The 72089-nt window shown below is 31.2% G+C and overlaps 4 protein-coding genes across 4 annotated transcripts in view; 1 reads left to right on the top strand and 3 right to left on the bottom strand.

Annotated features, from left to right (window-relative positions):
* Window positions 1-10017: 10017 nt before the first annotated feature.
* On the bottom strand, window positions 10018-20134 carry LOC124530756. Its single transcript, XM_047105023.1, has 9 exons — window positions 20037-20134; window positions 13844-13935; window positions 13547-13608; window positions 13101-13210; window positions 12560-12639; window positions 12404-12477; window positions 11758-11917; window positions 11378-11487; window positions 10018-10620 (listed from the first exon to the last, which is right to left on the bottom strand). The coding sequence occupies exons 1-9, from the start codon at window positions 20049-20051 to the stop codon at window positions 10511-10513; spliced, it is 813 nt and encodes a 270-aa protein (XP_046960979.1). The 5' UTR covers window positions 20052-20134; the 3' UTR covers window positions 10018-10510.
* A 9893-nt stretch (window positions 20135-30027) lies between these two features.
* Window positions 30028-48386, bottom strand: LOC124530486. Its single transcript, XM_047104670.1, has 7 exons — window positions 48277-48386; window positions 35027-35076; window positions 33061-34462; window positions 32720-33013; window positions 31628-32035; window positions 31134-31224; window positions 30028-30331 (listed from the first exon to the last, which is right to left on the bottom strand). The coding sequence occupies exons 1-7, from the start codon at window positions 48304-48306 to the stop codon at window positions 30141-30143; spliced, it is 2466 nt and encodes an 821-aa protein (XP_046960626.1). The 5' UTR covers window positions 48307-48386; the 3' UTR covers window positions 30028-30140.
* An 8510-nt stretch (window positions 48387-56896) lies between these two features.
* LOC124530717 lies at window positions 56897-58875 on the bottom strand. Its single transcript, XM_047104973.1, has 2 exons — window positions 58744-58875; window positions 56897-58381 (listed from the first exon to the last, which is right to left on the bottom strand). The coding sequence occupies exon 2, from the start codon at window positions 58379-58381 to the stop codon at window positions 57467-57469; it is 915 nt and encodes a 304-aa protein (XP_046960929.1). The 5' UTR covers window positions 58744-58875; the 3' UTR covers window positions 56897-57466.
* A 5316-nt stretch (window positions 58876-64191) lies between these two features.
* The window catches only part of LOC124530563 (cytochrome P450 4C1-like), a 7951-nt gene continuing 53 nt past the window's right edge, over window positions 64192-72089 (top strand). The window contains exons 1-10 of the mRNA XM_047104765.1: window positions 64192-64360; window positions 66814-66906; window positions 67062-67172; window positions 67605-67790; window positions 68341-68537; window positions 69068-69131; window positions 69210-69420; window positions 69503-69654; window positions 70193-70366; window positions 71698-72089. The exon at window positions 71698-72089 is cut by the window's right edge and continues 53 nt beyond it. Of these exons, the coding sequence (XP_046960721.1) occupies window positions 64204-64360; window positions 66814-66906; window positions 67062-67172; window positions 67605-67790; window positions 68341-68537; window positions 69068-69131; window positions 69210-69420; window positions 69503-69654; window positions 70193-70366; window positions 71698-71873 (1521 nt within the window). The 5' untranslated portion in view covers window positions 64192-64203 and the 3' untranslated portion in view covers window positions 71874-72089. The remainder of the gene's footprint in view (window positions 64361-66813; window positions 66907-67061; window positions 67173-67604; window positions 67791-68340; window positions 68538-69067; window positions 69132-69209; window positions 69421-69502; window positions 69655-70192; window positions 70367-71697) is intronic.

Here is a 72089-nt window from a genome sequence, read left to right on the forward strand (position 1 = left end):
TAATTTTCGTTACAAGACATGTCTTACAAGAAAAGTATTACAATGTCTCCATTGAAACAAACGACATTGCAATTTATCGTGTAATTTAGAAGAAGAAATTGTTCCATCAAACAAACTTAAAAGCGACTCAGTCGTATACAAACGAAAGGTAAAAGTTGTCTTATAATACTAATGGAAAGTAGTTGCTTTGTTTAGAAAGAGGCTTAAAAAAGAACAATGTAATTTATATATTGACGAAAAATAAATTACAGAACATATCTGTAATACACCAAGTGTATAGCGATATTTAAAACAAGCATATGGGTATACTGAGATAACACAATAGGCTATTTAGAAGCAATGTGTGCTAATGAGTTATGAATAATGTTGTTAGTAGGCTAAGGTTTATAACAAGATCATGTGACACAGATTATACGTGCCAGTATAACCTACATGTTGTTTTATGAAATTTTGTAAAATAAGTTTTTATGTTTGTAAGTATAATCCAAGCAAGCATACATTTTTATACTTATACACATGTATTAGGAGAAAAAAATATCTCAAAAGGGATTCTTAAGGGATTTGCTTTTTTAATCCAGTCCAAATCATCTATTATTGTTATTATTATTATTTATGTATACTCTTATTAGTATATAATGTATTATACAAATTATACCAATAATGGTGTAATGTATTATACCAATGGAGGAGGCATACATAAATTTTAACCAGTATAATTCTCGAAGAATTGACTTCATATTTTACTTGTGAAATGTTAACAACCAACTTACGCTGATACGCCATTTTGACACGTGTGTAAATGTTAGAACAAGAGAAAAATAATTTTATTCAATTCACCGTCAATTAATGCTCTTATTCTGCAGTTATATCAAATTTCTACATTTTCTACACAAATTAAGCACATGAATATTCAGAGGTGCTTGCCTGGGTTTGAACAAGCAATCATCGGTTAAGATGCACGCGTTCTAGCCACTGGGCCATCTCGACTCCTCTGACAGAATACACAATGTGGTTCAAAATTATGTGTATAATATACGGTTGAATTATTTTTTTGGCTTACTAGGCATACCCTTGCAAACAATTGAAATATTTAAACAAAAGTCTACGTCGAATAATCTAATAGTTGTCACATTAGGATACGATATGCTTAGACAGTTACACTCAGCATTTCAAATTAAAAATAATATAAATTGAAATGGTTACAATGAAAAAAAATCTTTTCACTGTTTTCCTTATATATATTTCATTATATCTCAAAAATATAATTTTAAGATATGAAATCAGGATATCCAATGTTATTTCGAAGTTGTGCGAGTCACAATAAACTTTCAAAAGTTATAAAAGTAAAAAATATAGCCTGTATTCGGATAAAATCATTTTTATGTATTTGATTCGATTTCTATTTGAGCGGCGTATCTTTTTATCTACTTCAATTAAGTTCAATATTCATAAATTGAATAAAAAAATTGGAATTCGAAGAGGATATTTTTTGTGACAAAAATTAATATAATGAATTGTTAAAATTTTTATTTTAAAAGTAGATATCTGTCAAATGTTTTTACTGTACTCTTAGTAATTGCAGTTTGTTAGGCCTTTTCTGCCGAGGGTTCAAAGGATCATCATCTGTTTTTTTTTCCTAGTGGAATAAAAAGTATAACAAACAGATAATTTTAAATGAAATATATAATTTTGATGTGTTATAGAAAGTGATAGAGATTTATTACATTATGACTAATAATTCGAAACAGATTTTGATTTGTCGTTCGTTAACATTCGATAAAAATTGTTATTGCCATTTTCAGTGAATACTTAAATACAATACTTGTTGGTAGGGTTTTATGCCATCCAGCGGGCGGTTTCAACTTAGACGGAGTTGAAACCACCCGCTCATAATATATTCTACTACTGAACCGCAATACTATTATGTTGCTATTAGGTTTAAAAATGAGTGAGCCAGTGTAACTATGATGAACAACTTAGATCACTAGATCCTAAGGGTGCGTCACAGTAAAGCTAATAGGTGCCCCTGATAATCATGCTTATTCAAGAAAATTCATAACATTATATATAATCGTTTTCGAATCTTGACATCACGATTTAGAAAATTATTTTTTTTGACTTAACGCCATCTAGTAACTGCAAGCTACATTAATTACTTGTACATATGTACATAGTTACAGGACACAAGGTTATTTATTTAGGACACAGTTTAGTGTAAGTGTTAGGGGAGGATTATTTTTAAGGGTAGGGTTTGTCGTTAGTTTTAGGTATGAAAATGTAGCCTATGTTCTTCTTTTAGGAATCCTTAGCCGTGGAAGCGTAACAGACAATGTTACTTTCTTCACTTATAATATTAGTATAGATATAAACTATAACTACACAGCAATGTGTCTATAATAGTGAAAAGTAGACGAATATTTTTTTGTTTTGTTAATGATAGTCTTTGTAGCGCCGCGCAACTTATATTTCATACTTGGGTTTATTTTTTGTTTTAATAATTTCGCTTTCTACGCTATCAAACGAAAGTATTGTTGCGTGCTTTTATTGTGAGGAATATTGATTGAAAATTTATATAAGAATTCACTTTACTTAATTCACTCGTAAAATTTTGACAACGGTTTTGTTAAACTTATGGTGATACGCATATTTTCATGTGAAAATATTAAAAAATCAAATATTAACACTTTTGTGTTTTGTGTGTCATAAATAAGTTGTCTAACTCAATAAGATTACATATTTGTTCTTTTGATTTCCTCGTTCAACAACACAAACTTTTCACCCTTATATGAAAGATGCATGTGAAAGTGTTTTAAGTATGTTTGGTATTTTTTGGAGGCGGTATATACGGCAAATTATATGAATCATAATTAAGTATACAAATACAGTTTTAACTATTTCTGAAGATAATCGCAATATTGTGAAAAAATTTGGAAACTTCCCACAGTGGTAGTAACTAAAATGCAAGAAATGTATGATTAAATTCATGACCCGTATTCTGAATTAACAAATCCAGGAACAATTCGTGTATAAAATAAACATCGAACATTATTCAAGTAAGTGCTATAGTTCAAAAACGGCGTAAGATCCAATTCGCTACATAGTTTTCAATTCCAGTCTGATACCGGCCGTCTAATGTATGATTAAGTGCTGGATGGGAACTAGTTGGGTTCCCGTTACACAAGATATTGCAGTAAATGTACAGTTTTATAAAAGGAAAAACTATAACTTCCTGGTTGTCACCAAGACCTGAAAGAAATACATAGATTTGAGGTTAATAGGATTTCGAATCCTTTCTTGTACTCATTTTGTATTTTGTTTTTATAATGTATAAATTCATTTATTGATATATTTTTGTTATCCTTTTAAATTGAAATTTCGTAGAAATTTTAATGTTTATTTCAAATAATTTATTGTACAACGTTAAGTCATATTATAATATGACAAATTAAAGTTTTCAAAACTTTTGATATGTTAAGATCTGAATATGTCAACATTTGGAGAGCTTAATAATAAAGCTGTATAATTGTAGAACAGTGTTCTTTATAAATGTTAAGTCGATTTCTGTTAACACAGATAATAAAATGAAATAAAAATATCAAAGAAAAATTATAATAAATAAAATGTTAGCACATGACAAAAATAATTTATTATATCGGAGAATATGGCAAGAATAAATAAAAGCTAAAAAAAACACTTATCCTAAATTCAATATTATATCACCAATTTTCCTAAAAATACAAGAGTTCATTCAATTTTGTTCGGTTGTCCATCATCGACAACCACGTCGATTTCCACTTCATATGTTCCAGGTTTCGTGCGAGACGGTCGAACAATTACGCCTGGCATCTTCGACTCCTGGAGACCATCAACTTCGTTCTCCAACGTATCAGCTATCGGTACTTTACCATCTACATCTTGTTCAGTGCTGTTTTCTGGCAATCGTACAGACAACATTCCTTGCATCCGTTGCACCAAATATTCCAAAATCGGACCAAACCTGGAAATTCCATCCGTGGTCAGAATGGTCCGGTCGGACGTTCCTTCCTGTGGTTTGAGCACGAACATGTTGAAATTGAGTGTTCTCCGCACCGGTCTCGCTGTCGCCTGATACAAGCAGGCGGTGAGCGCGATTACGATTAGAGTTCGGGAAGACATGTTCCTCATCACATCAGCGTCCGGTCACCACGGTATAAATCTCCTCACTGCGCTCGCTGCGTTTTTGCCGCGCATCTAAACTAAGATAACGGGTCTTTAGCAAAAAGATCATAACTGCCCCGTCGCGCTACGGACGCAGTAATTGCAGCGATCTCTCAGCACCTTTCGTTTGGAAAGCTGCCGCCTTAATTCGAGTGAGTCATCATTATCGCATCCCAATCAGTTGTAGACCCTTATAGTGTCGTCTATTTAATGATTCCATACGTGCGCGATCTTTACAATGTCACGAACGGTTCTGTTTTGGTTATTTTTTTAAATAAAGCTTTATTCAGTGGGCAATACAACGACAATGTTATCATCATTGAGATTTAATGTTGTAAGTTAGTAACTTTAAGACGTTGGATTAAAGTTCAACTTCCTATATTCGCTGTGTTTTTTTAAAGTTATAATCATATTTACAGCTATCAATCAGTCAGATGATTGCTGTTAGCCTAGTGATGCAGTATCAAGGTCAGATGCATGCTGCCATTAAAACGAAATGCGGTTACTGGGATTTCGCGCATTGTTTACGGCTAATTGGAGGTGAATGGCTCGTATCGTAAATATTTCATTATTGCCAATAATTTTACAAATTGTTACTAAATTGCGAAGAAAGTTGTCTTAATCGGAAGAAATTTACTGTAAACCTCGTTGATTGCATAGGAGTTTCGGAGAGCTTGGAATTTTTAATTGTTAACTAATTTTTGATCGCAACAATTAACTAAAAAAAAAGTGACTAGTGTGCTTTTACCTTTGTTTTTGTTTTGTAAACTCACTGTTTAGAGTTCGAATAATGTTTAATTTTATGTACTTTCCGAAAATCGTTTAACCGATTTTATATGGAGCTTATACGTTCGAGACGATTTTTATATTTTTAACTATATTCAAACACGTCTGCAATAAGTTTAAACCAATGAAACCCATGATTGAGACGACATTTTCTTTTTATACACAGTTTCATGGATTTTATTTTGTTTTCAATAATAAGGCACTTGATTTTACCTGAATAAAGATGTTTGGACAAAATCAAACAAACATTAAATATGCTGAGCTTTTGTTATATACAATTTAGTTTACATTGACGCTCACTATAACTTCAAAATATTTGATAGATAATATTATTTCTACCATAATTTACAATTTATATATAAAAAAAAAACACTAAGCGTTCTTATTAACAACCGACCCGCCCCGGTTTCGCATGAGTACAATACTTATACTAAATATTCTATAGAACTGGTAAGTTTCCTACATCATAACAGAAACATCTTAAAATATTTGTGTTTCATTATTATATTATGTATTATATACAAAAACCTTCCCATCGAATCACTCTATAATATTTAAAAAACCGCATTGAAAGGGCAGCCTTAACCCAGCAGTGGGAATTTTAGAGGCTGTTAATGTATGTATGTATGTTGGAAGGAAACATTATTAAGATCCTATGATTTCAGTGTCTAAGAAATATGTCGTTCTAAATTTAGATTCTTACTATATTCCATTTTTATTGTGGTAATCAGAACCGAAACGATGATCAGCTATTAGATGTTTTATATAACGTTAGTCGTCCGTTGACAAGCATAAAAATAGCCCTTCCTTAAAGTTCAACATTGCTTGCAACTAAATTTCATCAATTTATGTTTTGTGAAACATGCAAACAGACATAGAGACAGACAAAAACAATGAAAAGGCGAGAGAAATTCTATCATACTCAGTTTCCAATTTTAAATAATTTACCAGTACTTATTTAATTGTAATTAATTTTATTTTAAAATTAAGTTGTTTCCATTACTAAGTGAATATAGCCAGTACATAATTTAGGCTTAGCATACAAATACATAATCCAGAACACTATGTATATTATCAAAAGCGTAAAATGTAAAATAAGCCTTAATTTATGATGCATAAGGTTTATATTACATTTTATTTGTATATTGACTAGAGATATGAGTCCTTTACATTATCGTCTAAGGTCACGTAGCAAGGAAACCCGTTACTGCCCGTTTATGTAATAGGTAATGCGATTTTAACAGTAAAAGTCGTATAAATTTAGTCACAGGACGTTTTTTTCCTCTGTGAGTTTTGTGCATCCTATGAAACAAAGAAAACCTTTAAAAATAAGATAGCTGTTTATTATGCATTCAATTTGGTGATCCTATACATGCATATGAATTAATTGCGATTTTGGTGACTTCGAAGAGTAAATAAGATAATTTAAAATATACATATCTTGAGCATCATATCGTCATTATTATGATATCGCATCTGAAGAGGCTCAGTATTAAAAAAAAAAATTATCTGACATTTATATTGACATAATTATATTAAAGAAAAAATATAAATATAAAGTATTTCGTAAGCATTTTCAAGCTATTCTTTGATACTAAAAAGAATGCTTTAAAAACTTGATTCAAAGCGCAAATGCCTATTACAATATATCTGTAAGTAAAAATCAATAAACAATAATTGCAAAATAAATACTTCTTGTTACTATCGATGGAAAAAATGATACTAGTGTAATTAATAGTTTTTCATCTGTAATTATTTTTTAGAATTGACTTATTAGTTCCAGAGATTATGCCCTACATACACAAATTTTGATATAGATATTTAATATAAAGACATATTTAATATGTCTTTACTATTTCCGTTTTCTTGTTTTCGATTTATTTACACGTTATTCTTAAACATCATCGGGTAGTAACACATATAAACGTAAAGTAACAGCTCGTAAATATCCCTCGGTTGGGTTAAGACCTGCTCGCCTTAATGATATGTTTGTAGTCAAATCTCACAAGTGATTGTTGCCCCAGATCCACTGAACCGATTGCACTGTATTTTTGCACACATTATGCAGGTGACAATACAATCGAGAACGACAATATTGTGTCGAAGAAATGAAAATCTGTTAAAAAGATAGGTAAATGTTAAATTTGTTAAGACTATGTTTTTTTTTTTTAAATTATTCACTTAATAGTTCCTTACAAATTTTCTACACAAATTTTATTATAAATTTTAACAATTACATAATTAAATGTTGGATATCAGTTTTTAAACTTTTCTTATCAATAAAGAAACGTCTGTATTGAGACTATGAGAATCCGCCTCTTAAATTGGGGATGAAACTAGAAAATCTTTTAAAAAACTAGCTTTTTGTCAAAGCGAAATAAATTATCTTTTACACTAAAACTTTTACTGTTAACTTAGGTATAACTTGTTTTCACATTTAACACAAGTTATATGCTACAACAAGAGTCGAGATGGCCCAGTGGTTAGAACGCGTGCATCTTAACCGATCATTGCGGGTTCAACCCCAGGCAAGCACCGCTGATTCATGTGGTTAATTTGTCTTTATAATTCATCTCGTTCTCAGCGGTGAAGGAAAACATCGTGAGGAAACCTGCATGTGACAAATTTCAAAAAAATTCTGCCACATGCGTTCCATTCCACCATCCCGCATTGGAACAGCGTGGTGGGATATGTTCCAAACCTTCTCCTCAAAGGGAGAGGAGGCCTTTAGCCCAGCAGTGGGAATTTACAGGCTGTTGTTGTTGTTGTTGTTGTTGTATATGCTACAAAAACTTAGAAAATTTGGTGGGCTACTAAATAATGTTTCCGATGGGATATTCCATCAGGGATCATGGGTTAAGTCATCCTTTATCGATATCCTAATAATGTACATTACTTCCGACTTATTTTTCGCTCAAGTGCCTCTGAAAAAAAAAAGATATTTGTGCAGGAGTTTCAGACTTTTTCCCACACTCTCCTTTTTAGAAGAAACGGCGATCCGACACGAACAAAGCTAAATAACAGCATGCAAATTACGAAGAATGAACGACTTTACGTGCACTCTATGGCGTGGGAAGTTATCATTGGCAATTTAATAACTCTTGTCTGCTTCTAAAAATTCCATGACCAAGACGTTTTTTTGTCCACCGGATTTGATTTACGATTTACAGAAAGACCACATAGGGTACCTAACACTTGATCACAACCCTACGACCAAAGTTTTTACAAGCTTTCCGAGGTAAGGAATTGTACACAAGTTTCCGATTATGGGATGCTTTCGAGAATATTTCGACTGGAAAACCTATTAACTTTTTATCAGCTTGATCTGAAACTTGAACCTAGGACCGCAATATCTATCCTACATTCAGCCACAGGAAGCCAATGAGGCATGTGTCAATGTATCTCAATGTATTTAATTATCACATGCGTATAGTTTGTTAGATTATTTGACGTTTATGGTTATTGCTAGACGATGCATCAAGTTATGTATTAAATAAACAGGATGTTTAACGGTATATGACAAATCGGATTGCATGTTCCCGAGATTACGCGCTCAACCATAAAAAACTCTCCAGATTAATAATTAAATATTCTATAACATTAAATAAGTACTGAGCTTTAATTTGATAGGTACTTTTTAGATACTTTGTTTGTAATCCTCATCGCTATAGCGTGAATTACATATTTACATTAAGTCGTAAATTACGTCAATTTATTTTTAATGGTTTTGGAAAAAAAAGGCAACTTCTCAGAAAGTTATTGTATATAAAAATACAAATAGAGATAAATTGTCAATTTAGCCTGTTTCGAAGCGACCGCTGCCTAAAATTTATCAGAAATACAAATCCTGATGATAAAAGGTTCCAAAACGTAAATCGAAAAGTAAACGAGAGTATACACAAATTAATCAAATAAAACATAAATTAAGTCGTAAGGTATTATATATAAGTATCAAAATAAAAACACATTAATAAAAACAACGTCGGTAATTATTACCTTCTACGCTTTGGAATTTGAAGCGGAAGTTTTATAAATATTCAAATAAGCTTGTTGTACTAGTACCTAATTGTTGTGTTAGCATTATGTTGTACGATGTATTAGGACAGTATGGAGGAATATGACGGAGAATAAAATCCTTATTTTACTCATACGAAGTCGCGATAGGATGCGAGTACATGATTCCGTAAGCACAAAATTATCATAGCGAACAGCGTTGATGTCTCTTGGTTGTTTATTGGCCAGTTTAGGTAAAATACGAAGCCTTGTGTTTCCGTTACGACCTAGATCGCGGCAAGTCTAGAAAGCAGTACCTGTTGGATGCTATCGCTCTATAATTATATGCCACTACATTTTTCAAATGAAACCTGGAAGCTATACAAATGGAAAAGGGATATAATACGTCAACCCATTGAGCTCACGATTAATACTATTTTTATTAATCAACAGAATATTTAGTCTTAGTTCGCAGTTAATCGTAGTTATGAACACATCTTATTTAGGTTGTTAATAATTGAATATATATAACTAGCTGTGCCCGCCTAGCCTAAGTTACCCCTTATTAGATCAGTTATCTGCCAGTAAAAGTCAAAATCGATCCAACCTTTCCAGAGATTAATAGGAACAAACAGACAGACAGACAGACAGACAGAACATTGTAAAAAATGTTATTTGGTATATGTACCGTGTATAAATATAACTATATGCAATGAGTAAAAAAGGGTTATTTTAATTTTACAAACAGACACTCCAATTATATTATATGTATAGATAAATATATATATGTACTCCAATTATATTATATGTAATACTAGCTGAACGGTTTCGCACGAGTGCAATTCAGTTTCTGATGAAAATACTTCAAAAATTTGCATATACAATGCATAACCAATTTTCTTCATGAAAATTTCTTGCCACGAGGGTATTTTTACAATACGGGGAATGATTTTGTTATTTTGCATTGGATATATTTACTATTTTATTATATTAGGGAAGATTTTACACAATTTTGTAATTTGATAAATAAAACAACAGATCTAAATTTACAAATTTATTAATAATACATTCAGGTACGAAAAACTTATTTCTCATATTATGAAGAATTTAGTTCACAAGAACAGAAAGTTTATTTAAAGAGTTATAAATAATCATTAATACAGAATTATTTTAATACTTTTAAGGTTCGTTTTTCGTCTTCTGTACATAAACCGAAGTTGTGATTAACGGATATGTGCTTCTAGGACAACCTAGTAAGTTATCATTAAGGTCATTGGTATTTTGTGGTGTCATCACGTTTAAATAGTAGAAGCTTTAGTAGACATAATTGCATATTGTAGTTGCTCTTTTATCTTCAGATAATCTTTACTTAATATACAATAAAAATAATTTATTGTATATAAATACAATAAATTATTTTGAAATTTTTATGTTCTTTATTATTATTATCATTTTGAAAATAGAAGAATTGTTCTGATGAAAGATGAATAAAATTAAATAAAAAATCTTTGGACAAATTGAAAGCTAAAACAATCTATGCCTTGTTTTTAACTTGGGCTGATGATGGCTTTGTATTTTGAAGATGCTCTTTGGATTCCATTGTTACCTGACTGGCACTTTTGGGCTCAGCCTTCGATGAATTTTCTGAAACAAAAATAACAATTAATAAAACTAGCTTACTTCCATTATCATATTGCTGTTAATCTCTGCATACTATAAAACAAAGTCGCCGTCTGTACGCTTAGATCTTATAAACTACGCAACGGATTTAAATATAGTTTTGAAAAAATACAAAATGAATAATGATTCTAGGATTATGTTTATATGTATAATATAGCATATTATACACGAAAATTCGAGAAATTCAACTTTCATAGAACTTTCAAGGAAATGAAAATGTTTTTTTTTTTTGTCAGGTTTTGTCCATATTTGGTGATTCACGTAAATTTACAACATACAATCATTTTTAATATTATACGATACGTCATTATTATAATTTAATGGTTAAAAATATTTAAAAGCTAAATGTCATTCATATTATAAAATTAACGCATGTAAGTACATCATGTTTGAAGTATTTTTAATGGTTAAATTTCATGCGTGCAGAGAGAATGCAGAAAGACAACGTGATGGACGCTACATAGTAGTAATTTTTAGGATATGATAATAGCTGATTACACTAAAAATTGTTCTTCTGAAATATATTATGTATTTTGTCACATTTATAGTTATTTATAGTTTAATAATCAGATGCCTAATAAAATTATTACATTTTCTAAATTTATTAGAGTTAGCGTAGCGAAGTTACGTTTAGCGTTTGTAGCGAATATATTTCATAGGGATTGATTTCTTAACATAGCTGCTTTAAGTGATTATTATTGGTTAAAGGAATTATACAAACCATTGTTCTGTCGACCTTCATTGGTTTGTTGAATTTGTCCTTGCAAAGAGACGAGTTGTGAGAGTCGCAGAGCTCCAGGCACTACACCTGGTTGATGGTTTGTTACTGGCCTGCAATTTATATGAAATTAAGAAAATAAAATTTGTAAATGTACCATTGCTGGCTCTCTTCAGTACATGAGAAAGTTGAACGATATATACACAGCAGTGTTTTATCTGTTTCATTCCAGTTTCGTCTAATGATTTCCTTTACTGTCACGAGATTTAAAATAAAGACAAATTATTCAAAAGTACTTTCGAGAAATAAAACTTACTATTTTGGTTAAGATTAACGTATTGTATGTGGATTCCTCGGCTTTTGCCTGTTGTGCGGAAACTTACTGATAGGCGATGATTGGTGCTTGATATCCAAAGTTGAATGGTTGGTTGCCAAAAGGAACTGCCAAATTTGGATTCGCTTGAACACCCGGGACGCCAGGTTGATAACCATTTACCGGAGAACCTCGGCCAGACGGATCAAGTAGGACAGGGTTCTGGTAACCTGATACAAAATGTTGAATCTTAAACATAGTCTAGTAGATATGATAGTTTGATTACATTATTGTCTTTTCATACAACAGTTGAACTCTAATCTTGCAACTTTTAGGATTCCTTACAAAATACGTATAATTTTCTCAAAATGTCGTTAACATCTACAGTTTATCGCAATTAATGTTGTCTTAAATTTTCGCGATTATTACACATTTCAATAAAACTAGTTATAACGGATTTTAATCGCGTATATTAATTATTTTGAACTTTACAGCGTTCGTGTTCACGGGTAGACAGTCTACCCGTGACCACGAACGCTGTAAAGTGCTCGATACGTCGGGATGTCCAAAATAATTAATATACGCGATTAAAATCCGTTATAACTAGTTTTATTTAAATTTATCGCAATTGCCAATTTTGTTTTTGACGCAGCTTATACGTCAATCAATCTATATCTAGGCAACTAATTTTCGATATTAACTAGATATTATATTACCAGGATACCCTGCGTTTGTTTGAGGCGCTGCTGCTACAACATATACAGGCTGGTAACCACCAACAGTACCAGGTCTGTGAAAAAAAGTTATATTTTACAGATAATTATTTTTTTTATTGCAAAATTTATTTAGCAAAAAGTAATTCATTTACCAACCTAAATCCAGGAACAGGCATGTGAACGATAAACACTCTTTGTCCAGGAATCAAACCTGGTAAATTAGGTGCAACTGGGTTCTAAAAAAAGGGAAAAAGAACATATAAAGAGTAAAGTTAAGTATATTCATCAACTCATTCATTATTATATAATATATATAGCGGGCGCTCTTAATAGAAATGTATTTTTATAGATTTGTCCTGTATGTATACCTAGAGCACTCATTCGATTGTTATGAAAGTTATGTGTGTTTTTCTGCGTACATTCGAGAAAATTACTAGTTCACAAAAAAGTAGCATTTTGACTTTATAGGTGTAGATTTTCCCATAAATAACCTTCCGCTCATGCTTGCATGCAAAGCAGTATCCTAGTTAATGTATTGACTAATTTAAATAGGCAGGTGTTTTTTGACTTGATCGTTATTTTGCTATTTTAATTTCGCAGGTGTCATTTTAGCGTAAGTACTATATTGCTAATTTAAATTAGCAGGCGCTTTTAAAAATACTAGTGTCAAGTGGCACACGTATGTGGCGTCATTTACCTGTTGTGGTGGTTGCTGGGGTTGCTGTGCTCCTGGTATTAATTCAACTTCGCTGTCAGGTTCTAGCGTCTCGAGGCGTGCTGGGGCACTATTATGTGAGTTAGTGTTAACTGAAACAATAATGAAGTTATCATTGAATGGTCTTTAGTTAAAGCATATTTTGCGATTTTCTATAAAAGTAACAAGTGAGTTTCTTGCCGGTTCTTCTCGGTAGAGTTTACTTTCCGAATGTGATAGTTTCACTTAATATACGAATACTTTCACTTAATAAGCCTAAACGAATAAAGTATATTTTGATTTTGATTGACACTGGTCGCTTGTCTTTGTGGGTTTGAGCGATAAGCTTGATGGAGTAAATTTGGCTTTTATTACTTATCTGATGAAAAAGTTTATATAAAAAAGGTTTTATATAAATATAGTACATATGACGTAGCTTATGATCTCACCTTGTTTTTGTTCTTGTTCGTAGAAGTTTCTCACCTCAGGATTATCTAAATAATAATCCAGTCTGAAACAATTTGAAAATATCAGGATTTCAATGAACTCTGTCATATATATATTTTTATTTTATGAATTAGATTTAGTGTTAGATTTAGATTTAGTGAAGTAGAAAATTATTTAGTTTTGGATTCATTATCAAGATATTCGAGATAAAAGAGTATTGAATATCAATACAATCAAGACATGGCTTGAAATTCGTTTGCTATAGTTGATGCATGCATTATAGAAATCTATCAACTCACTGATTTATTTGCTGATACTGCGAAGGTTGTGGATAGAGTCTTGACGATGACTGCGGGGCTGCGCTAGCCGCGTACAGCGAAACGATAAAAAACTAAAGAAAACAAAAATAATCCATTCAAAATATTATTACTTACATGTTATATAACCGAAATTTTCCACGAAAAATAACGGCATTGGTATCTTGAGTTCAATTTCGGTTAATACCAAAATAAATGACAAAACTAGAGAGATCTATTCAATACTGATCTTTGAGAAATTTGTTTAGTTTTAATTATTTTATACTATACTTTTAATCTTAGTTTTTAGTTGAGCGTTCATAGCAAGTGTCGTTTTTAACTCTCGTAATGCCATGATCATAATGACATAATCCGTAAGTAAAAATGGCGTAAGATCCGAAGCTAGCTCATACATTAATTTACGTGCGTACTTGGTAGGCATAGCTAAAGGTGATAAAATGCTTAATAGCCATTGACAATGCTAATCGCATTTAGAAGGTTAAGCAGCTGGAAGGAAATCAAGAAAAAACTTTTTGGATAATCTCCTGGAAATACTTTGTTAAGGTTAAAAGTAAAAAGGATTTATATTTATACTATATATTTGATACTTCATTTTTAATATACCTACTTAATAATAAAGACTTTATTTACGTTTGTTTGTTAATATAAACATGAGTTTTATTCTCATACGCACGAAATTTACAGTAAAACTTTTGTGTTTAAAAAAAGATCTACTAATTATTCTGTATAAAGAACAATTATTTACTGTAGATATATATTTATGGTATACAAAAAGTATTCATGAAGAACTTTCAGCGTTGGTAGCTCGTTGAACCAATGGCCTTGGGGCAGACAAGTTTCGAAAAGCGACCACTAAACGAAAAACGCAGTGTGGGTATGTCACAAGGTAAACTAACAATCTGGTGAGGGTCACGGGAAGCCACTGGACAGAATTTTGTGGAGACTTTTGGGGGAGTCCTTTGTCCAATAGTGAACGTCTTCAAGCTGAGATGATATGAAAAATCATAGGGTTGGGCGATAAACTTGACTTTTACTATAATTTATGTATAGATTTGTGTGTTGTAAAAAATATTGGTTTCATTTATGGAGTATTGAAATGAGAGTCACGTTAAAATGATTATACAAAATACAATCTTAACTAATGCTTGTAGTATGTTTGTAGTTTGATATACTTACTATGTTAATGTTTACGTGGGAAATATATTTTGCGTATGTCAGCGTTATTTTCCAACCCCTTTGTTAGATCACAATCGATGACAGATGATTTAAATAGAATTTAATTAACATTGGCATTCGTTGCTTTAATCAATACGTAATGATACGAATAAATTTGCAATCATTAATGATAATTTTGTTTGTTTGAGGATATTTTTAATTCTGATGACAGTTAATAGTTATCGAATGATTTGTTGCTGGCTAAAATGTAAGCATGTTAAGCATGTTATCATCGGTGATACAAATGTAAATGAATTGAATGAAAAAGAAATAAGTTAAGTTCAATTTTTTGTAGATCCTAAGTGGATCATAAAATATTTTGTACAGCACTTCATAAAAAATTGCCTTCAGGTAAGCGGGCGAGAAAAGTGACATTTTGCTCGGAAAGCTAGATTCATAATGTGTACACGCGATTTGTTTTTATATTTCTTATTCGACACATAAATTCTTGGAAAAGAAAAAATAAATAATATGTAATGCCTCATTAAAGCAGCAGATTGTAAACATTATTTAGTCATATTACAAAACTGCGGAAGGAAAACAGTAATAAGTTAATCATCAAATACTTTGTTTATTGAAATAACTGGTCACAGCACATGGTTTTACTCGCTGTTTTATTCATATATATTCATTTATGACTAAAACAGCGAGTAAAAGCATGTCCACTTAATGGACAATCTCTTGACTTCTCAATTATAATATAACTAATAAGCTTGTGGCACCTACCCAGAAGGGTTTGCACAAGTTAATTACTTTTTCTTTGTTGTTTTGTTCTAGAATTAAATAAAGAAGGAATCTAACTTCTTCGATCCTATTGGGGTTGCGTTTAATATTTCTAGAGCATTAAACTACCTAAAGATATTTAAAACGCAAAGCGTGGATATTTTCACTTTTATATTATAGTTAGTTTATTTATTTTTTATTATGTTGCAGCATCAGATAAATTAAATATTTTAATTGATATCACTTAGTTTAGAGATTTGATTCTGGATGGCCAGTGAGAATCATGTTAGAGAAAGTAGAAATGTCAGCTGTCATATGACAGATGGTGTCACGGCTTATAGAATATAGTAAAAATCAATATACAAATCCAGCTTTAGATTTGTTGAATTATTTCGTGAATATGTATGTCGAAAATGATGACTCCGAACTAAACAATCTTGACGGCTCCCTGTCATACATATATAAGTGATCACAAAAATACTTTAACACCTCGCCTCATTGCCTCCACTGGTGGTGGCTGGTTCGTTTTTTGCCCAGAGGACCGAAATTGCGATTCAACGGGGTAATGCTGCTAGATTCTTACCACCATTCCACGCGGTCAAGATTTATACAGTAACTAGTTTTATTTCATATTTGTATATATTTAAGCATTTAATGTTAATAATTCTTATGTTAATAAAAATACTATAACCTTTTTGTCATTTATATATTTACTAACGTCGATTTTTGAGCAATACATCCCATTTAGCAACAGCAATTTGAAGCGACGGAAGGAAGACAGTGCGCTTGGTATATTAGCATGTAACTCTGGTGCCAACCTTAACCCACTTGCGTGCCAATGGCTCGTAAACGTGGACATGAATGACATAATATATCGTATAACGATTGAAATGGGTGCGAATGTTGCTTGGAATAAGGAGTGATTTGCACTGTTCGTTTTTAACGACAAAATAATTGTTTAAAAGTAGCCAAGATGTACACTTTGATAAATATAAATATATTTCAATACGAATAATGAAGGTTATGGCTTTTATTTTATTGTTGCCTAATTGACTCTGAAAATCTATTGCAATTTATCAAATGACTGATTAACTTCAACATAACAACAAAGAAAAAGTAATTAACTTGTGAAAACCCTTCTGGGTAGGTGCCACCAGCTTATCAGGTATTCTGTTCGGAAGGATGAGTGCACTTTTGTGTATAATCAAATGACTGAATAGCTTGTAAGTAATTAAATTGTTTACTAGCTATCAACTTATAAATAATAATTTTATATGTACTCGAAAATGTATTATGATATATGTGAATTTTTAATTCAATATAAGACTAATTCGTAATTTCCAACAAAGGTGATGTATCACTGGTGGGTAAATGGACATCCCCTTTCAAATTTTTTCCGCACTCATACTGTTCAATACACCAATGAACTTGTATGTGACTCATGAAATGTTGAAAACGGGATGATTCTACTAACAATTTGTCACTTTATTGTAAACGAAACGTTATTATTGTCGTTCAACTATTTTCCTAAAAAGGAAAGTAAAAGTTAAAAGAAATACTAGAATTGCCCTTCAATTACCATTAAGTTGCGGTAGGAATAGAATTGGTAAATTATCATAACATATGATAATAGAAGCGACCCCTGATTTTGTATGCATATATTATTTATGTTTATAATTATTAAGGTCCTATTTCATTTCCTCCTAATTCACGATTGTGGACGTCGATGTAATAACATTAGGAAATTTAGCTATCACATTATTGCGTTTCAGATTTAACGCGTAAGATTAAACGTGCATAATATTTAAGATAACGTCCGTTTGTATGACGAACCCTGATACCGTATTTTGTGAAACAAAAACACACGTAATGGGTACATTCAACCTAAATGTAAGTAGTTGACAAATGTCGTTCCGGTACTTTTTTAAGTTTCATATAATAATGACTACAAACAGTGGATATTTATATTAGGATATTAGTTTGTTTTCAATATGAAACGTATAATATCCTCCAATAAAAGATATGATCACTTTTATTTCCTAATTAAGCTCAACTTAAAATCATAATTGCGGAGAATACTCCTATAGGTGTATCTACATACATTAAAAAGATCATGGAAAAGTTTGGGTATTTTGGTACAATTCTTTAAATGTTAGAATTATATAAACCATAAAATTTTCAGAGATTTATCCATCCTTTCGACTTTGCTCTTTAAGAATAAGATTTTTTTGAGGTAGGAGGAGTTACAATCGAAACTGTCACTATAGTTTTTCGCCTCGTCCGCGTGGTTGGGTCACTAATCCGCTAACCATCCATCATCAAACAAACAAGCAATACTTTATATTGTGTTCCGGTTTGAAAGGCAAATGAACCGGCGTAGCAACATACGCAAAAATCCATTAGCCAATCCCATGGTTCAATTGGACCAACCATTGGATCCAATTTGTCTAAGATTTTTGCGAGAAGAGATACGATAAGTGTTTTATATTCCTCGCAGTACCAGAGTCTAAATTTAATTTAAATGGTAATGTTGGATACATTTACTAGTCCTTTTGAAAATACTTAAGTCTTAATCAAGAAAATTAATGTATATTTATCTAAGGTATTATTTATTTTTTTATTTTATTTGGTTTATAATTGGTAGTATGGTGGAATAATAATAATAATTAATCCTGTTTATCTTAATATTTTTGGAAAAAAATAATCATACTTGCTCTTTAAACTTCTCACTTACTCAACGAACAATAGCACTGCAATAAGCGTGTTAGTAATGAAACCGTGTCCACATCTCGTATTATGTAACAGGTATTTATGTCTTTAGTAAGGATTTCAAATACTAAGTGACCAACGAGGCGAGTTCCCATCACAAGCGCCATAATTACGGGTGAGGCAAGGGTTATGTGGGACAGTTTGTAACGATACCTTCAAACATTGAATGTCGTAGAAGTGGTATGCGACATTGGAGTACATGCGAAATTAGTCCCTTTTAATTCCAATTATAAAATTCCTTTTTCTTTTACAACAACATGATGTACGTTTTGAAGATTCGGATGAAAAAGAAAAGTTTGACAGATTTTTTTTTAATATTCAATACAAATATTGTATTGTATTCCACATGTAGCCAGACACCTCAGTAAGAATAGAATGATCTTTCCCCACACTACATAAATAAATTTAGGTAAAAAAAAAATACATTGCTTAGCGAAGACGTGTTATTCTTGTTTAGCCGTAATAAAAAAATAGAAATAAATTGATAATATTTTATGCATTAAGGTTTTATTTTAAATATAAAATAATAATTTACTCTTATTTTACTATGATACTTTAACATTTGGAGTCCAACCACTTTTAAAAATACAACTGAGCATTACCATATCCATAATTGCATAGATTCTATGCAATATATAGAGTATGAATAAGAAAGTTAAATAAATAGTCGTCATTTAGTCACGGTTTTGTTAGGATTGCCTAAACATATAATTTTCTTTATAATGTGTCGTATTATATCACCCTTTTACGACAGTAACACAAAACCCTTATACTGTATATAATAATATGTTTTATTTTATTCTGTAACTTTAATAACTTTTATCCATATATATATATATATATGGGATATACGAATTCTAAAGCCACATAAAAGTTATTAAAGTTACAGAATAAAATAAAACATATTATTTTAATATATACCAATACTTATATATTGAAATGATATGTTGAATAACGATAAGAAATATGCTACATTTGGAGTAGTCAGGGCGGTAACACGCGGTCGGAAGCTACTTTGAATTAAACTTCACTTGCTAATCCTAGATTTGTTATAAGTTTTTTTTTTATTTTATATTAAAATTAACTTGATAAAAATATATATTTATCAAATAACACAATACAATTTTAACAAAAAAAAACTCACTCTCATACAGACAAATAACACAAAACCGACTCTAATAATTTAAAAATACGAGTATACTATAAAGTTGGAAATAAAATGAATCTTTTATAAATGTATTGAGTTTTTCGCCGGTTCTTCTCAGGTCTACAGTATGCCTTTCCGATCCGGTAGTAGATTTTTGACAATTAATAACTATATACTAAGTGTGATAATTCCATATCCAAGAAATATTTTGAGTCTTGACATTAGTCCACATTCTGAATAATAATGGAAATATTATTCTAACCGAAATGGAAGTAACATTTGCTATGAATAACTACTTTTATGAAAAAAAAATTGACTTACAAAAAATATCGCCATATTGTCACTACACTCAAGGAAAACACCTGCGCAAGAGACGCTAGGGAAATGCGCCTGTACTTGCTGCCGTCTCTTTATATTAAGTTGCGTGTGCGCAGGGTTGCAGATATGCCCCGCTGGTTTTTCCTTCACCGCCTCCTTACCATAATATGGGTATTGAAATTGATTTGAGTAATTGTATGTTTTTATATACAATATTGACGGATCAATATTTTATTTACAATTTAATTTTATTCCTTTAACGTGAATACCTACAAAAAAAAATTAAATTATATTTATCATATTATAAATATGTATCAAAGAAAAACTCAGTTGCGAAGAGATTATTGGCAACTCTGTATATGTATATACATACATAGGCTATGTTCAGTTCCACCTTAATGAATGCCATCGATACCTACTATGTTTTGCTATGTTCTAGTTCGAATCATGAGAGTGGGTCAGTGAATTACAGGTGCAAAAGATGAAGATTTTAGATTTTATGGTTGGTGGCACAATGTTGCAGACTTCTTGCATCGTCAATGTCTATGGGCTGGGTGACCATTTACCATCGACTAGCGCTATGGTTTCTTTCAATTAATAAATTAAAAAAAGAGATTACGTAAATATCCATATTATCGTAGATATGTCTATTCTGGCCTATTTATTAATTATATTTATATTTAACATAACTAAAATGAGTTTTTTTAACATCAGTCAAGTCTGAGATGGCCCAGTGGTTAGAACGCGTGCATCTTAACTGATGATTGCGGGTTCAAATCCAGGCAAGCACCGCTATATGTATGTGCTTAATTTGTGTTTATAAAAACTATATGTAACTAATTTCATCGAAATTCTACCAACCAGCATTCGAACAGCGTGGTGGAATATGTTCCCAGAACTCTCCTTAATGGAAGACGAGGCCTTATCCCAGCTGTGGGAAATTTACAGGCTGTTGCTTTTGCTTTGTTTTGCTTTAAGTAAAAACTAGAAGAGCTCATTGTAGTTTTCTTCTTTACAACAGTTGTAAAAAATGTAGATTTGATTGTGATTAAATTCAAAAGATAAATCAATTATATGCCGGAAGAAAATCCTGTGATTATAATAATTGGCACACATCCAACTAATCGCTTCTGCACAAAAGAAACGACTTTAATGTGTAATCGACAGATTTATTGTTATGATAATAGTAACCCCACGATATTCGCCTAGCACTGGACGGAGGATTGGTGAGAGGATTCGAATTTATTGGTTGTTGAATGATTTTATAAAGATAACCAACATAATTTGGACTATGTCTACATAAATACCAAACCATCAATGATCAAAATTATACGAATTATTAAAAAAATCCCTCATCTCAACAGGTTATTCTAATTCATTTTAAATGCAGCCTCATAAAAATCGATCCTGACATGGATAACTATCTCATCTATTATTTTTATTTATTTATAGGAATTACGTATGCTGACTAGTACACCGAGAACACACTAGCTTGAAAAAAAAAAACATAAAAAAGGTCTTAATTTTCTCGTCATAATGAATTCATGTCCTACATTAAATCTTGTATTTTATTTTTTATATGTATAAATTTAAGAGCAATTCATAAAATAATATATTTTATCAAAATTATTGATAATTTTATATACAATATATGATATAACATTTATAAATGTATACAATTAATTTCATAAATTTTCGGAAAAAATAAAATGAAATAAAAAAAATAAACAAGAAAACAATATATAATACACTGTCGTTATCATTATAAACATGTAAACAAACAAATGGTACATATGATGATGTTCACCTCCCGTTATAAATGTTACAGTCAGAAGTGCACCTTAGTCGAATTGGCCGTTGATCGAGAAAATTCGTTTTAAATTAATATTACCAAGTATTATTATGTTCCTTTTAGTATTGTTTATTGTACTAACACTAGGATAAGATAATTGTTACCAACAAAAATGGACATATAGTTTGAAGTAAATGATTTATTATTATATTATTATTTAATCGAATATATTGTTCCGTTTCTGATAATGTTTCTCCCAACATTGTAAAAAATGTTAAAAATTAATTGAATACTTAAAAAAAATATTTTTGATTAGACTGCACGTGCGAACGGAATGCGAAATAAAAATAAATTATACACATTTTTGTATGTTATGATCATTTAAAATTAATTAATTAAAGTTAAGATCTTATTGATTGTAATTAGAATCAACTAGTAGTCGCTCCCGGCTTCGCTTGCATTTTAGAGTGTTGGTTGTCATGTGTCAGGCAAAAAAGTAGCATATCTAATAGCCTTGTAGTTCAAGTTTGCTTCATATCAAATTTCATCAATTTCGGTTCAGCGTTATGGTCGTGAAAGAGCGACAAACAGACAGATATACTGACAGAGTTACTTTCACATTTATAATATTAATATAGATTAATCTTACATCACTGTTGCGATGTGATGTGATAGACTCACAGGAATATATTTTAAAGAGATCCTCGGTAGATACCTGTAAGCCTGACAACTTGGGAATGAGTTTACTACATACAATCAGTTGGACTGCTTACAATAATTATTAAAACTAAATGTAATCAGTCAAAAGTATGTTTGACCTAAAAAGTAGTCGAAAGTAAGTTTGACTGGAAAATAGCTTTGCCTGTAACACATAAATGCCATACGAAAGCGCTGCCAAGCAAAGGTGGGATGTTGCGCCGTGGTTACTATACCGCCGTCTACACTTTTTTATTGTTGTTTAATACTTACATTCGTCATGTTTCCAGAAATTACACTATTCAGGGATAGTGTAATGTGTGACACATCCTGCGTCAGAATACAAGCGGAGCGATACATAATTGGTATGCTTAGGTTGAGTAATTTTTCATATTAGTATTTTTCAACAACATTAATCATCATGAACGTAGCTGTTAAACCTAGATGCCCCAGTGGTTAAAGCGCGTATATCATAACCGATGATTGCGGCTTCAAACCCAGGCAAACACTGGAATATGTGCTAATTTGGTGTTTATAATTCATCACGATTTCGGCGGTGAAGGAAACATTGTGTCATGATATCCACCAAATCCAACACATGTAATCCACCAACCCGCATTGGTTCAGAAGGTTGGTAAGGTAAGGTATATTCCATATATTCCTAACTTTCTTGCAACAGTGGGAAATTTACAGGCTATTACTACTATTATAACGTAGCTTTACACAAAGAGGCTTCGCTGTCAGAAAATAGAATAATTATAGGTTTTTGTTTAATTATTAGTTTGTATAACTATAATAATATAGAATACTTTATTCAAAGAAAAATGTTTTGACCGATTGAATTGAGTTACAATTTTAAGGATCAATCTTAGCGGTTTTTTTCAATCAAAACTGTAGACTTTCTTCAGTAGAGTGTGTAGTACAAATGATATGGTTTTATTTATAATTTTTATGCATTTATTATTTGTAAAAGTGCTCGATGTAAGTCATTGACGAAGGAAGTTTTCGACCACAACAGTAATTCACCAAAATTGGTCTTATCGTTTTCTCGGAACGTCCTCGCCATTTGTTTAAAGCTTTCCTTAAGCCTGCGTTACTCATTCGAAATACGGAAACGTCAGACGCGAAGATACTAAAATGCAAATATGAATCCTTAAAAGTATTCACTTTTATATCAATCTTTAAATTAAGTGTTTAATGCTATGGACTTGTGATTTATGAGATATTAAACAATCTTAATATTTGTTTCTTTGTTTTTTACTTTTTGCATCAATCATTTGAAAATACTGAACATTATACATGAAACTACAATAAATCAAATCAATTAAAAATAAACTTTATTCAAGTAGGCTTTTACAAGCACTTTTGAATCGTCATTTTACAATTAAGTGAAGCTACCACCGGTTCGGAAAGTAGATTCTACGGAGAAGAACCGGCAAGGAACTCAGTAGTTACTTTTTTCAACATTTAAAATAAAATCGGAATCGTACGTAGATAGATATAATATATTATATTTTTAAGTTCCGTCAGTCCTTTATCTTTTTTCAGATTATTGAATGCCTAGCAAATCAAGCGGGTAAGGGCTAGTCAATTATGAAAATATCGTAAGCGCCGATTGGTTAAGCCTTTTAATATTTTGATGTGCACGTGTTTCTATGTACGAAGAGTATCTTGCCGATACTTTCCTAAAAGTATGAAGTGACAATTAAGTGCTTAAGGAGTTAAATACTTATATAATACTTGATTGAACTTCCCTACTGGTATATCGCTTTAGTTCTAACATACTAAAGTAGAGTAAAGTAAAGTAACAGCCTGTAAATTATCCACTGCTGGGCTAAGGCCTCCTCTCCCATTAAGGAGAGGGTTTGGTACATATTCCACCACGCTGTTCCAATGCGGGTCGGTGGAATGGTAATTGCCTGGGTTTGAACCCGAACTCATCGGTTAAGATGCACGCGTTTTAACCACTGGGCCATCTCAGCTCTAACATACTGCACATTCAAACTATTTTTACACATTTTTTTGGAATATTGAATTGAATTCTCTATTTGTATATTATTAGAGTGACATTTTAAAGAATGCTTTCAAGATTATTTATCATTCATGTTATTATTAATAAATAATATAATTCGATCACCCTATTTTTTACCAGTGTGAATTTTATTACATAGTAGCCGTATTGTAGCCTAAGTTACTCCTTATATAATCAGTTATCTGCCAGTGAAAGTCCAGTCAAAATCTTTCCAGCCGTTCCAGAGATTAGCCGGAACAAACGGACAAATAGACATATGTATGCATTGTGTAGAAAGGGCTATTTTATATATTACAAACAGACACTCCCATTTTTTATTATATATAGATGGATTCTTAAATGTAATGCTATAATATCCGCATTTGTGAAAACGTGTAACCAACCTACTATTTTACATCAGCAAAATAGTACGCGCTAAGTTACATTCATCGAAATTGTATCACGAGTAGCACCGTAATTATTTTACTATTACGATTTAAGCCACACAATGTAATGTTAAAATACGACGTATTTCCACACATATATGTTTTAATGTTAATTTCGGACACGTGGTTTCATAATTAATATGCTACGAACCTATTTTCTCGAAGCCAAAGATTATTGCGTAGGAGATATTATTCATTATATAGGAATTTTAATTTGTTTATCAAGATAAATAGTGTAACGCGTTTCAATTAATTTGCTTTGGACAATTTATTTTTTACTAAGTTACAAATGAGTGAAATTGCTTTTATGGAAACTTTTGGAACTTCAGTGTAAGAGTTTAATATGCACTTAGCTATAACAAAACTATTAAGGAGCTGATACAATTGAAATAAATACTGTTAAGTTATTGAAAATAATTCAAGTTAATTTTCATTACATAGTTTTCTTGCAATTATAATGATTAAGTACAATCAGAGTAAGAAAACCTTCGTCAGTTTTCAAATTAATTCCTTTATTAACTCTAAAGCTCTTAGTACCGTTTAAAACCTCAAAATATCGCGACGCAATATGTCATTCTCGATCGGTAAAGCAAATAATCGCTCATACTGAGCACACGCAAATAGATCTTAAAGTGACGAAACTTTTCTTATCCCTACTGTACATAACACTTGGAGCTGATTTTAAGACAATTGTTTGTTATGATGTTATGTACCTATATTAAACATTATTTCCGTCTTTTGTATTTTGCGTAAAGTAAACACCGTCACCACTACACGGTGGTGATCACCAATACCCATAGATAACGGTGCAGTAATAAATTTTAACGAATTCTAACATGGCCAAAGTACCGCCAACTTTGGGAATAACCATGATATGCTTCTTGTATCTGTTGCTTACTCGCCCTTCAAACCAAAATAACAAATGCACAATATTGGGGGCAGAATACACGGCGAGTAAGAAGCCCTACCACCAAGTAGAATCATGTATCACCGACAGCAAATGTCACTGTAAATATAGAATGCTCATCCTTTGTTACTGCTATGGAAAATTCCACAGCTGGTCCTTTAACGGGTGACCTCTCCCTGATATCAAATAAAGCAATGCAGCTGCCTCTCTATCTAGTGTATCTAGATACGTCCCTAGTTTCACGTTGTTTTCATTTAATCTGCGCGTATCACATCGCGCACCCGAGACCACGAGAGAGATGAACTTATATGCAATTCTACTGGTGCAACTATTGATTTTAGTTACCCATTTGTGATATAATATGTATTTGTTGCTGATATTGCATACATTTTTCATTGTTGATTGGGAAACAATAATTACGATGATGTTCACAATAATTCATTTCGCCGGATTGGTATAATCAATATATGATAATAAAATTGGATTGTCTGTTTGTAATATTAAAACAATCGGTTTTTACCAAATTCATATGAATGTATAAAATCAAAAAATCAAAATCAAAATAAACTTTATTCAAGTAGGCTTTTATAAGCACTGTACATATACCATTTATTTTTTACAATTTTTGTCCATCTGTCTGTTTGTAATAATCTAATCTCTGGAACGGCTGGACCGATTTTGATACGCACGAAGTCATGGGCACATCTAGTGGTTAGGATATAATGTTATTCACAGGATGGTTTAAGTCAGTATTCGAAATTTTGTATGTATTTCATTTATATTTTTATACCATCGCAATGAAACCTACATGTGTTGTATGAAAATCTGCCAGAGTTACTCAGTAGCTGTAATGTGGACTTTTTTTCAAATTTTAGTATTATGCATATTAGTTGATAAGAACACCGTGGTTTTTGTGCTTTTAGGATAAATATAAAAATAAATTTCACCTTCCTTTTGAATGAATTTGAATAATTCCTTCATTTATTTATTATTAAGTTTTAAGAAAAATATCTGTTTAAAAAATAAAGTTGTAGAAAGCAGTTAGGAAGGAAATATATATGATAATTAAAATAATTATTAGAAAGATCCTTTGTTACATGTATTTGTTACGTTAGCAAGACGAACAAATACTACAACTATTACTAATAAATGTAACTATTTACAATAATTTTAACCCCCATATGCATAGTGCAAAAATGAACCATATTCGAGTTATCACATTTTTAAGCTTTTTTCAAAATAAGTCAAAAATGAAACTTTTATATGAAATTTTAAAGACGTATTCTCTGTCATAGTAACAATAATGTAGGTTTTTTTTTTAATATCGTCAATTACTCAATATTAAGCTGGCAATCTGCAACTGAAACTGTAATATTCTAAATATTTAAAAAATATTGTCTTCAATCTTGTCTGTTAATACATTTTATACTCTAGACTGCGGAGAAACATGTTTTTATAAAATGTTTAGTCACATGACGTTTAAAACTGTCCGTTGATTTATATTATTAAATATAATGGCTTGTTTATATTATATCATCATTACAAATCTAGACTACTTTGTTTTCCATATATGCGTGTGGCCCAGATGTTATCTGACTCATTATATGCAAAGCCATGAAGCTACTGTACATCAGTTCTAGTTTATTGCACATATAAAAAAACACACCCACACAATGACGATGTAAATATATTTATTTTTGCAACGTTTGTTAGCATCAAAACATTCTTAATTCAAAAAGGATCATAAAAGATTCTGAATTATCAAGCTGATTTTACCCAGAAGAACCAGCAAGTAATTCAGTGACATTAAAAAATCCTTAGAATAATTTATCCCTTACGAATTCAAGAAATGCTAATCTCATGCTTTGTTTTCTAGTCCATCTAAGTGTTGCTCTTGCACAAAAACGACCGTGCCGAAATTTATGGAAATTGTTACCAAGCAAATATTAATTCCAAAAAGGGACATAGGCTTTGTTACGTCTAGTACCTAACGACCAGCTTCTAAAATACAAAGTCGCGGGTGATATTTATATAGATACTTATATGATATAGTAAATACTTTTTGGCATGAGATTTTAATTTAAATTCAAGAAGTCGGAATATTATTAAGAATTTTAGTATTACTACCTTAATTAGAATCTCCTTTCTACGGATTCCGTATCAACGATGGATTATTCATTTATGATAGGAAAATTGAAATAAAGGCCACTGACCTCGTCTTTATGACTAAAGTCAACAAATTCTGCCATGTCAAATAAGCAATAAAGTATTATTATGTTGGCAGAGTGGCAAATTGACCGGTCGTATTTTGTACCATGATAATTATTAACGGCCCTTTAAATTGTTAAAGCGTTTTGACGCCGAGATGGCCCAGTGGTTAGAACGCGTGCATCTTAACCGATGATTACGGGTTCAAACCTAGGCAAGCACCGCTGATTCATGTGCTTACTTTGTCTTTATATTTCATCTCGTGCTCAGCGGTGAAGGAAAACATCGTGAGGAAACCTGCATGTGACAAATTTCATAGAAATTCTGCCACATGTGTATTCCACCAACCCGCATTGGAACAGCGTGGTGGAATATGTTCCAAACCTTCTCCTCAAAGGGAGAGGAGGCCTTTAGCCCAGCAGTGGGAATTTATAGGCTGTTGTTGTTGTTGTTGTTGTTTGTTTCAATTTTGGTAAATTAGATGTTATGTCTCTTGTGTTCGACTGGCTCACTCAATCTTAATACTAGAATACAATCCTTAGTATTGTTGTTAGAATAAGTATTGTTTGAGTTGAGCCTTCCCTTGAGGGATGCACAAAGCCCTATTTTGGTATGGATTCCATTTACATAATAATGCATTTTCCTGTGACGCAATATTTAAGCAACTTATTACGAAGATGCAGAATAGAGATGTATATGCCATCTATCGTCTTGTCGTTAAGATAATATGTAGAATCAAAAGGTGGTACTAACATTTGTATTGTTCGCGGTAGATGGCGTTGCAACGAATCTTACGAAAAATTAAAATTAATGATTAGATGAGAAAACACAGAATAAAGAATATTACGGAGCATTGCCATAACTATAAATAACTGTAAGTATATATGGCATATAATATTTCACGGTTATTATATTACATGGCGCCTCTGTTAATTTTTGACGACAATAATCATTGTGACGTCATGATGTGGATTTATTCCGCCTCTATTTTTTAAAGACTCTACAGAATGAGCTACCAAAAAATATTGCCCTCTGCTGCTCACAGGCGCTTGATACCAAAGAAGGTACAGTCGGGGTGGAAAAAGGTTCGTCACCTTAGGTAAGATATATTTTCGTGTGCTCAGTATGAGCGATAATCTGCTTTACCGATCGAGAATGACATATTGTACTAAGAGTTTAAGACTTGATAAAGGAATGAATTTGAAAGCTGACGAAGGTTTTCTTACTCCGACTGTACATCGGTAACAAATACTTTAACAAATTTTCTTTCATATCTATTAATTCTATAAATTTTATTTATAGTCTTTCTAGTTAAAATAACTACTACTATAATATTTGGCAGGCTTCACTTTAAATATTTAAGGTAAGGTAACGGTAAGGTAGGTTAGAGTCGTGCTATCTAAGTTTGCCAAAGGAATAAATGATAGAATTTACATTAGAAAGTATTTTTGATTTATTTAAAAAATATACATCTGTAATACAATATCCATTAATATATAATTTATCACAATATTTTTTCTTTAATTTGTACATTTATTAACTTACAATTAAAATTAATTTATTTATCATGGCAATACACGGGGGTGTGAATTTTAACGTTGACTAAGAAATCAAAGTGAGAATTAATAGTAAGTAGGTATTTGAATTATATAATATTATTAATTTTGTACATTTTCATATTTTTGTTTAGTCTAGTGACTATGTTATTTTCATTCAATCATATTTAAAATAAATGTCAACATTCAACTTTAAGAATGTTATCATTAATGTATTCGATTTTAATTTTTAAATCTTTTTTACACATTAAGTTTAATCATTGCTAAGATTCCTAAAAGCAGATAATTAAATACGATTAAATTAAATACATATGATATTATTTAAAGTTTGTTTTATAACATATCTCCTACAGTAAAACATTTTTAATATAAAATTTTATGTGTTGTTCATCGATGTGTCCAAGATATAAAATTTGTTTAATAACAATCATAAAATCGTTTAAAGATTCAAAGGCTCTTTGTCCAAACTACAATTTTATTATTATTTTTTTCTAGAACGATTGTCCCTTGTATTTAATTTTCTGCTCCGAGTGGTTGACGTGGAAATCGATCCCGAGCAGAGTGGGGTCGATGCCGGCGATGGCGGTGCCGACGGGCCGCGCGATGGCGACGCCCGACGCCGCCACCGCCGTCGCCTGCGGCCGCGACGCCGCCAAGCCGCTCTCACCGATCACTGCCAAACCTACAAAATTAAAGCAATAATAAATTTAATTAAATATATATATTTTTTTTATGTTATAGGTTGGCGGGCGAGCATATGGGCCACCTGATGGTAAGTGGTCACCATCACCCATAGACAATGACGCTGTAAGAAATATTAACTATTCCTTACATCGTCAATGTGCCACCAACCTTGGGAACTAAGATGTTATGTCCCTTGTGCCTGTAGTTACACTGGCTCAATCACCCTTCAAACCGGAACACAACAATACTGAGTACTGCTATTTGGCGGTAGAATAACTGATGAGTGGGTGGTACCTACCCAGACGGGCTTGCACAAAGCCCTACCACCAATATGACTTCATTATATTAAAAATAAAATAAAATTTTGAAACAGATTAAAAAACTAAGCTATCATTGACTCTAGATTATATAGTCATATATATTCATATATTCTAATTTATTAACGTGTTTCTTTCTTCTTTGTAAGTACTTTCATTGATTTTAAAATTATATTTACATAGGATTAATTCGTTAATTCGAATTATGTCATACATACATACTATGCTTAAAATGGTTACATCCGAGTTCCCACGTGGGGAATTAATTAATAAAGAAAATGCTATGATGTAAAAAAATTACGCCCTATAGCATTCGGGAACAATTTACCCAAGCTAAGTAAAATCATCATTAGTCTGAGAGATTAGAAGATTTACTCATTCATACAAACAAATAAATTTTACCTTTTTATAATATTGGTTAAGTATTAGTTTGAAGACAAAATAAAGTTGTGAACATATCATGGTAAATTTTGTATTACATACCAACAGGCTTCGCTTCAGCAATTATAGTGCCCTCAAGATAAGATTCACCGGTGTCCGTTGGAGAGTCGATGCTGACGCCTTCTTCGCCAACCTTGATTATGTATAACAGCTTATTAGAATTAGGATAAGCAAAGAAAGGAATAAGAAAGAATCTCTTAATTTCAAATGATACGTTAATGTTAGTTCTTTTTTTTAAATAATATTTCAGAGCGTAATTCACGAAACAGCTGGTTAGCCGTTTATTTCATATTTGGCCACTTAGTCTAAATTTCATTTGAGACAACCAAGGTTAATTCTAATATCCATTTTCAGACTACATATAGTAAATCAAACATCACAGGCTATTTTAAAAAATCTTAATTAGCTTAAAAATAATATTACTGTTTGGTTTCACATAGTGCGATAAAGCCAATGCTTATTCGGTATTTTAGATATAAAATTAAATTATTTTCGATTACTTTTGACATGACATGTAAATAAAAGCTTATACTTACATCGTCGTCATATGTATCGTCGTATTTCCTTGTAAGGGTTGCATTTTTTTTAAAGAGCACATCAATATCATCTCCTATTTCATCGATCAATTTAATCGTATTAGAAGCAGCTTCACCCAGTGAGTACAGCTGGCCTTTGAATCTATTTTTTTCCTGGTTACCTAGACGGCCAGTCTTTCGTCCAACATTGTGTATTTTCAGTAAATTAGTCGACAGAGTTTTAAGGCTCTGTAAATTAGCAGCCAGCACTTTGGATAGTAGACTTTCGTCCTTGTTTTTGACAATGTTTTCACTGCTTATGCTCTCTTCGGCCACCACTTTCTCGCTAAGGATCGATCCTGCTGTATCTTTTTTCACTTCTAAATATTGTCCCTTTGCGCCTCCATAAAAAGGTATGTATTGTATAGCACCACTGTAAAGGTAAAATGTCTTAGATTTAATACCTGTATGTTACACGACAATATTATTATTTTTCCAAATTAAATAGCTGACTTACACATTATCTTCGTCTCTTAAATTAATATGATATAAGGGCTAAAATGTAAATTACATCTGTGTACAAAAGATAGTTCTATGTGGCAATTTTTATAAAAAATCATTTTGTCAAAATTAATTTGAAATTTTAACAAAGAAATTAGATATCAAATATATCTGCAAAAAATTAATTAATGGTTTTGAATTTATTACGTCAACTTTTTTTTTCGATGTTCATTTTTAATTATATCAGTAGGTATCTATTTATACATTTCTATTTTCTAAGAAGAAAATGATTAATGCAATAAATAAATCTTTAGGGATTTAACATCCTAATTGTGAATCAAAAAAAGCACGAAAAACTACGTTACTACTTTTTAAAACTACTTTAAAATCTTATATAAATAGCGTTATTTTAATGAAACAATTGAAAATGCAACTATAATTTTTTATTTTACATTTAAAAATACATTATAACATATCAGTTAAACGTTATGTAGACGAAAAATATTTTCAAGGAGAGTCGAAATTATTTTTCGATGCATCACCGTTGTCAGTAATCTCAAGCAAGAATAAAATATTTCAGTTAAGATCATATTCGTATACGTTCAATTCGGATTCCGCGTGGGCGATACCTCCTGGGCCAGCTATTGCTGTTGCTTTTGGTGTATATATAATGAGGCCCGATTCACCTTTTCGTATGATCACACTTGATATTGGGTTAGATATGGCAACACCATTTTCCCCACTCTTCGCAAACGCTCGAGGATTGATATGAAATATATACGTAGGTTCTTGCGTCAGTTCATGAACGAAATTTTGACCGTCGTAATTAAAAACCTCAGTCGCATTTCTCCGATGACTTTGCTTGGTCTTCGTTACGGGCGTGTAGTATCTATTAGTAAAAAATAACTAATATTAATACAACTAAATATATTTCAATATCGGTAATAGGATCATATTTGTTCGATGGGATGATAATAAATAACAGGACCCGTTGCAACTATTTTTCCTTCTCTTATTGACTGTAACGCTCTAAAATCGTATCCTTGTTGATGAGGATGGTTTAATGAGGAGATGAGATCCGAGTAAGGTGATAGAGCTACTACCCGAGCATGAGGACCGGCTATGGCTAAACCACCTGGTTTGGTATAAGCTAGTCCACCTGGCCCCACGATGGCTGTACCACCTCTTCCAGCTGTTGCAATACCACCTGGCCCGGCAATAGCTACTCCACCTTTACGGACTTTAAGTTTATTTATAAAGAAACCAGGGCTCGGTGCTACAGGTTTTTTGTTCCAGAACCAAGTAAAATCACTTGAAAAGGGAAAACGAAGGTCACCTTCAGGATCGCTTTGTTTCAAATCATTAGATGATTCAGCAAGCGATGGTCTTTTACTTGGTTTGCGCGTAATGCTCGGCTTCGATGCGTAAATTTTTTTACCAGTTTCACCTTCTTCGATTTCTTGCTCAGGTGCTTTGGTAGAAACGGTACGTTTATTTAGTGCTCGAGATTTTCTCGAGATAGTTTTCTCGGAGTTTGTGTTATCGTTACCGATATCAATATTGTTATTTTCAGTTAGATGAGGTTCCTGTAAATTCTCAACATTGCTTTCGTTTTTGTCAGTTGATGATTTTTGTTTTCTGTTGCACACATCAGCGCTTTGTCCATATTCAACAAAATTGTCTAATCCACCACCTTGGCTAAAAGCAACGAAAGGATTTTTTATCAAAACAGGAAACCATTGGGCAAATGGTTGAAAGTTATCTAGTGAAAAAGAAGGAAATGATGAAAATGTAGGAAATGATGGGAAGCCTGGAAAAAACGGTTGTTGCTGTCTAGTTTGATACACCCCATTTGAGAGGGACTTTAAATTATTATTTGTAGCATATCCAAGCATTTCATTATAAGAAGGCGATGAGACTACCGGTACATTCATTGCATATGGGTTTGACATATATGGAATCATTGGGCTCTGATAAAAATAATTTGGTATTTGTTTTGAAGATCTTGAATAGTACTTTCGATATTCATCTTCGTTTAGAAAGTAGTTTTCCTGCTCCTGGTTCTTAATTGAATCTTTCGTTAGTTTTGCCGATGCTATAATTTGTTGAATTTTTAAAAGAGTTTCTCTGTCAATACCGGGAGGTTTGTCGCTGTAAGGTTTGTTCAAATTTAACTGTTCACGAGTCGGCTTATTCAGAAAACTATTTATTGTTTTTATTTTTTCAACTATGTCTTTTGTGGCGGTTTCTTCGACATTTATATTAGAATCTTCTTGATAAGAAATAGATCCATCTTCTGTGTCAGCAACAGCTTTAGTAGATGTCTTGACGGTAGTTTCTTCATTTACTGAAGATCTGAAAATATTAAATTTATCATTACTAAGTTTTCATCTTTCGTTGATATTTTAAGACTAAGCAGATTAATTTGAGCGTGAATAATAAAAGCAGTGGTGTAAGCATAAGGTACATTAAATAGCATACCTGAACCTCTACCCCGGCCATTATAAGTTGCTTAAGTAGATTCACACTTGAAACTTAATTAAATACTGTTAGTTTTGCACAATAATCCTTAGTTTTGTAAGCGTACGTAAACAAATATTTATACAGAAAAAAACATAGTTATTTATCAACGTTCGATATATATACACACGTCGACCATTAATAATGGTAATATAAAATATATTAGTAAAAAGTTTTTCCTTAGTAAATAATTCAAACTTTACAGATACCCTATTTATTAATACAGTTTGAATAGCAATACAAACAATAAAAATTTAATTCAATACTTTAAATCGTACGAAAGTAGTAATTTTCCCCTTGAATTGTAAATTGCATTGAAGAATTATTTAACGTTTTATTACTACGAAGATTTAAGTATCTAGTATTATTTTACAATGAAAATTGTGTATTGATACTTACTCATTAGATGGTCGCGATGACACCTCAGCCAGACAGCAAACCAACAGCATCTAGAACAAATATATAAATATGAATCTCATGACCAATTTCGCATTGAGTGAAGTTTACATAACGTAAAACATAAATTGGTTGGGAATATGGATTCTACTGTTAAACCTGAAAAAGCGATAAGAGAGGTCAGTAGCGCTAGTTATTATCTTAGACTTACATACTTTATTAATTATTTACTACAAATATATCTAACATATGGTCTAGTGCTAGGTCTAGTGCTAGTCTGTTAGAGGACACTCGAACTCATGTCAGAATAGGGTATTTGACTGGTTTTTAAAAACCATTTTATATTATTTAGTAGAGGTTAAGGAACCCAGTAAAAGTTGTGTTTTTTATTTCTAGTACATATTTGCCGAAAAATATCATATTAAAAATTCCATATTTAAATAACGCGCAAAAACGCTACTTGGACAATATGGCGCTTCAATGCGGTCGGTGACGTCACTTTGCTGTATTTTAATCTGTGGTACATATAGTAGAAAAGCAAGGTTTACAGGAAAGTGACGTCATCATAAGCCCGGCCAATCAGAAGCGTTTTGTGTCATGTGACAAACATTTGAACATTTGCATTTTTATTTATAGATTTTTGAATGAATTAAGTTATTATTTTCAAGTTTCGTTAGTAAATAACCATTTTTAAACTCATAATATACTCTGATTACAATAATTCACAATTTATTTTTCGAATTGTCAAATAGCCTATTAAGGCATGTATGTCAGTGAGTGACTAAAGTGATATGCGACTTTGATTATAAGCAATAAATAGTATTAAAATGACCTGTCACCATTAGTCGGATGTCAATATTTTACAAATGACATACGGAATGATTTCCTACAGAAATGCACTACAGGCATCAGTCCATCGGATTTAAGTGCTTAATGAGGCACGAGAGTGTTTATTTTGCATTGATACCAAGAATTTCCTGACAGTTTATTCATTACTATATATCTCTATACTAGATTAGGCTATACTTGATATCCCTATAAGCTCTAGCACTAAATCAACGAGGCATATTACAATTGACCGCGCTGACCGACCGAAATAATTGGCAGTATTATCGAGATGTACTTATCGCGAGGTTTGTCCGTTGAAACAATTGCAAATTCTTGAACAAACGTAGATCACACTTCTTGTGTTTTAAATAAAATATTTTTTTTTTGTCGTTTCGGTCACAATTTACTATTTATGTTGTTCGAATTGAATGTCCTTATATCCCAATTCATATAGCTAATTCGTTTACAAATTTACTGAGTAATATTCAAAAATTATATTTGAATAATTTGTGTTATATTTGTTAGCAAATTTAACCGACCGCTCGTAAGTAGAACGACGAACAAAAAGTCCGACTCGTCACTCTCACCTAAGAATGTAATAGTGGGCTGTTTTTTATGATAATTTTCCCGTTACTTTGCCTTGATGCCGTCCATGTTCAGTTTAAAAACATGCATTTCAATGTATATTTGTGTCGAATGAAAAAAATTATTGAATCAAGTTTAGTTAATTACATTAGAAAGTTAGAATAATATTCCAAAAAAGCTTCCGTTTATTTTCATTCATCTTTACGCAAGAACGACAAAACTGAATGATCTAGTACAATCATTAAAAGTATTATTTATTTTTATAGATATTTCAATGATCTTATATCGGTCATTATATGACATAGTTATGTGATTGTATACAAGAATTGTTGCTTGTTGGTTACAAATACCCAAAAAATTGAGATAATTCGTTCATCACAAATATTTACTTCGGCTTTGTACGCGCATGCCTGGTAAGACGATGCTTACTTATCATATATAGGTACTACCGCTATGCAGCCAGTGTAACTATAGCCAAGGGATATATATTGACGATGAAAAGAAGGATGAAAATATGTACATGGCTATCTATACTATTCAAAAAATAACTTTGCTGAAACTTCCCCGTTACTGTAGTGCGAAAAGAAATCTGTTATATTTAACTTTAAGTCACCACTTTGAAACTGTTGTACAAGCTGTATGTAATAGGTATAGTGTAATATAAGAATTACAATCTATATAAAATTTGAAAATACTCCTTGAACTATTAGCTCTGCCTTAAAGCGGTGAATATTGAAGGTACAAGTTATTGCCAGTCACCAGTCAAATTCTACATACACTAACAATAATATACATACATTATCTAAATAAAAACATGACGGAAGGAATTAATTTAATTCTTAATTGTATTTTTTGGGTTCACCATTATTGTTCTATATGTCAAGGATTGATATCCATTTATAAATAGTAACTGTATTAAAAGTATGTAAGGGCTCCCGCTACCTTTTGTAGAGCTTATCTTAATTTATGTACATACTAATATTGTGAATGTGAGACTTTCTTTTGACTGATGGCCTAGTAGATAAAATCTTGGTTTTATCAAAGGTTGTGAGTTGTCTTTACGGTTCTTATCAGCATACATTCACTTATATTTTACATTTACATATACAAACACAACAACTTGATAGTTTAAGTTTTTCATATTTTGAGCGCTAATATCGGGTTTTTTTAAATGTTTGTTAATAGTACGACTGGAAATATTTCAATCTTTCTCGTCACAAACGATATCATCAAACAGCATCGTTTAAATTTCTATTGTAAAGAAACCTATTATTTAATTATAGACAGTTATCGAAAAAGACTACTCATTAAAAAAAATTGGATTATAATGAAGTTTCTTTTAATTGAAATTAATATTTGAGAAGAAAGGAAATATCTAAATATTATATTTATTATATGCTTATAAATATAGTTTTTGTTTGAAAATTGTTTTTTATTTATAAGTCTGTTTATTTGTTTACGAATTGACATATATATTTATTTATTTAGGTATGGATATACCAAGTATATATTGTAAATAGTATGATGGAAGTCTGAAGGCGTCCTAAGATATTCATACATTCGAAATGTCAGTAGTCTGTCAAGACATACAAGGATGTTGAAATGCTAGATAAATCCATAAATTCTAGATCAAGTACTTACTAGGAAGGAATTGAACAATAATTTTCCATGTTTATGAGCACACTTTTGTCTAAAACTCGTTTCTTTGAGAATGGTAGGGTTTGTAATCGAATTGCATTAAACTTATTAAAAGGCAATTTATAACTTCTAAACGTATAACAAAGCATTTTATTTTTCTTTATTTAACTGATGTTTAGATAAAGGTATAAACATTGAGTTTGGTTTTGATGTAACCTTTCATCCTTTATCTTAGTAATAACAGGTTGTATTATTACTGAATAGTATGTCGTTCATGTAATAAAACTTATTTAACCTTCACACCGCAATAAGCCGTTATTCTTTTTCTTTCAGCTAGGCCTTCTCATTAAAATTATTATCACTACAAGGCGCGTCACATTATTATTAAGGAGGTTTTATACATTCATATTTAGTTGATTTACAATTATAATCTGGACGCAAATCACCTGGTATATAATTATACGCGCCTATAATATTTTTTAATATAAACCTTCATGCAAATGCGTATTTTTATACGACAGATTGTCCATAAAGATGATTTTTTATGTTGGTAAGTGCATAAATCGTAAACTATTTTCTGTGAATGGCAAAATATTATATATAATGATAGGTAATTAGGGTGTTATCTTGTATTTTATGAGTCTTGTCGATGTTATTTTTTAATTTACGGGCGACGAGTTTTATTATTTTTAATCTGTAATGTGTGCTTTCGTTGTCCGTTATTGGACTAGTTTCGCGCCTTTTCACACTGTCTTGTAACGTGTTTTTGCGTTTAATAAAACGTTCGTTTTATTTTTGAATGACTTCAAAAAGCGGAAAAGATTAAAATTTTGATGAATTTTATAACGGTGGTCCCGTATTATAAATTTCGTAGGAACATTCTATAGTAATGAATCGTATTTTAAGATAAGCGGTCTTAATTATTTTCTTTGCTAATCTCAACATTTTCGTTTGATGATTGTGATGATGATGATGATGATTCAAACGTTATATTTAAGCGGGTTTGGTTCAAAGTAACATGTTTTTAGTAAATGTTTTTTTTTAATCTAATTTTTTTTTGTCTCTTACTAAAGTAACTTATATTTAAGTTTACTGAATTCCCAATATCTTGAAATATAAAAATAAATTTACAATTTGTATAATTTATTTCGGACATATGGCACGAACTCTCAATAAAAAGACGAGTGTCGTACTAATTGGATTTGATCGCTTATTTCATGCACGTTGATTTAAATACATTGATGCTATTTATTAAATACATAGTATCTACATTTAATAAACATGTAAGAAAACAAGTGAATCTCGCAATAAGATATATGCGCGAGTAGTACAGACATATATATCGGACGATTATTCTGTAGTTTTACCATTTTGCTGTCCTGGTTAACACATATTGTCCATGTTTATTATCCGACTATTGTATTGGTTAATTGGACTTGACCTAATAAGGTAATAAAAGACTGAAATCCTACAAGACTTCATTATCAACAATTACTTGTAGTATTAATTTATATTTAAAGTAACTAATTAAAACTTTAAATACTTTTTGTTGTATTCGAGGAAATAATTAATTCATAGGTACAGAAATAAAAACTGTGAAGCTTTTAACACAATCATTAATTGCTATCATATCGTTTAATATGTCTCTTTACGAGTCGTCTTAAATTTTGTATTTCTTTTTTAATCTAGTTACGAATAAACGAATGCATTGTAAGGTCTTTAAAATTATAAACACTTGCTTCTTTTCCTTTTGGAATTCGAATCTTATACATTCTTTTTGAATATGTAAATTGACGATTCAAAAGTTTTTCACGAATGCACACGATACACGATCGAACGACACGATAACGAATGATATGTATACTGCTTTTGACTTTTTCTATATTATAATGTATTTTTTTGTGACTAGCTCGTTGGTCCAGTAATTAGATATAAGCTGAAGATTCTGAGGTGTTTGGGTACCCCAGATCAGTCAGATATACAGTGATTGAGTTTTTCGATGGAAAATATCATAGAATAAGAACAGCGCCGTGTGTGGAAGTTGAAGTATTTATTCCCATGCCTCATTGTATACGTGTCCCTGCAATGCATTTGTATATATGTATTTAGTCCCGTGCCCTGAATAACACGCGTGGCGCCTGGACTCTTTGAGGTCATTTCACATTTGGCCGCTATTGAATTTAAAACTGAGGGAATATAAAGTGAATCTTTGTTGCACACACAACTTGTGCAATATAATATACACTCCGGCCCGTCAGGATATAATTATTAACGATGATAACAATTTTAAATTAAGCGTCCATAAATGTAATCTCACATTTAAGAGCAGCAGATAGCACTAATACTTTTAAATTATCGTTTCAAAAATTAATATTCATATTACTTTAATATGTTTAATTTATTTTGTATACGATTACTCACACGTCGTGTTATCGGCTTAATACGATTCATGTTAAACTTAATCCGCTGCATATATAAATATTTAAAATATTAAGTTTAAATATAAAATTTAAAAATAATGTTTTGTTTTTGTATTTTGCGCTCAAATTCTTTATCGGATCGAGTTGTAACTTTGTGCAGGTCTTGGCCTTTGTGAGTAAGTTTCTGGCGAGGTGCCAGTAACGTACTAGGACTTGAATCTTATCGAAAAGTTGTTTACAAACAGATTTTAAGTATATTGTTATGTTAAGTGTAGAAACTGCATTTAGACCCGATGGAAGCTTTACTTAATATAGTTTGTTTAAAGACGATTCAAAAGTGCTTATTAAAGCCTACTTGAATAGAGTTTATTTATGGCGCTTGATTTTGTTATTAATTATAATTAATTCCAAATAAATAAAGTTGAAATTAATTAATATTATAAAATCTGATAGATATTATTCTATTCATTTTAAGAGGTTATTTGCACTTCTAATCGGTAAGAGTAGTTTAATATAATAAGTTAATTATCAGTGAGTGTTTCTTTTGCTTATTCTTATAAACAGAGCCGATGAAGATTTAAAGAAGAAAAAAAAAATAAAAATTCTAAAAAGTTTATATTGAGGATTCCTACATAAGCCTTTCTTTCCCTTTTACCCCGTTTAGATTTTACCACACACTGTTTCAATGCGAGATACATACGTTGTACACTTGAATCCAAAACATGCAGGTTTCCTATCGATTGTTTCGTACATACATTTTATTCGAATTTTGTCAGGGTTTCAATCCGCAATCTTACGTTAAACTTTTTCTAAACATTCGACCATATATTCATATAGCTCGCTCAAATTATTATCGAACACATTCCACTTAACAAAGGAATCGAAGGTCATGAAACATTAATATATATGTAACTGTACCCAGTTCTAAATAACATTAACAAATGTTATTATCAGTTCAACACAATGGCATAGCGCTAAAAAACACCGTTAGGTTTTAACGATTAAAAACTCCATTAGATACTACAATAGCCACAAATATAAACTGATCTGTTAAGGCGAAAATGTATATGAAATAACTATTGCGAATATTTTGTTTTATACATGTGTATTATATATATCAAAATAACTACGTTTATTAATAAGTGAAACCTTTATTATTAATTAAAAAAAAAACTATATTTAGTAAAGAAGTGTGAAGTTATTCGTTTATTATTATGGATGAAAAAAAATATTATTCAATGAATATTAGCGGAAAAATAAGTACTTTTTTTCTTGGCGGTTCGTTCGGTGGAACATTCCGAACCGGTGGTAGTTTTACATGACGATTCAAGCTTTTATGAGCTTACGTGATTAAAGAATATTTCGATTTTGTACAGACATTTTACATAAAGAAAATATTTTACAAGATACTCAGTAGTTAATCTTTTATGCTCATTACAGTGTAACTATTTTTTAATTGTAGTTCAATTAAACGTTGACATTCATAGAGTATATTAAATACTCTATGAATGTCAACGTTTATTAATAAATTTTTATACCCTTTTATTTAAGTTCTTTAGTATTCACGTCTTGTATTGTAATCATTTTGAATCATGTTTCTTGTATAATGGCTGGTTTATTTGAGAGACTTGTTAATAATTTAGAATGGATGTATTTATTTTCTCGTGATCAAAACATCATTTTATATATGATTTTTAAAATCTATTTATCTCAATTTAAGTGAGTCGTTTCCGATAATTCCATTTTGTAAGCTGCAATTTAAGGATCATTACTAATGAACGGATAAAAACATGACCTCGCTCTAAACGTGAAGGGCAAGCACTAATCCTTTTAATAAATAAATTAAAACGAAAATTGAAATCTTAGAACGACATGGTCACGATTAAACTGGTCACGAATGAAGTCAACCAAATTTTGGCCACCGCAACCAAACTCGTGGACCAGCACGCTGCATAAGCGTGTACACTTAGAGTAAGAAAACCTTCGTCAATTTTGAAATAATTCCTTTATCGAGTCTTTAACGCTTAGTACCTTTTGAGTCTAAACATCAAATAATCGCGACGCAATATGCCATTCTCGACCGGTGAAGCTGATTATCGCTCATACTGAGCACACGAAAATAGATCTTAAGGTGACGAACCTTCTCTAACCCCGACTGTACTTTAAGAAAGATGCAATTTGTTTTTGCATGCTTGTGATTCTCTTAATCCTGCTCTCCTGGTTAAATTATTTAGATGACAGGAATGATATTAGAAATGCTTCCTAATTACTCTAATCTAAGTCTTTGTTTTCATAATAGTCCAATAACTATTATTTCCTGCATTTTTCAATCCTGAATAAGAACCTAATAGTAAAAGTAAATTAACAGTCTGTAAATTTCCCACTGCTGGGCTAAGGCCTCCTCTCCCACTCAGGAGAGGGTTTGGAACATATTCCACCACGATGTTCCAATGCGGGTTGGTGGAATGCTCATGTGGCAGAATTTCGATGAAATTAGACACATGCAGGTTTCGTCACGATGTTTTCTTTCGCCGCACGAGATGAATTATAAACACAAATTAAGTTCATATATATAGTGGTGCTTATCTAGGTTTGAACCCTAAATCATCGGTTAAGATGCACGCGTTCTAACCACTGGGTCATCTCGGCTCTAATTCTTACATTAAGTTCGAGCACTGAACTATACTAAATCTAACGCAAAAAAAGCATTAAAATTATTTGAGTAACTAAATAAATTAAGCGCGTATATATAATAGCATAGTTAAAAATATTAAAGACGAATCGAGAACGTCCTTTATTTTTTTAATTAGAATAAAAAATATGTCGTAACTTGAAATAAGACGAGGATGTCAATTAAATATGTATATAAACAAATTCTATTTGATACTAAAATATGCGTGCGTTGCGCAATATTTTGCAAATTAAAAATATAAAACACACTAATTGTAAGACATTTGATGTAACTATTAATTAACCTTTGAAAATAACTATTTCGACACTAATTAAATATGAAATTTTGGCAAAAAATAGATAATTGTCAGAAAGATAGCCGAAAGAAATTATGGTGTTATTTAACGTATATTTATTTTTTTTTCATTTCACAACTATTACAAAAAGACTTGAGTAAATTATTTATTTACTCTTGAAAGTCACTGCATTAATAAATATTTGAAAAGTTAAAATATAATGCGTGTCAGCTACAGATTGATACTGCCTGTAATATACATATAGCGGGGCTATTTGCGTGTTCTCTTTTTTTATTCTAGTCAGTAAAATACCATCGGAAAGTACAAATATAGTTTCCGAAATTCAAAAGAAGAAATTTGGAACATAGATTAGTTACTCTATGTTCTAAATTTTTAAAACCTTGTCCACTTTGAAGTGCTGCTAATAAAACCTCGATACATTTTATTAATCAAAATTATATATAATCAAAATATAAATAACTCAAATTAATGATTTTGATGGAAATAGTCACAAGCACTGCATACATACGAGAAGTCAATAAAAACTTGTAATAGGTCAGTTACCGTCGCCGTGAAGTTATTTATTTCTTTGGGCGAGGTGTTCGATTCTACATTACAATCATATACCCCTTTAGCTTCAATAAATTTAATTGTCACGATAAATATTTATGATAAAAAAGGTGGAGTTAATATTCCCAGTCTTTTTGCAATATGTATCATAATTTTCTTGTATTTATTAAAAGAGAAACAAGATTGGTGAAAAAGATTAACTAATTCATTTCTTGTCGAATCTTCTCGATACAATCATAGCTCGATAATGGTTTCTATTTATGCATTTATTTGATTTTTCTTACAATAAAGTATTTTACGATTGTCATGTAGTGTTGATAGTATTTTCGACATACTCGAAAATACTACCCGTTACATTTTGTACCATAAATTTATTTATTAAATGTAAGTAATCGGAAAAAGCGTTAACTGATAGTTCATTCCTTGCACCAGCAACCTTGGGAACTAAGATATTATGTCCCTTGTACAATATAGTACTAATATGTATTGCTGCTTAGCGGTAAAATTTATGACAAGTGTGTGTGTGGCCTATCCAGATAGGCTTGTACAGAACACTTTACCACGAAGTAAAATACCCAATAAATACCGAATATAATCAATTAATGTGCAAGATCAGTTAATTTAAAATAATGTTAACAATTTATAGTTTTTTGAGATATTGCTCCCAATATTCGGCTTCGATCGATCGATATTCTGCTTTTCGGATAAACCGGTTCAGGTATAAAAACTTTATAAGATCAAATTAATAAAATTGAGTCATTCAATGGGTTCAACGAAATAATTTCTATATAGGTTCGAATTAATTGGTGATGCTTAAAATTTATTTGATATAGAAAAAAATGTATTACAAAGGATTATAGTAAATTTAAATTTAGTCTTAATCTGGTGTTGATCAGTATAGCAAGCTTAATTCACGCACTTAACATACATACAAATAAAATTTAATATTATTCCAAATATAAAAGAGCTGAGATGGCCCAGTAGTTAGAACGCGTGCATCTTAACCGATGAATGTGGGTTCAAACCTAAGCAAGCACTACTATACATATATCTGCTTAATTTGTGTTAATAATTCACCTCGTGGTCGGTGGTCGAGTAAACCTGCATGTGTCTGATTTCATCAAAATTCTGCCACATGTGCATTCCACCAACCCGCATTGGAAGAGCGTGGTGGAATATGTTCCAAACCCTCTCCTTAATGGAAGAGGAGGCCTTGTCTCAGCAGTGGGAAATGTACAGGCTTTTATTTAACTTTACTTTTTATTACTGCAAATAAAAGGTTTGTACTGTGTCAAATTAATAAAAAAATCTACTATACTATTAATAGCTACCTAGAGTTTGAAAGTTACAAAGTTTACAGTGTTAATAGTTCTGTGTAAACATGTTTTCCCTTGGTGGTGAGAGAATAGTCTGTGCACTTATGTTAGTGAACACTTGTACTTTAAAATATGAATTAAACATTTGGCTCTTCTCTTGAAAATGGCTGCCCAAGTCGAAATCGTTCAAGAAAACATCGGCGTCATGACATATAATGAAAGTTAAAAATCGGTTCATATAAAACTATCAAAATTATACTGTTATATTTAAAAAAAAATTTCAATCGTTCGAACGTTACAATTTTTTTTAATAATATCATATAATTAAACTTTAAATACGTATTTTTATATAATATATTTTAAACGATAGTAATGCATATATATTACTCTCAGCTGTGTCCGATTATAATTTCATACATTTTTTTTATAAAGCAGATTGGAAGGTAACGAATAACCATATACATCATGTACATGGTTACTTTTCCGCTTCTTGATGAAGCAGCCTAAAAATCTGGGGTATTTAACCTTTCAATAAACGAACTATCTAATAGAAAACCACATAGAAAATCATCCAATCCAACTTGTAGTCCAATAGTTTTTAGATGGCATCTAACCATAAAATTATAGATAAATCGTCAATCCTTTAAGTATTCACAATTACGAAAAAATAATTTTACAAGAATATTTAGCAAAATAAATCTTATTATGGAAAACGCGGATTTCAAGTGAATATTAAATTCCGATCAAGCGCCACTGCATTTTTACATGCTAGGTTTGTGTTTGTAATAAGCTTGGCAATGAAGGAAGACCGTGAGGAGAATTGCATTTGTTGGAGATAATACTACCAGAAATACACGTACACGTATATGTATATAAGCACTTTGTCGCATAATATCTAAGTCTTCTCCATGACAGTAGAGGGAACCTTTCTCCCATATTGATACAATGGGACGTTTACAAAATTTGGTACAAAATAATGTTGATTTTTCGACTCCGATATTCTAAGCTGATTCTAAATAGATGTTCAATAATTCGGTGTGCGTTTAAGTAAAGTATGCTTTATTGACAGATCATTGACTTCACTTAGAACATTCCTTGACGTCTGATTTTATTATTTGTCACATGTTTCGGAAACAAAGAGAAACAACATTTTCCTTGTTTATGTTCTTTATTATAGATTGAGAGTTAAATTATTATTTTATACTTTAATATGTAGTTGGAAAACTTCGAGAACGTATTCCTTAAGAATTCGCTTTTTCATATGATATGAATAAATTTTGCTCATACATAATTGCGTCACGTCAAATACGAGAATATTGGGATAGACTATGATCAAAACTATCATGATTGACTAATAGTATTTAGCTACTGAAGAAGTTCTTTGATACATAGATTTTGAAACACATCACATAAATGTGATCATTTAATTTAAGATTAATCGAAAACGTAAATGTCCTCGACGACAATATTAGACTTTTATTTGTATGTCTTATTAAATTCACTATTTAAATATTAAATGCTTTATGAAGCATATTAAATATAACAATGTCGTATCAATCTTAATGTTAATCTTAAAGTTATCTTCGGAGAAAGGTTACATTCATCAAACTGCGAGAGTGTATCAATAGAAATAAAATTCTCCAATTAAATAAACGATATCACACAAGTACATCGGATTAAAGCGACCGTTACAAATTCCATTGTCTCGTTCGATTTAAGAACACACAATAAAGCCTTCAACTTGATGTATGTACGTATTAGACCTACATATTGTGAAAAACTCAAAAGATCTGTTTGTTAGATGCTACTTTCACAGTAACTGCAAAGCGCATTACCCTCGTTTAAGTCCGATTCGCGATTGTTATCCTCATTTTGTATTATTTCCTTTTTATATCAGAGATGGAAAAGTTTTTCGTAATTTGCAAGCGTTACCTACTGAGAAAGTTAAACCGACATTAATATATTATAATTTTTATTACTATAACGATAAAGTGCAATTTGCTACGCTTTTGTCAACTTCGTATGAGTTGGAATAGTGGCTGTTATTTTTTGTATGCATTCTGATCAATCATTGATTTGCTTTTTTTTTAATAATAGCTCGATTCGCTGATTTGTTTAAAAGGTCATTTTTCTGCATTCTGAATAAAATAATATTATATAAAACTCGATGGAGTTATGTCGTATTTATGTCTAATGATCTTGTAGCGATACGATTTATAAATAATATTTAAAATTAATTGAAATTATTCTTGATGAAAATAAAATTTATGAAATGAAATTAATTTTCATAAAAACTTTTGAACTTCAAAATAATCTTAAATTTGAACCGTCTCATAAATAATGAATTTTAGATTGATCTCTGACACAGGTAAAAATAGTTGTTAGTGAACTTGTCAGTTCGTAGGCTATATATTCAAAAGGTAGAACAAGACTTGAATTTAATATAAATTAATCTGAAACGTAGCTTGCATACAAATTAACATCAGACTGGGGGCAAAATATATACTTCAATACAATATGTTACGGACGTTAATATTATTACGATATTGATGATAGTACTCATTAAATCCCTTTTTATCCATAAGAGAGTGTATTTTTATTTTATTACAGAACTATTTCTATTAATATTTTTATTAAATACGGTATTTTTTATTTCAATTTAAATGAAACCAATATATTTTTAATTCCGATATTTAAAAAAATGTTTACGTCATTTTTGATTTGAAAACAATCAAATTTCATTTTAAAAACATTTATTTACTAGAATTTTAAGTTTTGGAATTAAAAAAGGCAACTAATTAATATATGTTTAAATCTTTCCCGAAATTGCCACAAGTATTAAAAATAAGTTTTAATTAAAAGAAAGTTGCACTTCGACATACATTTAACAAATATGGCTACATTTAACATATTAAAAAAAAATAACTTACCAAGAATCCTATCGAATATTTCACCGTCATTTTCGGTCGTAAACAAAATCAGCTATAATTTCAGATACGTGCGTTCTCTCTCGTGTTGGTTTGTTGTTTGATGAAGCGAGCGTTCGGAAGCTTTTTCTAAATTTCGCGGTCAAGCCGTTGGGCTCCTACCATCGTTTCAGTTTTCGATTACAACTTTTAAGTATGTTTTGGTTGACGTATCGAAACATGGAATAAAAATATAATTATTTGAAATATGGAATATGTAGGATCTGGCGATGAAAAAAAACTTAATTAGTACGTAAAATTAACACACTTTCTTCTTGAGTAATTTAAATCGGTTAACATTGCTAAATGCTAAGGGCCTACGAGTAAGATTTTGTGTTTTATACTCGTATGATATTCGATTACATAAATGCATTTTATAAAATAGTTATTATATCTTACCAAACGAATGTGTATTGCGTTCGATTTACATATTATAACCTTATGGATAATGCTTTAAGTTTTTTATTTGATATTTAAATAATATTTTTACAATCAATCCGTCGACAATAAAAATAACATAAATAATTAAATCTAAATAATAAAAATAATCATAGGTCATTATGATTTTTCTTACTAGTGAATATAAATATTGATTAATTTAACGATCGAAATTAATTCGAGTTTCTGTAGTTACGGGCAGGGATGTGAAATGTGAAAGTCGTAGTGACATGCCAATATTTGTAGTTTATGGTATCACTTTAATTTATTCTTTTGTTCGTAAATAATTATTTAACTAGTGGATAAATATTTGCATCTCTGTTTATTATCAGTTTTGCATAACTTATTTAATTTCAATATAAAAATAAATAAAACGGATGACGTAATGAAATATTCAAATGTAACTAAATCGAGGATCAAATATTATTCGTATAGTAGGTATTTTATTCAATTAGTATTGGCTTTTTTTCATGATAAAACTATAACTAAATTTAATCTATCCATTTTGATACTCTATTTGTTTAGTAATACATCGTCAATGTACAATTTACACCGTTCCGATAACGGTGGTGGTGAACTAATCCAAGTTGGTGGTTACTAAATCGATATTTGGTTGTTTGTTATAATTGATGTAGTAATTACTCGACTAATCAACGCTTGGATAAAAGGAGAGGAAAGATGCTCGACGTTACCAATAGTGTGTGCTTATTACATACTTCCACTTAACTTTAGTTGGTCTCTTTTCATCTCTCATCTTCCCCTACATCCTCTTCAGTGGCGACCACGGAGGGTTTTCATGTGTCGCTCCGAAATCCCGGGTTCGATTCCCGGCCAAGTCGATGTAGATTACCATTAGTTTTCTATGTTGTTTTGGGTGTGGGTGTTTGTGTCGTTACTTCTGATTTTCCATAACACAAGTGCTTAAGCTACTTACATTGCGATCAGAGTAATGTACGTGATATTGTCTTATATTAAAAAAAAAGTGGGTATCAGAACGCACACATTCACATGTATGTCTCTGATTACTTTTAATGTCAAAGAATCTTCTATGTTTGCGTTTTTGCAACTGTTGTAATATAATCACGATAACAACGCCCTCTGCTTTGTGTTCATCCAAACCGTTATGAGGTGGAGCTAAGTGGCATGTTACGTTGGACGTTCTAAAAGCTTGACCTGATATACTATTGGGATTGCATGAGTGGGTAAGGAATCATAATTATTTGGATATAGAAGATACAGTCGGCTGCAATTGTATTGTGTATTAAATCCTTTGTTAACGAAAAAATTAATAGTGAAGTAAATCAAAATTGCACTCATAAATTTTTTATTCATTATTACTTATTAAAACAAAAAAATACACAGTAAATTTTTAAAGATCGCTGTTTTTGTAATCTAATGACGATTATCACTGTTTCTAAACATATCACCCTATATTTGTAGTGTACGAGAACGTTTTGCGAAAGTAGTTCAACCGGTTCTATGAAAATGTGACAATACGATACAATTTAAACAAAATATATCACAATTTGAACTCAATTCAGATATTTTTCATCGATAATCGAATATCGAAACAAATATGTTACAGCAGTACATCACTACCGCTAACGTGTTTTTAAAAGCTCTCGGACAAGATTATCGTGTAATCATTTCAGAATTAATTATTGTACCGATATAATTTACAAATATTAAATTGTAATTATTGATAATTGGACAATATTTGGAAAATATTTATAAAAATATAAAATGTGTTTTACAAATGTATTTTAATACATTACATAATTTTAAACACTTATATTATTTTCAAACGATTTTCGAGAAAATCAAATGTGACGTTATACTTAACTTTACCTTCAAATTGAACCTGTATTTTAACCGATAGAAACTGGTCAATGAACTCCTTAGATAACCCATAATAACATTTGCATCTGCAATGTGACAGGACTGTTGTGGGATCGATGCATATCATTGTAAATTGCCCAACTGCGATTCCAAATATCTTAAAATAAAATCCAAGTATCTGTGACCACTTAAATGCTAAGCTAAGATACTTATATTTACAACGAGACGCGAACAAATTATAACTTAACGGTACTCTAATTAAATTTTTGTACTTGTACTACATTATTAATAGTTCAAGTATTTTCTTATTTCTTTATTGATTTAGTGGCTTTTTGGGTTCTGTGTCGAAAACTCCATGTTCAGCGAGACATTGTTTTAGGACTTAGGTATCTAGTATGTAGAAATTCTCAGTAGACTGAAGTCTGGAAGTTGAAAGTGTGTATCGGAAAAAAAGATTATTATTCGCTGGAGAGATTCCCTTGAAATTGGTCGCCCTGGACGAAATAAAATTGGTATAAAGATATAGTTTATTTTAATACTATAGTTAGGCGAGTACAATATGGACATTGGACAACCTGACCGTAAGTGTCATCACCGTCTGCAGACATTGGCGCTGTAAGAAATATGAATCATTCTTTATATCACACCAATGCGCCATGCGACCTTGAAAAGTATTTTGCCCCTTTTGCCTGTAGTTACACTGGCTCAACCAATCTTCAAACCGGAAAATAACAATACTAAGTATAGCTGAATGATTATAGAATAACTGATGTGTGTGTGGTACAGTTTGTATGTAATAGGATTAGGAATAGTTTTAAATGATTGATCATTTTTATATTAAGGTAACATACACATTTACAAACATACCTTTTAACCAGACTGTTCAATAAACTTAAACTAAATAAATATAAATAAATAAATATGAGACAACATCACATACATTACTCTGATCCCAATGTAAGTAGCTGAAGCACTTGTGTTATGGAAATCAGAAGTAACGACGGTACCACAAACACCCAGACCCAAGACAACATAGAAAATTAATGGTAATCTACATCGACTCGGCCGGGAATCGAACCCGGGACCTCAGAGTGGCGTACCGATGAAAACCGGTGTACACACCACTCGACCATGGAGGTCGTCTCAACTAAAGTATATGGTTATATAATATTAAATTAAAAATGAAACTTAAAACAGGATCGTAACAAAAAATATAATGAACAAGGTAAAGCCGCGATCATACAAGATGTTTAGAATATATTCAAATTAATAATAGTACTGTAATATTATTATTACTTGTAATATTACGAGTTCGTTGGACTCATAATTATTTCGGATCATAATAAAGTGACATTAAAGATTCAGAAGTTAACCACAGAAGCAAGTCTGGTTCAAGAATAGACATCTTTATGACCAACTTATAGTGATCGATTAAGAGCAAGAGTTTGATGCAATGTATGCATTATAGGTAGGCGGATAGGTAAATGGGTCACGTGATATAATTCCCGATGTCCATAAAGATTGGTACTGGAGAAATATGACTCATCAATCCACCAACCTTGGAATCTAAGATTTTATTTTTCTTGTGCCTCTACTGTTTAACTCTTCAATTCAATTGCTGTTTGATAGAAGAACATGTGATGGGTGTGAGTCCCAGACGGACGAAAAATGGAATGTAGAGGATTTCTTAGCCCAGCAATAGAATATTTACAGGCTGTGATATTTTATTTACTTTCGGGGAACAAACAGTACAATAGATTAGTAATCACATAAACCAATCAATTTTCATGAAGTAATACGGACAAAAATATGTAGTTACAGTTAGAATTTAAACAGTAAGACATAAATCAATTAATATTAGTGATTAAAATTTAAAATAAAAAATAAACAAAAAAAAAAAGATGAAAAAGATGTTTTTCAAAGACATTACTGTATTTGGACCAAGCCTAACAATTTATATGAAATCTGTTTCTTATTAACAAACCCTAACCTCACTGTCTTACTGTACCAATACTGTTGTAACGCTTCATAAAGTGTTATGCGATATTGATTAATATTATATCAACATTTAAAGCATACGCATATGAAAATGTCGGGTATCAGTGTCGGGTTTTAATACTTCACGATCCTGAAAACTGCTGTATTTACTCCGGAATTATTTTTATCTTCATCTTTACGTCATAAATACAAGTTTTGATTTTATAAAAAATATACACTCAATTATAAAGGAAATACATAAATCTGATTTTATATTGATGTATTTATTAGTTCATCGACTCGTCTCATCTCAAACTAGATTTAATTAATTATATGACTGTTGTAAATAAAAAAAAGTTCTACTTTAAATATAAAATCACCATAAAATCAACTATAAATTATTCAATGTTATGAGCTATAAACGATTGATGAACTTTATTATGCTCTATTGAACTGATATTATTAAACAATCTGACGCACACACATACAACGTTTACTACTAGACTACTCAGTTCAGAAAGCTTAAATTAAAACATGTGTATGTGTGTGCGTTATTTTTAAGTCATTTAATGTAAAAAAAGTAACTATGTCTGTTAATTCTCCAAGTATAAGCCATTGAACCGATTTAGATGATTTTTGGAATGGAGGATATTTACCGGGTATTTTGTATGGAAAATAATCCCTTAAAGGTGTATAAAGGCGCCCGAATTTACGGGGGTAAAAAGTAAGGGCGAATATTTGTGTGATATAAAGATTTATACATAATTCTTAATCATACCTCCTCTATCATTAGAACCCTTCCGTCACTTATCGTTCCACATAGAATGTTGCCTTGATACACAATATTAAAAGTAATTCAAGAATTTTCAAATCAATAATTTGATATGAAAAAACATGATCATTGAACGTAAAAAAAATAACAAGAATATACTTAATAAAGTTTATTTGAGAGGAATAACACAAAATTAAATAAAAAAATTGTTTTTTGGGTAAATAAATGTCAAAAAAAATGATCACCGGAACCCTATAAATGCTACAATATTGTATTTAATTTTTATGCTGAATGAATAATAACGATGAATAACGATATTTCATGTACAGCCAATATGCCGTTATCGTATTTATATACCGTTAATTTTATTTCTGCGATCGAATTTTTACCGAACTTTTTAAGTATTTGCCTAACCATGTTAAGATTACTCATTACCATTTAAGTATTTTAGAAAGGCAACTCTATAAAACGCCATAAGGTATTAATACATGAACGTTATAACTGCTTTCTTGTCGTGACCAACCAGATATATCTATACTAATAAATTTCTTTGTTACAATGTGCAGTATGAGAAAACCGTTAGACTCTCCTTTAATACACGCGTCATATACATAAATATACATTAAAGTTTTAATAGAAAACCATACTTAGCAAATTTTTTTCAATCAAAACCAATTAATCTAAGTACCGAACATTTTATGAGAAGCCTTTGAATAGTTTAACTACCCACATCCCGACCGCATCATATCAGCTATAAATTACCAAAATGTGGTACGAATATGTTGTTCGTAACATTTTTGTAAACGTCAAGTATTAATTTTATTGAATGTAATGTGTTAGCAGTCATGTTAAGTAAATATATTCGTAATTATTATATCTTAATTACTTCCGTGTGAAGCGAAGATGGATTGATAAATAAATAAGAAATACAATTTAAAAAACGGTTGGTTTAACGGTTCATATTTCTAACGTTCTAATTAAAATTCAATCACTCAAATATTGCGTCTCATTAACGACGTTTCGAATAATTTGTCAGCGATTGATCTCTAGCCAGCATTGGGATATTTATATGCTGTTCGAGTATGTGACGTCACCAAAAAAGAAAATCGCTTAAATTTATAAATAAAAGTATTGTGTTTGGTAGAAGTCGAAATGTGTCTGTCTGTTGTAAGATTTTTACTGTTCTCAATGGAAAAACGAGTTAAAGCAATTTAATTCTTAATACATATCAATAATGTCTAGCCATGCTGATGAAAAATAGCTAGAAATATATGTATTGTTATAGTAATATTTCAATGATGCATCTAGAAAAAAAGTCAGTCAATGTAAGGGGTTGTCCATTAATCACGTGAGGCTTGAAAGGGGGGGGAGGGGTTTGATAAAAATCACGAAAATAACACAAGGTTTGTAGTAAGATATCTCGTGTATTTATTTTTTCGTCTAATGCGCGATTTTTAAACAAATATGGTCCTTAATTTCAGAATAAAATAAGATTATAATTTATACCTGTATTTGAATTAAGATAATATTCAGAAAATTTTAAGATTCGTTGTAGGTACTAAAAATACACGTGATGTTGAGAAGTGGGAGGGGGGTGGTCTTAAACCTCACTACGTGTCACCAATGGGGGAGGGGGGTTAAAAAATGCTAAAAAAAGATCACGTGATTAATGGACAACCCCTAAGCCTAAAAAGTGAAATATACATAAGCACCTTTGAGCCCGCGGATGTAACTTAAAAAAGAACAAGAGAATCTTAAAGCGACGATTCTAAATTTAAAACAGAGCAAGCCCCGCTGACTTTACAGGTGGTTAATCTGTATTTATGATCCACATTATGTTAGCATTGATGACAAACAGGCAGTTAATATTGTGTCACATATCACATTCCATATTGAAGCAGCATGGTGATATTAGCTCCAAATTTCTTCCACAGGAGAGAAAACCTTGGCCTTTAGATATTAACAGGCTAATACTTGACGTTAGATGTCCATAAAATATATTTGAATCAGTCTTTTTTTGTTTATAAGATTCAAGTGTAGCGGGATTGCTTCTCAGATATAAAAGGCAATACAACTTGACATATTGGTAAGTGATGTGATTCGTTTATATAAATGGCCATGTTTTGATGACTTCAACCTCACTAAAAATACTATGGACGCTCTCATTTCTAAAGTATAGCTATATACTCATCTATATTATCTGTAGTGTAACTGACTATGACTGTGGGCTATATTATTCCAGCTGTGCCGGCGACTTCAAGCGAGTTTGAATTTATCAAAAAAGTTAATGTTGTTGCCTCAGTTAATCCTTATTACAAAACCTATCTGCCAGTGAAAGTCCCGTCAAAATCAGTCCAGTCGTTCCAGAGATAAGCCGGAACAAAAAGACAGACAGACAAACAAAAATTGGCTAGTACTAATTTCACGTTAGTAGAATAAGACATATAAAACCTTTTTATTCATACAAACAAAGAGGACAGTTATTTTTTGGACCACTATAAATTGACGATCAGATATATTGATCGTAATAACATAAAACAAAACATATTATTATTACTACTGTTATTTACGTAATTATTAATTGAGTAAGGAATAGGATGGTGTTAGTATACGGTATTTAACTGCAATAAGCCACATCTTAACACGGATAAATATATTCTAAATAGTGTAAGAGTAATTACTGTATTCTTCGTACTTTTGTTATTGGTATCCACGTGTATAAAATATTATATAATTCGTCGCTATGTATTGTTCTAATAATCAAATATATGTATTTGGCGGACAGAAGTGAAATAGATTAAAAAGACAAGAATTTAAAACAATTTACTAACAAACCAAAAATTGTTCTAATAATCACCAAATCGTACATATTGAAGGAAACTACTTACTCAATTAAGCTTAGAAGTCCAAAATAAAATACAATAAACACTTTAACAAATAATAAGTCGCACCAATATCGACCTTACAATCCGCGTCCATAAAGAAAAAAATAATGGCGGTTTAATTCAGTTTCGCGCGCTTTTGTTTTTTTTTTTTTTATTATTTGTTCTGGCCAGTTGTATAGACTATGGATAAAGGAATCCTTAATTTTTCATTTTTTTTTATAAACGTTACGTTTAGTTATAAATAAATTATTTCAAATAATAACAATTTAGATAGTCCTCTGGAATACCGTCATGGCTATATTTATATTTAAAAAATAAAAAATATGAAAATGTACTGCCATCAGATCAAGTATGTAGTCACCTTTCTCCATACATACTGATGCTACTTGGAGGAAATATAAATATCACTCACCCTGATAAAAAAAAATGGTATAATGTATGTGATGTTGTCTCATATTTATTTATTTATTTATTTATTTATTGCATTGTTTTTTTTTTCTAAATCAATTTTTCCGTTGAACTGGTACCCACGTATTGTATTTTTTTAATGTTTTTGATTTAGATTAGAAAAGCATAAGCACTTTATGACTGTAGCTTAAAATAATAATAGTTTCTTGCTTAATAATAGCTTATATATATAACCCCATTTAGTAGGTAAATAAATTAACATAAATACACTTGTGACATACATATATTACTGTCTAAATCATAAAATAAGGGTAAGTGAGCCAGTGTAACTACAGGCATAATACATAATAGTTCGGTTGGTGGCTTACAGACGATGAAACGGTAAAAAAATTATATGGCGCTAATAGCACGTCTATATTTGCTGTTGACAACTTAGGATCAGATGACCCATTGGCTAGCCGGCCTGTTGAATAAAGATAGTTTTTTGATTGAATAAGTAACTGATATACCGTAATATAATTGTTACAAAAAAAGTTATGATAAAAAAAATGGTATGATTATTAATTCTTGATATCACTAATGAGTTATCATAAAATTATTAAGACGAGAAAATTGCAACTAATTTATTTTTTGAAGTTACATTTAAAGCTATTTAAGGCTTGTCTTAAAAGTAAAAAACTAATCACTAATATAAAACTATATTAAAATTTATATTAAAACTGAGGATACCAGTAAATCGCACGTATTAAAATAATCAATCTCCGAATCTATAGATTATTATTTAAATCTCTTTTCATAATGACATATTTTAATTTTTAGTTGACTTGATTCGTATTCAAATTGTAAACCTTATTTGTAAGACATCGTATTTTCGATCTGATCGTTTTTTATCTTCCTTCTCTTTTGACGAAGACGTTTCACACATCATCATGTCTTCATCAACTTGTGGATTCTTAATATTTACGTTTTGTTTCACATTCACTGGTAAGTTCTTCCTGTTGTCCGTTGCTTGCATTCGCGCGTCGTTTCTTTCAACTTTAATCTCTTGATTAATATTAAAAATATTTTGAGGTATCATTGTGTTGTTGTTGTTTCGTCTCCTCTCGAGTCTAATGTCACTTTCTCTGTGCATAACAGATCCTCTGAAATTAACAATGACGGTCGGTTTTACGACAGTCTGAGACTCTCGATTACCTATTTGGCTTTGACCAGCCATTGTGTTCATAAACGGCTTATCCATTATCGAGTCAGGTTGTGTGGCGTCTTCTTCACTTTTATTAATTGTTAACGTATTTTTGTTTTTGCTAACGGGTGGCCTCGGTCGTTTTTGTTTCTTTGGTTTCTGCGTGGTAGGATTTATTTCGCTAAATTCACCGGGTGTATTTACGTATAGCACTATTTCTTCCTTGGGATTCTCGGCGTTATCAAAACTATCGTTACTCATAAGGCTTTTCGGAAAACGATATTTCATTGGAGGCATTTCTATTCTATCGTTTCGTCGTGGCATGAAATCGAGATCGTTAGGTAATTGAAGAGATTCGTTTTCAATCCCATATTTGTCATAGTTTGGTCCTAAATTATTTTCGTCACTTAAATTGATATCTTCTGGTATTTGAGCTCGCATTCGAAGTGATTGTATGACGTCATTGAATATAGACCGCTTTTCAACTGTTTTAGAAATTTCTCGAACCTTTGGTGGACGTGCGGTAACTATGATCATAAGATACGTCACACATATGAAACACTGCATCTGAAATTTGGGATAACACTAAATTAAGACAAGAAATAATTTAGATTTTATATATTAAAATAAATGTTGATCGAGTTACATAAGTCGCAATAGTAATATTATAAGGACGCTATCCAAATGAATATTTCTTAGACTCAGAACAAAATGAAATAAAATTTGAAAAGATTATTTTTATGTTAACTGCCATTTAAAAAATTATCACGAATTACACATGCGCCATCATGTTGTTTTTATCAAACAACATATGTTACAAAACTACCTAACTAGCTGGAAGTCACCACTTATTTATTTCATAATTTTTAATTATAGGAATTAAAAGTTCTTATACTTCTAGAACACTTAGTTATAAAGATAAAACTTACCTTGAGTTGTCCGTGCTGAGTTCGAGATCTGACTGCTGTCTAGTCTAGTATGGAGTTCTGTGGACGCAAAGGGTTGATTGAACCTAAGTGAACTAGCCAGGTGTGCGCAACCGCACTAATGATGTAAAACCTTATAAATCTTTATTTATAATATTTTTTACTCGGTAATTGTGCTAAGAAAATATTTTGTTCTATCTTATTATTCTTTTCGACTTTTACGTTGACTATCGACTACCTATTGACAATTTGTGTTCTCGAAACAATATCGACCGAATTTTTTTTGAAGCCAATATTGGACATCGTTTCCCATTTTCCATAAAAATCTATGAATACAAATCTTCTTCCCTCATCCCAATTATATTTGGGGTCGGCGCAGCATGTCTACTTCTTCCATACTTCTTTGTCGGGCGTCATTACACAAGTAACATTCTTTTTAACCATATCGTCTTTCACACAATCCATTCATCGTTTTCTTGGTCGTCCCCTACCTCTAGATCCATCCACATCCATGCTCAAGACCTTCCTTGAAATATGGTGCTCATTCCTACGGTTGGTGGTGGTGGCGTTATAGTAAAGTATTAAAATTTTTAATAAAACCTTTCATTACTGCAAGAATGATACTTAATATTACAAGCCTTGAACGAAATATCATAAGTATGTTAAATTTAATCATGGTGTTATTTTAAAACTATGTGGAGCTCCGATTGGAACGGCGATAAAACTTTCTCAAAATACTTGATCAAAATTCGCATAAAATGTGATTAATGTAAGGGAAAAGCGTAAGCATATGAAATAACAGCGATGCAGGACGCATTTTAAATTATCTGTACTATAATAATATGGTAAAGGGGTACAAATAAAAATGTGTTATTAAATGTCTGGATTTCGTATGCACGCATTTAATGTGCGTGTGTGTACAAATGAGTCGAGATGGCCCAGTGGTTAGAATTGTGCATCTTAACCGATGATTGCGGGTTCAAACCCAAGCAAGCACCGCTGATTCATGTGCTTAATTTGTCTTTATAATTTATCTCGTGCTCAGCGGTGAAGGAAAACATCGTGAGGAAACCTGCATGTGACAAATTTCATAGAAATTCTGCCACATGTGTATTCCACCAACCCGCATTGGAACAGCGTGGTGGAATATGTTCCAAACCTTCTCCTCAAAGGGAGAGGAGGCCTTTAGCCCAGCTGTGGGAATTTACAGACTGTTGTTGTGTGTACAAATAATTAGAACAATGACATGAAATACTGTTTTTGACTAATTCTTTCATAATAAATAAAATATAATTTTGCTTTGAAACCGTGCAAACAAAACGCGTTTTTATTAATCGAGCCTTTTCTCAGCAGACATACTGTTACCGCTTCTGCGTACGGTTGTTTGTTTCTTTAGGCCCGTCTGAAGGACGTACAAGGTATCAAACCATACTATCTTACATAGTGCCAACTGTTTTAGTATTATAAAGAAACAATGAAGTCCGAATTTATTAACAATATCTTATACAAACAATTCTAACCTAACCTAATCTTGGGACTTAAGTTGTTGTCTCGTGTGGCTCTAGCACCACACACTCCTCCCTTAAACTGGAATACAACAAAACTATGCATTGTTATTTGGCAGTAAAATATGTGATGTATTGTGCGTTAGACGGGTTTTAAACCCTACCTCCAAGTGAACCATACATAGCCGTAATTAGTGAAAGTTTGAAGTACCGACTCAATCCCACATATTCTACACGAGCTCATAAATGTTTTGCTCCTCTGATTTAATAGCAACCTGTCTTGCTCAGTCGGGAACTATACAAACCCGGAACATATTCCAGCAAAGTAAATTATTATTCAAGCTGTGAATTGAACCTTAGTACCATGCAAAAAGATTTAATGATTGCAATTTTTTTGCAACTATATATTATAAGAATTATATGAGAATTGCAAAAATAGGTACAATATATACACAGAACTTTTTATTTAATTTAACCGTAACATCATAAGACATTGCTTATATAATAGTTGAATTGTAATAGTAAATAATCATACATAATAACATATATTATTTCTAAATTAAATATATGTAGGTATAACACTCTCCTGCCTTCATTATAACGAAGTTCTTGTTACGTAACGTAATTTTATGTCTTTAATTACTTAACGCATTTTAATAGTCCATATTATTATTATTATTATAAAACTACTATATTATTATTATACTTTTTACAAATACAAACTCCTTTTAGAAAAGTGTTCAATTGTATATTAAAATATCGCAGGTAGTTTTAATAATATTTTTATTGGCATGTATGTACATAATACAATTTATTTTGACTGGAAAACAAATTAATGAAGTCTTTGATAATAAATAACTCATATGTATGAGTATTAAAAAAAAAAAATTAAAGTAAAGACGGATGTAATATTCGATGCGTGTGATGTTACATAATATATTAATTTTACTTTAAAAATCTGTATTTAAAATAATAAAGTAACTATCAAACATCTAACCGGTTTGATAACCTAACAAATTCATCTGATTGACGAGCGAATAAAATAATATTTTAATTATGAACGAGTTAATAGCAATCTTGTCAAAGTAATTATTGCTTATTATTATTTCAAGGCGTTATTTAAATAAAGAAAAGAAAATATATATATTGAATTATAAATAACTTGATTGAATTTTTAGTTGAATTTACATTATATATTTATCTCTTGTCAAAATTTATCACACACTATCATATCATAATCAGCCTGTAGTAGTCCACTGCTGGTCATATGCCATGCCATTATGCCACAGGGTATCCTATACTATGCTTTCCGATTCGCGTTCTCTACTGTAGAACATTCTTGCCCCAATGGCTATTAAAAACATCAATCCAATCCAATCCAATCCATCAGCCCATTTCCGTCCACTGCTGGACATAGACCTCTCCAATTGCACGCCACTGATATCGTTCTTGGGCTATTCGCATCCAGCTCCTGACAGCCGTCTTGCGTAAGTTGTCACTCCACCGTGCCCGTGATATTTTTTTAATATTAAAAACATAATAACCTTATGTCCTGTAAATGTCCTACTGCTAGAATTGTTAGACACATGTGTTCTTATTTTCATATGAAGAAACGGCATAAAAGTGCAGAGAATGCCTTTTTATGACGAGAACATTGAATGAGTATTATTTTTAACCGAATTAGTTTCACATTAATTTGCATCCCCAGGTACTCTCTCTTAGCCTCCTCTGTAAAACAGGGAAATTGCGTGTTCGACAGTCCCAACCGTCCTCTCTTCAAACTCAGGAAAACTCAAACGATGCGGAATTAAATAATATAACTTATGTGTCAAAACATAAAAAGTTAAAATATAAATAAAAATTTTAACAAAAAGAAAAACCGACTTCAAACAAAATACTATTTTAAAACAAATGAATATGCACGAAAAAGTAATAAAAATAATTGCGTATTCAACATATTTTTTAGAGTCTTCCTAAGTTAAATGAAATGAAAAATATTAGACTACTTAAAAGTCGATTAACGATTATATCATGTAGTTATAATTATTGTTATATTTGGAGCCGGTGTCAGCCACGGTGCCCTTGCCCCAACAATCAAAAGAAAGAAGCGATACGAGCCCCTTGATTGATCCAGTATATTATTGTGTAAAAGGTAATTTGTAAAAAACATATTTGTTAAAGTATTCTCGTATTGTTTTTTGATAGATATACTGTAGGGTTTTATTGGCTGACACCGACTCCAAATATAACAATAATTATAACTACATGATATAATCGTTAATCGACTTTTAAGTAATCTAATATTTTTCATTTCATTTAACTTAGGAAGACTTTAAAAAATATGTTGAATACGCAATTATTTTTATTACTTTTTCGTGCATATTCATTTGTTTTAAAATAGTGTTTTGTTTGAAGTCGGTTTTTCTTTTTGTTAAAATTTTTATTTATTTTTTGATTTTAAGAGAAGCTGATGTTGACTAACTAATTTTTTTAATATGGATAGATTAAGCGTTCCGTTTATATGAGTCAGAAACTACTTCGAGGACAATTTCAAAGGAAACTTGCGAATAAAGCAAAAATAGACTTTCGAAAATGCGGATTTAATACGTCACGCGGCGTAAACTACAGGATTCCTCGAAAGAGCTGTAATCGAACTCAGCAAAAAAACTTTGAAAAAGACCAACTATATTTCGTACATCATATGACATCACATCACATACACAAAATTTGATTAAAGATAGAAAGAAATTCTGCCCCATATCGCACCCTAACTGCGAGCCGTATAGGAGTTCCATCACTACATAGTATAAAACAAAGTCGCTTTCTCTGTCCCTATATCTTTAAATCTACGAAACGGATTTTGATGCGGTTTTTTTTAAAAGATAGTGTGATTCAAGGGGAAGGTTTTTGTATATAATACATGAACAATATAGTAAAGAAACACTGATAATTTTAGAAGTTTGCGATGTGATGTCGTAAATACACAAATTCTGTAGTATATTTAGTATCAGTATTGCACCCGTGCGAAGCCGGGGTGGGTAGCTAGTTGATTATAATATTCGACTATGATAATTACGTAAACATAACCACATTACGGAAGGTGACTCAAATATCCAAATAACCTATAAATAAAAGATTCGACTGAGTATCGCTAACGTGCTCCTCAGAATTGTTCCGTTCCCTTCCGTTCCGTTACTTTGTCATGGATCCTGTGCTCAGAACCTTACCAAACTTTCACCAAATTACCCTTGAAGTATATATTTTATAATAAAAAAAGAATTATCAAAATTGGTTAACGTGATTTTCAGTTATTCACCGATTTGTCGCGCATATACATAATGCAAATTTAAGACTTATGTCGTTTTCATATGGAGACCATCACCGGAAAAAAATTAAAAAAAAATGGGACCCCACGGGAAGCACTACCTTTCAAACAAAAAAAAAATATCAAAATCGGTCCACCCAGTCAAAAGTTATGAGGTAACAAACATAAAAAAAAAAAAAAAAAAAAACATACAGACGAATTGATAACCTCCTCCTTTTGGAAGTCGGTTGAAAATAGCAGAACTCTTTCGGGTACTATGTCGTACATTTTACATTTTTTCCTATATTTGTTGAGCTCTTTGTTATTATTGAATGAATTTTAAGAATTTAGAATTATCGAAAAAATACTTCACGAGTAAATTTTAAATCACAGCCACTAAAAAATTTATAACTCTCACTCAATTCACTTCAAACACAAGGTGGATAAAGTAATATAAAAAAAGTGGTGTAATATAAAAAAAAATGTACAAAGAACTTGAAATCCAATTGTTCCGTATTTGTCAGCTTCAAAAGGAAATTTTATAAATATGCACAACTTCAGTTCGTATTGGAGATAGCGAGGTCGGAAGCCTATATATTATGCAATATCTGAGTGACAAATCCACATTTGAGCCAAGTCCGTTGTTATTAAATAATGTTTGTGCAATATTTAATTGTGATCGTCATCCTGTTGTTGATAGTGGATCGATGGAAGCCAAAGAAAATGATGATATTACACCAGCAACTTGGGAATGATTGGGCGTATTATCCTATTATCGGAAATGCGTTTTCTTTTATTGGAAATAATGAAGGTGAGTGATGTTGAATATTTCTTTTAATATTCATTTTTAATTTCATATCAAGTTTTATTTTACGTATAAGTATTATTTAATATATAAACCTTGGTATAGGACATGTAACAATAAATTCCAATAGTTACATAGAATTTCTAAATTAAATTTAAAGTGTTAATTCGCTGGAATCTAATCGGTACTGTGAATTTTATTAAAATGTTGAAATTCATTAAATTTATTCGCGATTGATAGTTAATCAAAATCTTCAAGTAAGCTTTTACAAGCACTTTTGGATCATCGTTTTACAGAACTACATTCATAATAAAACTAACGCCGGGTTGTAATGTACCTAATCAGAATAACCAGCAAGAAACTTAGTGTTCCCATGTTCGAGTGTAGTAATTGTGTTTTAATTATAATACTATGTTAATTATATAATTGTTTGTGTTTTTATATATCGTTATTTCTGATAAAACTGTAAATGGTCATCTTGTATAAATATTAGTATTTGTATGTATATAATTGATTGTAGCATCTATAATAAAATGAATCGATGAATTTATTGCTAAGCGAAAATATCGAGATGTGCTGATCCGATTTCGATAAATTTGAAAAAAAGTTTGAAAAAGTTAAAAACCCCACGTTTCTTTAATCACCACCACTTTCTATAATCCCATACAGACGATTCGTAATAATACTCAGGTCAATTTGAACTTTAATAACATACCATAAAGTTTAAATGTTAGTGATCAGGTTACAGGAAGGCAAAACAATTGAGGCACGTTAGTTTCGTTTGAATAGATCAATATATGCCCTTTAAAGCAAGATAGCACAGATTTAAAATGCAGGAAAATAGTGGTTTGTAATGACAAAAAAACTGTAAACTTTGTAAAAAAGTCTGAAGTATATTAAGTATTAGCAAACCAATGCGATGCCGGGGCGAATCGCTAGTTTGTTATAAAGGATTCCTCTTGCCCTATGAATTGGATAATCTATGTTAGTTTATTTTGTTATTTTGGATTCAACTCCAATTTAATTTAGTATATTTTTGTAGTGATGGTCACACTCAATGTTGCCCTTTCATGTTTTCAAGAACTTTGTACTCGTTTTTATTGCACTTTTCTACCATATCCGGTGTATTAAATATATAGTACAAACTAATTATGCGGCACTGAGTGTACCCTTTTACAACCTTTAAAAAGTTTCGACTCAATGGTTTCACTCAAGGTTTTTCGGAACGGAAATAAACAATTATTGTAAGCATATTTTTAAGCCTACAGAAGGTTTTATTTTAACACTATATTTACCTAACTAGAAGTTGTACGCTTAAATCATCAACGTGGACGCTGTAGTGTAGGTTGCAAATATGCCAAATTCAGCTGGTATTCACATATCACTGAGTTTTCAATGGCATGCGTACGACATTTTCTATTATTAATAATAATTTCATAATTTCGTCAGTACCTAAATATTTTGTAAGTTATTTATACATTGATATTTTTGAAACCACCATTTAAAATTAATCATGCTGTCTGTTGTCTTAAATTTTCGCGATTATTACACATTGAAATAAAACTAATTTTGACGGATTTGAATCGCGTATATTAATACGGGTAGACTACCCGTGACCACGAACGCTGTAAAGTGCTCGAAACGTCGGGATGTTAAAAATATTAATTATTTTTAACATCCCGACGTTTCGAGCATATACGCGATTCAAATCCGTTAAAATTAGTTTTATTTTAATCATGCTTTAATTTTTTTTAAATACTTATTAAATCCCTCATAAATAATTGTTAGTATTAGGTATAGTATTATATTTAACTATTTATGTCTCAGTTCAATGAAAATGTGAAATTTTACTTTTAAAGAAAATCACAACCGTTATCGATTGCAAGCGAACAAACGATCAAACTGACCAAGCGTTTGTGTTATACTATTAAAAAATATAACTATCTTAATAACTAAGTATAAGTTATTAAAAGTAGGTCAGTCAGTACTTAACTTAGCATTCTTTAAAGGTATTAAGTTATTACAAGAGACAGCAATTTGTTTATTTATCGACCTTGTAAAGAAACGACTATTTAAAAAAGTTCCTATACTTAAATTAAAAGAAATCGATTAAAACGGATGCAAGGTAAATAATAAATTGATAGGATATTTTATTGAAAAGTTTTGATATTTTAATTTTAAAGTTAAGGTTACCACCTTCAGAAAGGTTAAATGAGGACACATCAGCGGTATTGATAAGCTTTGCTTAACGACCGAATTAAATTAAATTTGGTATATACTTATGTAATAGTTATGTAAATTATGTCATTATTATAGTTCATGCTTGAACTTCAAAGAAAGACTATAACGGTGTACTAATAATGGGATTTTATAAACCAACAAACTTTTAGGGTTAAACAAGTGATTACGAAAGTATAGAAGTGAATGAAAATATTCAAAAGTACATACATTTATTCCAGATTTGATGACTACGTTTATGAAATCATCAATCCAGGGCTTTAGAAGAAGGTATAATGCGATAAGTTTTTGGTTGGGTAACATATTTTTTGTTGGTAAGTTATTATATTTACATATTTTGTATCATCTTGTTTGATAATTATAACACTAAGCAAAAGAATGAAAATATTGCATATTCACGTGGTTTTTCATTGCCTTTTTTTCAGTGTTTCTAATGTTTACCCCATAATTTATAGTTCGTTTTTTTTAGGGATAAATGATGCAGATCAAGCCATTATAGTATTAAAGTCAACGTTGGATAAAAACTTTGTCCATAAATTTACAAAGTATCTCACCGGAAACGGATTAGTATTCGCGCCTGGTAAATATTTTTAGTAGACCATCCCTAAGTTCCATAGTTTTAAAGCCAAATATTAATGAAATAATAACAATCAAAACAATTTTAAAATTCGATATAATGAGTTGACTTAAACTTGGTGGTAGGGCTTTGTGCAAGCCCGTCTGGGTAGGTACCACCCACTTATCAGTTATTCTACCACCAAATAAAAGTACAGAATCTATTAGTTCTCAAGGTTGGTGGCACATGGACGATGTAAGGAATAGTTAATATTTCTTACAGCGTCATTGTCTGTGGGTGATGGTGACCATTTACCATCAGGTGGCCAATATGCTCGTCCCCCAACCTATACCATAAAAATATAATAAAAAAAAACTTAAAAATGTAACGCCCATATAAAATACTAAGAAAATTATTTACTATTGGTTGATAGAATAGCTTATAATATCATTGTAGTTGATATTTGGCACCGAAGACGCAAAATTCTGGCGCCATCATTCGCTTCGAGATATGTCAGCAAATTTGTGACAGTTTTCGAGGCACACGCTAAGATCATAGCTGAAGAACTCGAGTGTAAAGTCGGAAAAGGAGATTTTTCATGTTTGGAATATGTAAACCGCTATGCATTGGATTCTATTTGTGGTATGGCATTTTTATAATACAATTAAATGTCCTTGAAAGTCTATACTCTAAGCTCTTTTATTTTTTATGCCGATGCATCAAACATTTACACAGCAACCGTCAGATCAGGTGATTTCTTTACAAATTTTGAAAAAGCATGATTTAAAGTCTACTCTTCTAGTTAAACTAACTAACTTAAGAATATAATGAATGATTGTAGAGCTGAGATGGCCCGGTGGTTAGAACGCGTTCATCTTAACCGATGATTTCGGGTTCAAACCTAGGCAAGCACCATAATAAGCACATATATAAGTGCTTAATTTGTTTTTATAGTTTATCTCGTGCTTGGCGTGAAGGAAAACATCGTGAGGAAACCTACATGTGTCTAATTTCTTTGAAATTCTGCCACATGTGCATTCCACCAACCCGCATTGGATCAGCGTTGTTGAATATGTTCCAAACCCTCTCCTTAATGGGAGAGGAGGTCTTAGCCCAGCAGTGGGAAATTTACAGGCTGTTACTGTACTTTATTACTGTAAGAACAAAATATTAAAGTAATGTATTTAATTAGAGACCGAGTTTGGCATGAACATGGACATGCAGCGACAACCGAAGCATCCATTCTTCAATGCGTTTGTGGAAAACATACAAAATATCGCTGCTCGCTTATGCCTTCCTTGGTTACACATTGATGCTATTTACAAATTATTGCCCGTGTATTCCAGACAAGAGGCTACGAAGAAAATAATTTATGAATTCATCGATAATGTAAGTGTTTTGTTACCTTCCTATTCATTGTAAGAAACAAAGGGCTAAAAATGTTAGTATGAATTTGGAAACATACTAAATAGACAAGGCAAAATTATAATGTTTATCTAGTATTAGACAAAACTAGAAATTTCTGACCTGCTTGCATTTTCTTTATGTATTATATAAAAGTGTATGTAGTTAATGTTTTTAATTAATTATTATATCAGTTGTTTAATCAAATTAAACAAAAACTGTAGTGAATGATTTATAGTAAAAGATCCTTTCAGCCTAGCTATAACGGATTTGAATCGCGTATATAAATTATTTTTAACATGACGACGTTTCGTGCACTTTACAGCGTTCGTGGTCACGGGTAGACTCTAAGGTAGTAAAGTGCTCGAAACGTCGGGTTGTTAAAAATAATTAATATACGCGATTCAAATCCGTTATAGCTAGTTTTATTTCAATGTGTAATCGCGAAAATTTAAGACAACATTATCCTTTCAGCCATTGGAATTTGTGTAGTAATAAAAGTATTTTTTTTTCAGCTTATTTATAAAAAGACAGAACTGATTAAAGAAAGAGATGGAATTGAAGATGAAACTGATGACCGTAAGACCATTCAGATAACGCTTATTTATTTTATTTAATTTAACACTAAATAATAATAAAGAAAAAAAATGTTTTCAGTTACAGATAAATCCAATATTCATATGAAGTCATTCTTAGAGTTAATGATAGAGAATTCTAAGAATACCGATAAGGCTTATTCTCATGAAGAACTACGGGAAGAGACTCTTATACTTGCGCTAGCGGGCACCGATACATCAGCAATTGGGATTTGCTTTACAATTTTATTATTGTCCCAACACTCAGATATACAAGAAAGAGTTTATAATGAGTACGTATCAATATACTAAGAGACACAACAGGTAACTTTTTAATTTTTTTTTTGTCATTAACTACACTATCTTGACTTTTAGAATCCAAGAAATTCTAGGCGATTCAGATAAACCTCTTCAGATGGAAGATCTGCTCAAATTAAAATACACGAAAGCAGTTATAAACGAAACACTGCGATTGTATCCGCCAGTTCCATTTATAACAAGGTGTTGTACCGAAGATTTAATACTACGTAAGTATATTTAATACTTAGTGATACATCAAGTCATTATCACACTACACAATATAAATGCACACACATATACACATATATGTAAAGGTAATTACTGACACAGACGATGTGCTACCCGAAGAGTGTATATAACCGTATATTATTGTATTGTTAATTGTTATGACGATTGGTCAAATTATAAATAAACCTCTTTATTATAATTTTCTGTCATGGGATTTACAACGAAGTCAATTCTATAAAAGCCGTCTATAGCTTATTAATATAATAAGCTCCATTATATTTTTGCTAATAATTGGCTTTGAAAAAATTATTATTACCAATTTACATAGTTTTCGGTAGTGGCGCCTGACAAATTTTAATAGCATTCTAATTGCTTATGTGACATGCTATTTTGCTCACTTTTATTGACAAGGTATTTAAATGGGAATCTAAAAAATACTCGTTTCAATGTAAAAATTTTACATATCTTTCATGCTATGATACAATAGGTATATTTGACTTTTAATTTTAAAATAATAAAAACTGTTTGTTTCTCCAGCTAATGGTATCCTTGTGCCCAAAGACAGTAACGTAGTTGTAAGTATCTGGGGCATACACCACAATCCTCTGCACTGGGGTGATGATGTGGAGGATTTTAATCCTGATCGTTTTATGTCTGGACAAATACCAACCGCTTTTATGCCATTTAGTCATGGACCACGGAATTGTGTTGGTAAGGAAATTGCTTAAATAACTTCTTCATAATGTTTATTTGTTCATGCATAACTTTATTGCAATAGAAAGATGAGCAAATATTTAGTGAACATCTACACAAGTTGGATATTTTTGTTACTAATTGGTAATTTTATGGATAATGTTTATCAATGAGGCCCAGTGGTTAGAACGCGTGCATCTTAACCGGTGATTGCGGGTTAAAATCCAGGCAAGCACCACTATATATGTATATATACAGGGTTATTGGTAATTCGGCGTACATCCGCTAGGAGGTGATAGGGGAGACTATTTGCAATAATTTTAAACGTTTTTGCATATGGGATGCATGATGCAAAAGTATAATTTGTCAAAAATGCAACATCAAAAATTTATTTAGAAAAAAATATCAAAAACAAATAAACACTGGATATTTGTGAATTTATAAATTTTGAAAAATGCTAAAAAACGTGATAACTCAAAAATGATTCACTTTTGGATCAGGCATATGTGGGTTATAATTATTGAAAATAGTCACCCCTATCACCTTCTAGCGGATGTCCGTCGAATTACCAATAACCCTGTATAGATATATATATATGCTTAATTTGTGTTTGTAATTCATCTCGATCTCGGCGGTGAAGGAAAACATTGCGAGGAAACCTGCATGTGTCTAATTTCTTCAAAATTCTGCCACATGTGCATTCCACCAACCCGCATTGGAACAGCGTGGTGGAATATGTTCCAAACCCTCTCCATAATGGAAGAGGAGGCCTTATCCCAGCAGTGGGAAATTTACAGGCTGTTACTTTACTTTTATATATAATAGCACAAATATTACGATGAAAATGAAAAATATGAACGATATTATTGAGTTTCGCATTGGATCTAAAATGTATTCGGAAACCGTCTATTTTCGAATTTACGAAGCTCATCAATGGTAAAATTCTATGAATAGCCAACTACGCTGAACTTATTGTATTGTATTGCAATCGTATTTGCGAACACAGATGGTCCCTTTACATTGGAGAGACACAAACTATATTTATTCTTCCCGGTTCGGAACGGTCAAGTTTAAACACTGACTATTTTCGATAAAAAAAAAAACAAATTGTTTCGATTTAAATTGAGCCATTGAGATCACGGAAAGTTATATTAATCGATATATATCGCGACCTATTCGAAAGACGTAAAAAAATAAAGGCTATTAAAATTATATTTTAAATTATAAAATAAAATTAAAATCGTCTCGGAATAGTGCCAAATGTGAAATTTGTAGGTTCCGATTAGGCCCTACCGAATCACAAGACTTTACCCTACTCGTATATTGTATAATTTTATGGTTTATTTCAGGATATAAATATGCGATGCTGTCATTAACAACAACGTTGGTGACACTTTTAAGAAAATATCGCTTCACTCCAGCCACAAATTTCAAGTACGACAAAAACAATCCACTGCGTCTTTCCTTTGCCATTATGATGAAACACGTCCATGGTTTTACCGTTCAAATGGAATATCGTAAATAAAGAAATATAGAACAATGAAAGTTTTACCCATCCCAAGTACAGTCGAGATGACTTTGAGAAAACTTCTTGTTTTTTAAGCGATGATCACCGTTTTTATCTTATTTTTGCAAAAAAATTGAAGTGGAGAAGGAAAACATCACAAAGTAATCATTTTATATAATTGTAACTATTCAAACACAGTGCTAATTACACGGAAATTTTTTTACCACTTCTTAC

This window comes from Vanessa cardui, chromosome 6 (genome assembly GCF_905220365.1).
Source record: "Vanessa cardui chromosome 6, ilVanCard2.1, whole genome shotgun sequence".
Classification (NCBI taxonomy): Eukaryota; Metazoa; Arthropoda; class Insecta; order Lepidoptera; family Nymphalidae; genus Vanessa; species Vanessa cardui.

Bases quoted from the DNA above. Each gene is read 5' to 3' on its own strand.
- LOC124530756 (XM_047105023.1), bottom strand. The intron at 12,640-13,100 runs GTAAATGACGCC...CCCTTTTTTTAG, and splicing joins CCCAGCAACCACCACAACAG to AACCCAGTTGCACCTAATTT. The intron at 11,488-11,757 runs GTAAGTTTCCGC...TATAAATTGCAG, and splicing joins GCACCAATCATCGCCTATCA to GCCAGTAACAAACCATCAAC.
- LOC124530486 (XM_047104670.1), bottom strand. From the start codon at position 48,306: ATGACGGTGAAATATTCGATAGGATTCTTG. The intron at 33,014-33,060 runs TGATCCTATTAC...TATTAATATTAG, and splicing joins ATCATCCCATCGAACAAATA to TTATTTTTTACTAATAGATA. The intron at 31,225-31,627 runs GTAAGTATAAGC...TACATAATCAAG, and splicing joins ACGATACATATGACGACGAT to GTTGGCGAAGAAGGCGTCAG.
- LOC124530717 (XM_047104973.1), bottom strand. From the start codon at position 58,381: ATGCAGTGTTTCATATGTGTGACGTATCTTATGATCATAGTTACCGCA.